The sequence below is a fragment of the Panthera leo genome, chromosome B3 (genome assembly GCF_018350215.1).
Source record: "Panthera leo isolate Ple1 chromosome B3, P.leo_Ple1_pat1.1, whole genome shotgun sequence".
NCBI lineage: Eukaryota > Metazoa > Chordata > Mammalia > Carnivora > Felidae > Panthera > Panthera leo.
Genome location: NC_056684.1, coordinates 142,536,575 through 142,608,348, shown reverse-complemented (window position 1 = coordinate 142,608,348; position 71,774 = coordinate 142,536,575).

Here is a 71,774-nt window from a genome sequence, read left to right as displayed (position 1 = left end):
GACGAGCCGGTGCACGTCCCGTGTGAGTGAATGCCCGGAGGGTCACCGTCACGTGACCTAGGACCTGCCACCCAGCTTCTCTCGGCTTCCCTGTCACCTAGCATGAAGGACCAGGGCCAGGCATCCCTTTGGACTCAAAGTTCCACGAGTCAGAAATTTCCCCTGGGTTATGGAGGGTGATGATGTCCAAAGACAGCATCCAACACAGGCTCTGAGCATGCACGGCCTCAGGGAGGGAAAGTCAGGAATGGAAGGAGTAGGGTCCCCTCCTGGAAGCCGTGGGCCCCGTGGGGTTTTGGATTGCATGCCTGACACATGTGGGTATTTATGCAAACCCTGCCTTACTTCACGAAGGATCGCCTCAGGCTACAGGCAAGATATAGCAAAAATGAGTGAAAAGCAAAACACAAAAGCTTCCAGGCTACAGCGAACGCACACGACTGTAGGAATCGAACACCGAGGAGAAAAGCGCTGCAAATATGTAGACCAATAGGCCCTGTGCAGTGGCTTTGATTGGATTCTTGAATCTGGCTGTGAGATTCCCGGCAGCCAAAGCGAAAAGGAAAATAGGATCAGTTCAATTGTCCTCACTATCCCTTAGGATAGGGCTTCCCAGCTCTCTTCCCATCAGGGCACACAGGAAATGTGTAAGACCTCTGGGGATGGCAGACGAGTCTGCTCCCTTCAACCTGGAAATGGCTGTCCCAAGGGCTGAAATGGAGCAGTGTCCCTGCACACCGGTGCTGGGAAAAGACTCCACGAAAGGCAGCGGTCATCCAGTGCTCCGGAAAGCACAAAGACTTTTCCAGCCCGGGCTCTGAAACATGCTTTTCCTGTGAAGCTCCATCGAGGAGGCCCTGAAATGAAAAATGGATAGTGTCCCCAGCAGCCTCTAGACAGCAAACGCTGTGACAGGTTTCATAAAACTGCTTCTTGTGACCACCCCCGGTGACAGCTCAGGGCACGTTTCCAAACCACCGGGCCGGCCAGGGGAGGGTGAGCTCCAGATGGCCACGCCGGTAAATCTAGCAGGAAGGTGGTGCAGGCGGGGGGAGTTTTATGTCCCTCCCATCGGCCCACTTTGAAGATGGGACCCCGAGCGCTCAGCACATCACCGTGTCGTGAGTGGCAGGATAGGGCCTCGTCGGGGCTCTGTGGCCCCACTGCCAGCTCTGTCTGCTCGCCCCCACCCGGTCCCCCTCCCCCCGACTTGGGGGTCATCCTGGGGTGTGCCACCCACGCTGTGGTTCCAGGGGCTCCCTGACTTGCCGAAGACAGCGGGGAGGCACTGCTTGCCCCTCCTGTCACCCGTCAGTGCCTCCACACCCCAGGCCGAGGTGAGGCTTTACCAGCAAGGGAGGCAGCTCCCACCTGGGCCTGTCATGGAGGTGGGGGGTTCTCGTGGTGGATCTGGGGGTGACAGAGCTCTGCTGGCCAGCCCGGCCTCAGAAAGGGGAGGACAAAAGCCACTAGACTGCAGCAAAGTGTGCCCAGGACAGCTGCCCAGGGTGGCCACCTCGCAGAGTGAGTGAGGGGTAGGGGGGCAGCCGCCGTAGGAGGTGGGGCCTTGGGGTCTGGCTCAGCGGCTCCCCAGGCTCCAGTCCTTGAACACGGGGCCCACGCATGTGTCCCTGGAGGCCTGTGAGTCTCCAAGGGAGAAAAACAGTCCCGACTTCATGTCAACAACAGCTGACCGAGTCACTTGGAAGAAGGTGGGTAATTTCATTTACCAGAAATTCTGCCCAGAGAGGAGTGGACGAGGGCTCCTGTGGGGGGCGAGGGGCCCGGACACCGTCCCATGGGCCTCGCTGGAGGGGCCTGGCTAATGGGCGGTGGGGCTGACGCGAAGACCGCCGGGTGGGAGGGCAGCGGTGACCCGACCCTGTGGGACAAGGGGACAGGAAGCTTTGAGGACAGGGCGCAGGGAGAGCAGGGGGCGTGAGCGTGAGGGGGCCACAGTCTCTGAGCCGCTGGGACAGCGAAGGGGCTGGAGGAGGCAGGCCTTTGTCCGCAGGGGCCCAGGCCGGCTGTGAAGGGTCCCTCCAGACTCCCCCAAGAGCTCCTTGGTCACTTTCCATCTCCTTGAAGGCACCCTCAGGCCGAGCCTGGTCACAGGGGCTTACGGGGACTCCTCCTTGGGTCACGTCCCCGTGCAGGACCCTTTCGTGGGCCGTCAGCCACTTAGCGATGAGAGCTCATAGTCACATGAGATTTTCCTCTCCACACCTGACTCGGTGTTTTTCCAGCAGCTTCACGGACCCCTGGGTGCTGCCGCCATTTCCCAGGGGGGCTCCCGGGCACCTGAGTTTGAGAAACACTGCTGTCCTTAGCGGGAGCTCCTCTCAACTTGGCTCGCCTCGTCTTTGCCTCGAACCAGCGAACCAGCGTGGGTCAGCTTCCCAGGCCTGGTTTCCCCCCAGGGCCTGCGCCGCCCCCCCCCACCCCAGTTTGGCCTCTGGAAAATGTTCCTGAATCGAGCACTGATTGTCCCCTTATCCAAAATCCAGCTCGGGCGCGGCACTGTCACTGTCCCCGAAGGATGGTCCCCACCTGCTCCCAGCCCTGGGGGTGTCCAGGGAGTGGTGGCAGGTGGCAGGCTGGAGGTGGCTGCCCCCACCCGGTTCTCTCTGGGCCCCACCCCCTGGAACACCCCCCTTTCCACCCCCTCTCTTCCAGGCTGGCTTCTCGCTTCCGGAAGGTGTTTCCGCATCTCTGTGGTTCCTCCTCTGTTGCTCCTGTTACCACGTTCCTGCTTGCCCGCTGGAGGCCCGCACAAAGGACTCTGGGGCTGCTGGTCTGCGGGTCGGAAGGGTGAAAAGTCTTGCCCCGTCCTCCCCCACCTGCACATCTGCCCCCCTCTTCTCCCCGTGCGGGTGGCAAAAGCATGGGAGGTGGTCTCACGTCGTCACGAGGGGACCCCTGGCCACGTCCACGTGCGAGCGTGTGCATCTGCACGTGGGGCCGTGCCGTCTGCACCCACAACGTGAACCTCTGTGTCCCCGCGTGTCCACATGTGCACACGTGCTCCCTGTGACGGTCAAAGTGCCGTGTGGTGTCTCACCTCTGACCTTGGGTGTGCCTGTCCGTGCGTCTGCCAGTCAGCGGCCTCCTGAGCTGGTCTCAGCCCGACCCCCGCTCTCTTCTGGGACCGCAGCGCAGCGAGGCCTGGCTGTGCGGCCCCTGGTGCTGCTGGGTCAGGTCCCCGGGGCGGGGCGGGGTGGACCCAGCCTTCCCTAGCAGAGTCCAGGGCTGTGGGAGGGTCTGGGTCCCCCGGGGGGCTCCCGCAACCCGGTCTCCCTTCTCCAGGGGATACGCCCAAGTGCACCCCGAAGCCCCCTGGCAGCCTCCTCCCTGCCCCCCCCCACCTCGCCTGCTCCACCCCTCCCCTCTCGGCTTCAGCAGAGCCACAGCCTGCGGGGTTCTGCGTGGGGCCGCTGATCCCCAGCACCCCATCACCAGAGGACCGTCTGCTCTCTAGCCCTCGCCTCCGCTGCGCACTTGCCTCTCCCGTGGGTCCCCATCCCTCCACAGCCGGGGTCTCCCCATTCTCCATCAGGGCGCCCTCCTCCGGGAAGCTCAGCTCAGCACACACTGTTCACAGAGCTCCGACACTGGCCCCGTGTAACGTCCTTCCCTCTAACTTGGGAAGGCGCGTCCCAGCCCCCCGGCCCCAGGCCCCCGGCCCCACATGGGTTAGAAAGAGGTGCTCAGGGAGCAAGCGGACCAGCGGGCAGACCAGCCCTTCTCAAGACCAGGGCCAGGTGGGGAGGTGTTGAGGATGTGGGACTCGGGGACAGGTGTGGTGACAGCACCCCACACAGGGACCGAGGACCACACGCCCTGGGCCTACCTGGCCAGGTACCCCGGGGGCAAGGGAGGGCCGTGCTCGGCCGCCCACGGCCAGTGCGCGCTCCTCGCTCTTTCGAGAGCCCGTTCCAGGAACCACAGCCCTCGGGCACGGCCAGACCATTCTCGACATGCACGGGCTGAGAGGCTGGAAAGCAGGGCCCCGCGGCCCACAGGGGCCTGCGCAGGGGTGGCTCGCAGCTGGCAAGGTGCCGGGAACCAGTAGGGGTGGAGGAGGCCGGGCTGGCAGCCTGGCAGAGCTGGTAGCCGGGGGTGGGGGCCGGAGGGGCCCTGAGGGGGTCACGGAAGTCAGAGGAGCAGTAGGGTCGCTGAGTAGCAGCCCGCCTCCCGCAGGACCCGCCGGGCGCCCAGGGGGAGTGTGAGGGAGGGTTCTGAGACCCCCCACAACGATGCCAGGCAAGCTGCACTGACGGAGGTTCGCTGACCAGCTCCTGGGTCCTTGTCCTCGGTGCCAGGGGACACCGCTCCCGTGAGGCCGGAAGGCGAGCCCGGAGACGTGGAACCGTACGGGCAGGCCCGGAGCCGGGGCTCGGAGTGGAGGCCCCACGGCTCCCAGGAGCAGGAGGGGACCCAGCAGGTGTGCCCCGGGGCCGGGCTGCTGGGGAAGGACGGTGCCCGCCGGGCTCCGGGAGGCAGGCGGGCATTCCCTGGACGGGTGTCGAGGCGGGAAAGGGAGCGTTCTGCCCGAGGCCCTCTGGAACCACCCCTGCGTCTGGGTGGGGGCGAGGAGGGGGCAGTGGTGAGGGGAGGCAGGGAGCAGCCCGAGGTCTTGGCCACCTTCCTGTGAGTCTGGGCTTTGTCCTGCAGGCAGCTGGAAAGTACCGGCAAGGATTAACACGCCTGGATTTGCCCTTCTCGTGTTCTCTTCTCCCAGCACCAGGGCCCCTGTCGGGTCTGCTCTAATTGGTTCACGTCTGGCCGTAGCGAAGAACAAATTGGTTCCCCTCCAGCTGTTGCTGAAGCATCTGTCCCCCCTCAGCCGGGGGCCACCTGCTGCGCCCCTCAAAGCTTCCCTGGGAACACCGGGGAAGGGTCCCTGTACTAGCGAGAGGTTCTGGTTCAGCGTCCCCTCCCCGGCCTGAGGTCTCAGAGCCCTCAGAGCTGGAACACACACACACACACACACACACACACACACACACGCCTGACCTGGTTGAGGAAGCTGCAGGTGAGGAACCTCTCCTTACGCAGGCAGGTGGGATCTCCACCCCTCCATCCCTCTTCCTCTGTTGCCAAAGCAAACTTTCTAACGGACCCTCCCATCATCCTCGGGTTTAAATCTTTCCCTCCACTCCTTTCGCCTTCAGGGTAAAAATCCAAACTCCCTTCTCTCACTACAGATCACCTGAAAGTCAGAGCGAGGCCTTTGGCATTCTTGCCCCTGGACCTTTGCACAAGCCCTGCCCTCAGTCAAGGATGCCTGCCCATGCCTTCCCCTCTCCCCCACCGCATCCCCTGGCTGACAGTCCTCTCTGACAGACCGACAGACCCCAGAGGAGCGAGTTTTGCCCTCTGGGTCCTCCCCTCACCCCTCCTCTCACCAGGCACATGTATTCCAGGCCTCTGGGGCCAACATCCTCCAGGCTGAGTGGCCACAGGGCAGGGGCTATAGCAGGCGCTCAGCCTTTGCCCGGATGGGTCTGCAGCCCGGACACACCCAGGGCCCCTGGTGTCCCCGGCTCAGAGCTGAGCTGCGGACACAGAGCGGGAGTCCGGCAACCACAGAACCTGACGCTGGGGACTTTGGAAACGACAGACATTCGGAGGCTACAGTTCACAGCCTCACCCCGTGTGTACACAGCCCTCCCCTCCCCCTCCCCTGTGCCTCATCCCAGCACTTGCAGGGGGCCCCCCTTGCCCCACCACGAGGGTTCTTTCGCTCTCCAGCAGCCCCTCTCGCTCCTGCCTCTTCATGTCAAGCCGGACTCCGCCTCCAGCCTCTTTTTTGTCTCCCTTAGGCTTTGCCCTGTCCAACCCCCCGTATTTCTCCACAACAAAGGGGAACCCTGGAACTCACCCAGCCTGTAAGGCTCACCCCCGCTTGCTTTCCCCCTCTCTCTTGAGCTCTCTCCCTCCTGAGCCCTCTCTCTTTGTGCCCTCTGGCCCAAATCTGCATCATAAAAAAGCTTAAACCCAGCTGGCAAATGGAGAGCTTGGGGGGGCTGGTGGGGAGAAGGAGGCTGCAAGGTCAAAATTCTCTTTATTGCATGGGCCACAGGGGGCATTCACATGTTAATAAAGCATATTCCCATCCGGAATCAATAAAACCCTTTTACAAATCACAATTTAACCTCACGCAGCCCCCCTTGGATAAGTCTACAAATAAGGAAACCGAGGCATGACGGGGGGATGGTGGAGGGCGACTCAGACAAGACCACAGGGGAGAGAATTGTAACCAAGATGTCCACACAGCCTGCTGTGTTCAGACCCCACATCCTCCCCGACACCCCAGGCTGCTTCCATACGTTCTGGACAGAAGTGGGACCAGTCCATGTCCGTGGACTCATGTCGCTGCGGGAAGAGCCGCCTGGGGTGTCGGGGACGCTTCTAAGGGGCCTCGGTTGGCTACCGGAAGTACGTTACGTGCTACCCCCGCAAGCCCTGCGTGAAAAACGCCACACCCAGTACTGGTGAGTCAAACTGTTTGAAAGTGAAGTCTTGGACTGTCCAAGGGCACCCACCTGGAGCCAGACCTGGGGCTGTGCTCCGGAAGCTTCCGGGGTGTCCAGACAAAGGGCGGAGTGGGGGCCACAGCCAAGGGCAGCTCTTCACCCACAGGGCTGGGTGGGCCAGGCCCCATCAGCAGACGGGGGGCTTTGCAAGGTTTATGGCTGCCTGAGTTTCAAAGAGGAAGTTTGGGGTTTTGGTTTGGTTTTGCCTCCTTTAGGGTTTGTGGCTTGGAACAAAAGAGGAGGGCAGGGTTTTTTTTTTTTTTTTTTAACATTTCAGGAAAGTTTTCCAAAATTTTAAGAAGTTAGGGGCGCCTGGGTGGCTCAGGTCATGATCTTGCAGCTCGTGGGTTCGAGCCCCGCGTCGGGCTCTGTGCCGACAGCTCGGGGCCTGGAGCCTGCTTCGGATTTTTTGTCTCCTTCTCTCTGCCCCTCCCCGGCTCATGCTCTGTCTCTCTCTCTCTCGGTCAAAAATAAATAAACATTATAAAAAATTAAAAAATAAGTTGTTTCTGTGCAGCTACAAAACCGGGAGATTTGGAAGAAATCCACGGGCTGGGGTCGAAACAGCCACGGGAAGAAGCTGCTTCCTCCCTCCCTACAACCATTCCCCTGTCTCCCGTCGTGCCTCACGGTGCCCCCGGGGTTTGGGAGGACCCCCCCCCCCAGCCTCTGCGTGGTGGGCTCTGAAATGACAGGAAGACAGGGGCAGCAACAAGACTGGAAAACACACATTGATGTTGGGTGCATCTTTGTGCAGTGCCCTCAGCTGGCTCCCGTGACCCCAGGTGGCGGGCATCAGCTTTCGTAAGAGCCATGCCCTCAAATGGCCCCAGCCTCTTGGCTGTCATGTCCAGATGGCAGGGCTCCAGCCGAGGAGGGCACACAGGCTGGCACAGGGGAGGACTGACCAGGCATGGTGGCAGGGGTGGGGGTGGGGTTCAGGGCAGTCACTGGTGTGAAGGAGATCGAAGAGGGTGGGTCGGGCTGGACGTGGGACAGGGCGTGTCTGCGAGGCTGGTGTGGTGGCAGGAACCGGGGATTCTGACCCCTGAAAGCCCAAGGATGGAGAAGGCAACTGGGAACCTGCAGGTTGCAGGGGATGGGCGGTGACTGGCAGTGGGGGGGGGGGGCGGCAGGAGAAAGGTCCCCACACTTCTTGATACCGGGACCTGGCTAGCAATGGAGGGGGCCACGTAGTACACGGACCCGTATGGTACATGCACCATTCGATGCTGGGTACAAGCACCATTCGAAAGTGACTCCAGGCACCGAGTGCATCCGGGGAAGCGGCTTATGTTTGGGGGTGGGGGTGGGGAGGGCGTGGCCCCACCCAGCAGGAGGGGATCGACTGCCATGGATACAGCACATTTCGAACTCAAAGGACAGCCTTCCAGATGTTTCCTCTTGAACTGTGTGAGCGGTTCAGCTCAGCTGCCCTCCCTCGGTCACAAGAGGTCTGATCGGACCCAGACGCTCACCAGGAAAAATGCATTTTCTCATCAGATCTGAGTCCTAGATTTTGTAGAATAAACATGTGTAAACTCTGAAAGCATGTGTCTCCATTAATTATGGCCCGGGCGGGGCTCAGGGCCTCGAGCCCCTGAGAGCCCTGCTCGCGGTCAGTTTTTCCTTTCTGTGTCCGTCCCAGGCTGGGCCCAGCAGCGGGCGCTGCTAAGGGAGGGGGTGGCTTTCGGCCGTCCAAGGATTGGAACGAGGTCCCTCCAAGGACACTGCTCTGGCTTCTCGGTGGCTCGAAGACCCTTCCGGTCACACTAAGGTTCGGGCGGGCATAGAGGGCAGAGACCACAGCATCACCTTCTCCGTAAGACCCTATTCAAGACTTGTGCCTTCAGCATCGTGATGCCCCAAACCTTACCTGCTTTTTTTCTTTTCTTCTACAGCACTTACTACCTTTCGATGTACTGTTTGTGGGCTAAATTTCACCCTTCCCCGCCCCAACCCATATGCCGAAGTCCTAATCCTACTCTCCCGTACCTTAAAATGTGACTGTATTTGGAAATAGAGCCTTACAGAGGTATTAAGTTAAATGAGGTCACCGGGCTGGGCCCTGATCCCTGTGCCTGGCATCCTATAAGAAGGGAAGATCAGGACACAGACAGACACGTGCAGAGGGAAGTCCCAGTGAGGACACGGGAGGACGAAGGCGTCTACAAGCCAAAGAGAGAGGCCTCAGGAGAAACCAACCTGCCGACAGCTTGCTTTTGGCCTTGTGGCCTCCAGAACCGTGAAAAAGTAAATTTCTCTGGCGTCAGCCACCCAGTCCATGGTGTTTGTTGAAGCGTCCCCAGCAAACTCATATTATACCGTATATAATTTATTGATTTCTTACGTTTATTTTTGGTTTTCTCACCCCCGCTGCTCTCCCCCCCTGGGTGGAGACATTGGATCTGGCCGTCTGAAGCATCCCAAAGCTACAGAAGTTTGCCTGACGTTCAACCATCTTTGACACTGAGTAAATCTTTGACATTCAGCAAATATTTGATGAGCTTTTGCCTCTGGCCAAGAAGGAATAGCAAGGAGTAGATTTACCCTCCTGCCTGAAACAATGAGAAGTCCGGACCAAATGTAGGCAATCAACAGCTGTCAGACATTGGACGTCAAACAGGTCAAGATGGTGATCCCTGAGGGGTGGGGGACACAAGCCATGTGAGCCCTTGTGGCTGCTCGGCTTACTGCCCGGGGACAGCTTCCAGGCGACCATCGGGGAGGGGGCCCAGACGGAAGCCGGGGCCTTCCCTTGTGGAGGAGATGGGCCGGGAAGCGAGGGGCAAATGGGGTCCACAGGAAGAGTGCGGAGAGAGAGAGAGGCACAGAGGGGGCACTCAGAGTCTGAGGAGGGGCGTTCGCCGGGGGAGGGATCGGTGCACACGTGTGAGCAAGCCACCCCAGGCGGGAAAGAAGCATCTGAACGGATCAGAGATAACAGCACCCACGCTCGGGCAGGGTGGGGAGCTCCCGAGCCCATCTGGAAAACCTCGCGGTCGTGGGCGTTGGGTAGCGCGCTCAGAGGGCACCAACTCAGCCCTGGGGTATAATTCGTGCCAGACCGAAACCTACCTAACAGAATTTAAAACCAAGCCTCCAAGGATCCAACTGTGTCCAAGCAACTATGCCTGAAAACAAAGCTCAAAAATATTTATTAGGGATGGAAACATACCCAGCACCTGCTGGGGGGGAAATTTACAGTGTGTGGAATCCAGTAAAAAAATTACCTGGGTATGTAGAGTTGCAGGAAAATATGACCATAATGAAGAGAAAACTCAATCAAAGATGGGAAACGTGATAAAAAATAGTTAACTCTGTGGTCTGTGTTCTACAAGCGAAAGGAAAGACTGACAAAAGAGGTGCAAATCAAACGTCAAGGAACAAAAAACACAGTGTCTGGGATGAAAACACCCTGGGTGGGACGAACTGAAGATTAAACACCGTAGAAGAAAAGATTAGTTAACGTGAAGACTTCAGAATAGACTACCCACGATGAAATATACAGGCGAAGAACATTGGAAAAAGTCAATGTTTTTTTATCAGGTAGCTCTGGGATGACTTCCAGTGGCTGGATGGGTATGAAAAAATAGTCCCTGAAGTAAGGGAGGAGAGGCAGAAAAAAAAATGTTTGAAAAAATAATGGCAGAAGATTTTACAAAGTCGATGGATAAGCACGGAAGTCCAATGAACCCCACGCCCGAGAAACATGAAGAAAGCCGCAGCAAGGCACGGCCTCACCTAACCGCTTAAATGTGGTGTTGGAGAGGAAATCTTGGAAGCAACGAAACAGAAAACCACACTGTAAGCCCAGAGGAACAGAGGCTTCTCATCAGAGCAGTGCACGTAAGAAGGGAGACACCTACAGATACCAAAAGAGAGAAAACTGCCAGATTTCCCTTCTATACCCAGCCAAAATAAATAAATAAATAAATAAATAAATAAATAAATCTTTCAAAAATGAAGGCAAGATAAAGACATATTTTGGGGCGCCCGTGTGGCTCAGTCGCTTAAGAAGAGAAAAGAGAAGAGAAGAAAAGGAAAGGGAAGAAAAGAAATTAAAGAAAGTCCTCGTGGCAGAAGGAAACAAATACCAGATGGACACTGGAGCCTTCACAATGGGATAAAGGACACTAGGAACGATAACTGTAGACATATACATATACCTCTTTCAAAGATCATCTCGGGCCACTTGGTTCTGGACGGCGGCTTCTGGGCGCGGTGGCTCGGGCCAGGGCGCCGCCGGCATTCAGGAGCCGAGAGCCCTTCACCGAAGGCACCGGGCACCGCCCACACCGGCCGTCGGGTGATGTGAAAGCTGAGGTTGCATCCCTGGTGCAGTTTTTGTTTGGAGCGTGTTCGAAACCCTTTCTGGAGCCCGTCTGTGAGCTCCGTCCGCAAGTGGTCCGATGGTGAAGTAAAGACACGAACAAGGGGTGTGAGGACAAGTCCCCCACTCTGTTCAAAGCCTCAGCTGCCTTGTGGTCCTGGAAGCGCGTTGCCCGTAACTGAGGCTGCGTCCCCGCCACCATGACACCCTCAACAAGAGGCACACGTCTTATAGGGCCATGGCGGGGGGGGTGGGGTGGGGGGCAGAAGTCGTCGGGCACCTGAGTGCGGCCACCCTATCGCTGGGGACCAGCGTGCTTCGGAGCAGGATTCGTGCAACGCGGACCTCATCAGGATGCTGCTTTTAGGTTTACGGTGCGTATCCCCAAAGAGCGCTTAGGAGGCGAGCGTCCGTGCTCGGTGTCTGACGTTCCTGTCTTCCATTCCTCGCGGATCCCACCTCTGGTGAGCTGGTGGCACACAGCAAATACAAAAGGGAAACGGAGCCATAATCTCATTGGGCCAGTACTAACGTAGGCGAGGAGAGTTTTCTACGAGATACAGCCAGCCCTCCAAACCTAGGGGCTACAGGAGTGTCCATATAAAAGATGTCCAGCTTTTCAAGAATAAAGTGGTCGATGGTATTAAGACGCGTGCGGATTGTGTGTTTGACCGACCTAAGGTAGCGGAGCCGTGTGCAATTAGCGTTCCTCCCCGGATCCATCTGCACATCATGAAGGCAGAGGGAAGAGGCTGAGTCGGAAAAGAAGGCCGATAAACAGCATGATAACAGTGCTCGTGTTGCCGGACCGTGATGGGCGAAGCCTGACTCGGTGAAGAAAGGCAAACGGCGGCTCCCGACGAGACGCTGAGAGTGGTGCACCTGGGCCCGTCAGAGCGGACCCGTGGCAAGGACCCGCCCGAGGAGCAAACTGGGCGAACGTGGGGGCACCGCCCAGCCACAGAAAGGAACCAGCCCTTGCTTGATATTCGCAGGAACGTGGACGGGTCTCCAGGGTCACGTGCATGAGAGAGGAGCCCGTGTCTCAGAGGCAGGCGAGGGCTTGGCAAGCACGGACGGAACTGGCCGCCGTAGCCGCGTGTTGGACGCAGCACGGGGCTGTGCGGTCAATGGCATCGTCACCGTCTTCAGCCTCTGGGCACCTGTTGAGTTTACGGGGCCCTTGGGTCATTCTGCGTCCCGGGCCAAGGTAGCGTGTAATAGCATTTTGTGCAGATAACCTCTCGACAAGGAAGGATGGTTGCCTTCGCCTCCAGATATCCCCCCTGAGATCCCCAAGACTTCTGGCTGGACTCCAGGCCAGGTGATGAGTAGGGTCACAGCCCCCGACCGCCACTCCACTGTGTGCTGGGCAAGCAGGACAGACCTGCCCGCAGAAGACTCTTCTGTCCCAGAATGGAGGAGAGAATTCCCTTTACTCTGGAGTAGGCGCAATCAGGCTTACGTGCACGGAAGACGGCGGGAAAGTGCGTACACGGTCTGGACAGAATTCCAACACACTCAGACAGCACTGCAAGAGACAGAACACGGAGCCTTCTTGGATCTCGTGGACAGACAAGAGGACACCCCTGCGTGGGTCTCCCAAGGTCATCTCAGAGGGGCTTGCTTTCAGTGACAAGGGTCAGGAGCCCATGACCTTGCAAAGTGAAACCAGAAGGTTCGGCACCTTATCAGACCAGTTATGCCTGTAAGGACACACCCCCAAACAGCAGAGGTGGGCGGACAGGTGCCTCCTTCTCTGTATTAACGAAACGTGCATGGTCATCTTATGACCTCCGTTTTCTCAGATGGCAAATGGGCTCCTACCACCGTCTTCAGAGTGTGTGGTTGAGGGATTAAAAGGCCTGCCCGGAGCGGATCCTCTGGCCATCCCACCTCCTTCTTGTTCTCCAGGTAGATGTCTGATGGGGGGGCTGGGAGGGTTCAACAGTCCGGCCCCCCGTCCGGGGTCTCCCACCCCACCCCTGCCCCGCCCCTCGCTGACCCGGCCCTGCTGGCCTCCTGGCCTGCTCTGCTCTGTGTCACATTTGGACCCGCTGCCCTTAGGTGAGGACGATGTGTCAGGTAACATGACGTCTTCCAAATGCTCCCAAATGTGCCCGGCCAGCTGTGATTGCCACTGATTGGGATTTCATTAGTTTAGTTCTTCCCTTGGAAAGCTAGACTCCCATGGAGATCACGGAACCTTCTACTACGAGTTCTGCTGTCGATTAGAGTTGTGTTTTTTTCTGTCTGAGGAAGGGGCGGCATCATTCCCACGTGTTGAGAAGCCGAAGCAGACGTTTACGGCAGGCGTTTCTGCGAGAGCTCGCGTTTCACCTGGTTCGTGTTTCTGACCCCAGCGACGTTGATCCGAGACCAGCGAGGGAGCTTGGGTCCTCTCTGGGTGATGCCCACCGCGGCCCAGCCACCAGTGGTGACTTCCCGCCCTTGCTCAGGGGTGAGATGGGGCCAGGGTCTTCTGGAACAACCCCTCCACCCTGCCTGTCCGTCTCTACCTCCTGAGGCAGAGGAGCCCACGCCTGCGGGTGTCATCCTGTGGGACGAGCCACAGAGAAGTGAGCCCTCCCCTTGCTCGGCCAGAAGCATCTCAGGGGCCAGCCTGTGCCAACGTCACCCAGCCGAAAGCGCCTGCTTTCCTGTTCACTGAGTTCGACACCAGCAACCATTGTGTATCGACACCGAGTTCCTTTGGGTGGGTTCAAAGACAACGCGTTCCCCTCTAGGAGTCCCAAAAGATAAACAAGTAGACCCGTCCTCAGGAGTGGCATCTGGACCCCGCCAGGAGTGACACGAGTCCCCGGCCCTGAGGTCTGAGGACGGTCCGTGCTGGCTCGCAGATCATCCCGCTGGGCCTTTACGGAAGGGCACGTGTGTGTGTGTGAGTGTGGGTACGTGTGTGTGACTATTTGCACGTTGTGCGTGGATGTATACGTGTGTCTTCGTCAGGGTTCTCCAGAGAAACAGAACTAACAAGAGGGGGGTGGTGAGAGAGAGAGAGAGAGATTTATTTTAAGAAATTGGCTCATCGGCTCCTGAAACTATGGAGAGGCTTGGGAAGTCCAAAATCTGCAGCTTAGGCCAGCAGGGAAGAGATTCAGTTCAAGTCCAAAGGCTATCTGTGGCAGAGTTCTGTCTTGCTCAAGGGAGGTCAGGCTTCATTCTATTCAGGCCTTCAACTGATTGAATGAGGCCCACCCACATTACAGAGGGCAATCTGTTTTACTCAGAATCCACTGATTTATCTATTTTTAATTTTTTTTAACATTTTATTTTATTTTTTGAGAGAGAGAGAGGGACAGAGAGACAGAGCACACGCAGGGGAGGGGCACAGAGCGAGGGACACAGAATCCAAAGCAGGCTTTGGGATTTGGGGCTCGGACCCACGAACACGAGATCATGACCTGAGCTGAAGTTGGATGCTCAGGCGACCGAGCCACCCAGGCGCCCCTCAAAGTCCACTGATGTAAATACTACTCTCACGCAAAGGACACCCTCCGTGTGCCAATCAGAATAAGGCTTGAGCAAATATCGGGGCACTATGGCCTCGCCACGCTGACAACAGAAAATTAACCGTCACTGGTGTTTGTATGTGTGTGGTGTCTATGTGTGCGTGCCTGTGGGTAATTCTGTGCATGCATAGGTCTAAGTGTGGATGACCGTAAAGATGGGTATTCGGTGTGTGCACGTACATGGGTTTGTGTGAGTGTATACGCATGTGGCTGTGGCAGGTGCGTGCGTAAGTGGGTGTGATGTGTGTGGTGTGTGAGTGGACGTGTTTGCCGTGCGTGTACGTGCGTGTGAGTGTGTGTGCCGGGGCGATGTGGGCTCACTTCTTGCAGCCGGATGGAGTAGGGAGGGAGCCCCGCGATCCCCGCCGCCGATAACAGGCTCTCGTCTCAGCTCTGCCCTCGAAGCAAACACGGTGCCCTCTGTCAGGACACTTCAGCTCTCTGTCCTCGGCCTCTTTACGGGCACTGAAGGGTTGCAAGGATTCAGTAAACGGCTGCCTTTGAGCTTTTGTTGGATATATTGGGCATGCAGTGAGCATAATGGCAGTCACCGCTGCTTTCGTTAACATCGTTAGATTTGAGACCGCAAGATGCCCGGGTGAGCGTGCGAGACGGGGCGAGAGCGGAGAGGCATTGACTGAGCACCCGCTACGCGCCAGGGCCTGTGCTCTCTCTTCTCGTGTCACTGATGGAGGTGAAGATCAAGGTGATGACAACAGTGCGGATGATAAAGACAGAAGTGACTGCTGAGGGCAACATTGCTGGTGGCAGGCATTCCCCCTGAGTGGAGGTGGGGGGGACGGGCAGGGGTGACAGGACTCTCAACTGGGCCTCCTCAGCCGGGAGCCACCTTCCAGGGAGGCAGACTAAGGCGGCAGTGAGGTTCTGGGTCATGAGCTCAGCATCTCCTTGTTACCCAGTTTCTCATGGAGACGCCTCTCCTGTCACTTGGGAACGCTGCTCATAGCACCTGCCCCTGCCCCTTGCCTCTCAGATGTCTAGCTCTACGAAGTCAAAAGGTGTTTCCTACGCATCCCAGTCCTGGGGGCAGGGACAGTCCCCTTGGCCGTGCGTTCCCCATGGGCCAGCACACAGGGCGGCTTCAGTGGGTGTTGGAGATGACTGTGGTGTCTGAGTCCAGGTCTGGACGCAGTGTTGGGGTGTTTACGATTGGGTGTGTGTGTTTCCTTGGGTTGTGAGGACAGGATGCCACAGACTGGAGGGGGTGGGGGGAGCGCTTAAACAGCAGGAGTTTCCCGCTCACAGTTCCGGAGGCTGGAAGTCCCAGATCGGGGGGCCCGGCCCCTTTGGTTTCTGGTGGGGGGGGCTCTCTTCCCGTCTTGCAGATGCTTGCAGTGTGCTCACGTGGTAGGGCTTGGCAGGGGGGCGATCTCTCAGTGTCTCATTATGAATGCACTGATCTCACAATGGGAACTCCTTCCTTGTGACCTAACTACCTCCCCAAAGCCTCATCTCCAAACACCCTCACCTTGGAGGTGAATAGACCCCATGGGCAAGGCTGTTTTCATCCGACCTCACCTGGCACTCTCCTGGCACAAGGAGAGCATTTGTTGAAAACATTTATAGGCGAATGTTTACCTTCATGGCATCCAGAGACAGTGGACGACAGTTGGGGCAAACAACAGGCTAACCAGAAAGGCTTGAGAGGAAAAGCTGGGAAATGAAAAGTTCATAGAAGCTTGCTTTATTAAATAATTAATTATTTAATTTTTATTTTTTATTTTTATATAAGCTCTGTGCCCAATGTGGGGCTTGAACTCACAGCGCTGAGATCCAGAGTCACACAGAGAAGCTTTCTGAAGCTCCGATATATTCCTGGGAATCCGGAAGGCCATATGCATGCTACGTGCTTGCCCTGGAAAGACCTGAGAAGGTCCTAAGCTCTCCCCTCTGGCTGATCTTGAGACTAGGAAGTAAAAGCCAGGGCAGAGTTATTAATTGCCTGGATGGGCATTGAAGGAGCCCCTCAACACACACAAGAAAGACACCCTGGCAAAGACTAGGAGACTTATAGTTTCCAGGCACTGAAGGCAAACTCCGTCCAATCTTTAACTGAAACTAAGCCCAGCGAGAAGAGACTTCCTTGGCCACACACAACAAAGAATAGACCTTACAGACTTCGTACAGAAATGCCACAAAGCAAAACAAAACTAACCAACTAAAATGAACAAATAAACAGAAACAAACAAACGAACCAAAAGACAGCGACATCAGCAGCAAACCCTGGGGAGGAAGAGAATCGGATTTCCAGAGTTAGCACATTATATGATTTTAATGTCCGATTTTCAAGAACAAAAAACTACAACATGAAAAAAGAAAGGAAGAATGAAAGACGTCACCCAACGACGGCAGAACTCACACTCTTCTTATGCTCATATTTGCCATGATGGATCACATTCTGGGCCATAAAGTACATCTTAACAAATTCAAAGAATAGATCTCAAAGAATAGTTGCTCTCAGACCACAACAGCATTAACATAGAAATTGTTAACAGAGAGATAGCTGTATAATCGTAAAATACTTAGAGATCAAACAACACAATTCCAAATAACACATGGGTCAAAGAAGAAATCTCAAGATAATTTTTTTTAATTTGCTTTAATGTTTATTTCTGGGGGGAGAGACATAGAGTGTGAATGGGGGAGGGGAAGAGAGAGGGAGGCACAGAATCTGAAGCTGGCTCCAGGCTCTGAGCTGTCTGCATAGAGCCCGACATGGGGTTGGAACTGTGAGATCAGGACCTGAGCCGAAGTCAGATGCTTAACCGACTGAGCCACCCAGGCACCCCAGATTCAAAAATATTTTTAACTTGATGGAAGTGGAAACACAATTTATCAATATTTGTAGGATGTAGTGAGAGTCATGTACTTAGAGGGAAATTTATAGCATTGAATGCATATATAAGGAAGAACAATCTAAAATCAATCACCTAAGTTTTTACCTTAGGGAACTAGAAAAAGAGACCAAATTAAGTTCAAAGTAAGCAGAAGAGAAGAAATAATAAAAATTAAAGCAGAAATCAATGAAACTGAAAACAGGAAATCAATAGAAAAGTCAACGAAGCCAAAAGCTGGTTCTTTGAAAAGATCATCAGTCAAATCAATAATACTTTATTGGGCTAATCCAAAAAAAGTTGGAAAGGATACAAATTGTTAATGTCAGAAATGAAAGAGGGAACATCACTACAGATCCCATGGACATTAAAAGGATAATCAAGGAACACTATGAGGAACTCTCTGCCCACATATTTGATAACCTAGATGAAACGGGTCTATTCCTTGAAAGACACAATCTGCCATTTCCCAACACAGTAAATGTGAGAAAACATAATAGCAAATTTAATGCATGGAATTATTTCACTGATAATATCAATAAAGGAGAGAAAATAAATCTAGAAAAAAATACACAATCTGCCAAAACTCATACAAGACAAGATATACAATATAAATAAGTTTATATCTACTTAAAAATTAAACCAATAGCCAATAACCTTCCAAAACAGAAAGCACCAGGCCCAGATGGGGAATTCTACCAACCGTTTAAGGAAGCAATTATACCAATTGTCTATAATCTCTTCCAGAAGACTGGAATAGAAGGGACACTTCCTAATTCATTTTTTGAGTCCAGCATTATCCTAATCTCAAAACCAGATGAAGATATTGCAAGAAAACTACAGACCAATATTTCTTATCAACATAGATATAATAATCCTCAACAAAATATTAGCAAATGAAATCCAACAATGTATACAAAAGAATTATACATCATGACCAAGTGGAATATGTCCCAGGTATACAAAGCTGTTCAGCATTCAAAAGTCAATTAATGTAATCCATCACATCAACAAGCCAAAGAAGAAAAATCACATGATCAAATCAATGTTTGTAGGAAAAGCACTGAAAAAAAAAAGTCTATTCATGATAAAAACTCTCAATAAGCTAGGAATAGATGGAGAACTTCCTCAACTTAACAAAGAGTTTCTATTAAAAAAACATATAGCCAACATCATACTTATTGGTGAGAAACTCAAAAACTTTCCCACTACAATCAGGAACAAGGCAAGGATGTCCCTTCTCACCACTACTTTTCAACACTGTAATAGAAGCCCTAGGCTGATGCAATAAGACAAGAAAAAAAAAGAAGGTATAGAGATTGACAAAGAATAAATAAAAGTATCTTTGCTCAGAGATGACATGATTATCTATGTAGAAAATCCAAAAGAGTCAATAAAAAGTTTTGGAACTAATAAGTGATCATAGCAAGGATACAGGATACAATGTTAATATACAAAAGTCAATTGCTTTTGTATATACCAGAAATAAGCAAGTGGAATTTGAATTAAAAAAACAAATACCATTTACCTCAGCACTACAAAAATGAAATACTTGGGTATAAATATAACAAAATATGTACATGATCTATATGGTGAAAACCACTAAACTGATGAAAAAAATCAAATATGAAATACTTGGGTATAAATGTAACAAAATATGTACATGATCTATATGATGAAAACCACTACACTGATGAAAAAAATCAAAGGAGAACTAAATAAATGGAGAGGTATTCCATGCTCATGAATGGGAAAACTCAATATTGTTGACATGTCAGTTTCTCAACTTGTTCTATAGATTCAGTGAAATCCCAATCAAAATTCCAGCAAGTTATTTTGTGGAAATAGACAAACTAATTTTAGAGTTTATCTGGAGTACCAAAAGACCCAGAATAGATATCTTAGACCCAGAATAGATATCTCATCTTTTGAGACTGCTATAATAAAGTACCACAGACTGGGTGTCTTATAAAAAGCAAGCTTCTTTCTCATTGTTCTGGAGGCTGGAGTATGAGAGCAGGGTGCCATCATGGTCAAGTGAGGACCCTTTCCGAATTACTGACTTCTCAAGGTATTCTTGATTGTGGAAGGGGCCAGGAGGTCTGCGGGCTCTTTTAAAATAAGAGGACTAAACTCATTCATGAGGGCTCTACTCTCGTGACTTAATTACCTCCTAAAGACCCCATCTTCTAACACTGTCTGATGTCATTGGGCATTAGGCTTCCAACATGTGAATTTGGCAGGGTGGGCTGGGGGGATGCAAACATTCAGACCATAGCAATGCCAACACAATATTAAAGAAGAAGAAAAAATTGGGAGACTGATGCTACCTGACTTCAGGACTTACTATAAAGTTACAGTAAATTAACTCAGAATGGATAACAGATATAAATGTAAAATGCAAAACTATAAAACTCCTAGAATATAGGGTAAAACATAATAATCTTGGGTTCACAATGACTTTTTAAGTACAACACCAAAAGCACAATTTGTGAAAGAGAGAATTTATTAGCTGGACTTTATTAAAATTAAAAACTTCTGCTCTGTGAAAGCGACTGTCAAGAGAATAAAAGGCAAACCACAAGCTAAGAGAAAACATTTGCAAAAGATCTGATAAAAAAACCTGTTATACAAAATATACAAAGAATACTTAAAATTCAACAAGCAGAGACCAAGCAATCCAACTGAAAAATGGGTCAAAACCATTAAAAGATACCCCACCAAACGAGGTATACAGGTGGAAAATAGCATATGAAAAGATGCAGATTAAAACAACAATTAAACATCACTATACACCCATAAGAATGGCCAAAGTTTGGAACACTGACAATACTAAATGCTGGTCAGGATGTGGAACAACATGAAGTCATTCATTGCTGGTGGGAAGGCAAAATGGTGCAGCCACTTTGGAAGACAGTTTGGTGGTTTCTTACAAAACTGAACATAGTTTTACCATACAATCCAGCAATCATCTTCTTGGGATTTACCCAAAGGAGTTGAAAACATATTCACACAAAAACCTGTCCCCCGATGTTTATAGCAGCTTTATTCATAATTGCCCAAACCTGGAAACCACCAAGACATCCTTCAGTAGGTGAACTGGTAGGTCTGGATATACTGTGCGATTCCAGTTGTGTGACATTCTGGAAAAGGCAAAACTTTAAAGAAAGTAAAAAGATCAATGGTTGCCAGGAGTCGAGGGCGATGGTTAAGAAGGGATGAAGAGGCAGAGCATAGGGCTGTGAAACTACTCTGTGTGAACCGTTTCTTCCTATCTAACAAAAAAGACAGCTGCTTAAAGCAATAGCTATAAATCTATGTTGATGGGCAAACAACATAAATTAATGTAGTTTTTATAATTATAGCACAAAGGAAAGGAGAGGAAAGGGGGGATAGAGAAGCAAGGTTTTTGTATACTATTGAAATTAAATCAATGTTAATGTGAACTACATTGGTATAAGTAAAGATGCTAATCCCAAAGCAAAACCTCAAAAATACAGAGGAAAGAGGAAAAAAACTGCAATTAAAATTTTTACTAGAAAACATCTAGTTAACACAAAAGAAGGCAATAATGTGGGAATACAGGAACAAAAAATGATATGTAGAAAGCAGATAGCAAAATGGTAGACATAAATACTACCTTATCAGTGATTACACTAAATGTAAATAGATTAAACATTCCAGGTGAAAGACATGCATTGACAGAATGGATTAAAAAATATGATACAATTATTTTTAGTCTATAAGAGACATACTTTGGGTTTTTTTTTTAACTTAGATTGAAAGTAAAAGGATGGATAAGAGATATGTCATGAAACCATACAGCAAAAAAGAGATTATAGGTATAGAAGCTATACTTCTATCAGACATAATAGGCTTCAGGACAAAAATTGTTACTAGAGACAAAATTTTGTAATAATAAAAGGGCCAATCTGTTAGGAAGACGACAGTCACAAACACGTGCCATGAAAATAAAGTGATAAATAGGCAATTCAAAAATAATGGCTGGAGACTTCAATGCCCCACTTTTATGAGAAAGAACAAGGAAATCAAACAACAATATGAATCAACCCGACCTAACAGAAACCTACAGATAGAACGTTTCACCCAGCAGCACCACCAGAATATTCATTCTTCTCAAGTGTGCATGAAACATTCTCCAGGGTAGGCTATCGATTAGACTATAAGACAAGGCTCAATAAATTTAAAACAACTTAAATCATACAAAGCATGTTCTCTGGCCACAATGGAATGAAATTAGAAATTAACCACATGGGAAATGTGAGAAATTCACGAATATGTAGGAATTAACAACACACTCCTAATTAACCTATGGGTCAAAGAAGAGATCACAAAGGAAATTAAAAAAAAACACTTTGAGATGAAGGAAAATGAGAACACAATATACAATATTGTGAAGGAATGAAGGAAAATGAGAACACAATATACTTATGGGATGCAGTTAAAGCAGCATCAAGGGAAATGTATGGCTATCAATGCTGATATTTAAAAAAGAAGAAAGATCTCAGATCAATAACCTAACTGTATACCTTATAAAAGTAGAAAAAGAAGAATTAAACGCAAACACAAATGTAAGGAGGCAAATAATAGATTTGAAATTAATAGAAAAATAGAAAAAAAATCAGTAGCACCAAAAACGTGTGTGTGTGTGTGTGTGTGTGTGTGTGTGTGTGTAAAGATCAACAGAATTTGCAAACCTTTAGCTAAACTGACCATGAAAAAAGAGAGAAGACTCAAATTACTAAAGTCAGGAAGGAAGAAGGGGATATAACTACTGTTCTTTCAGAAATAAAAAGAGATGATAAGGGAATACAATAAACAGTTATATCCCAATAAATTAGATAGCTTAGATGAAATGTACAAATTCCCAGAAAGACAGAAACTACTGAAACTGACTCAAGAAGAAATAGAAAATCTGAAGAGCAAACACCTCCCAACTCATTCTGTAAGGCCAGGATTACCCTGATACCAAAGCCAAGCAAAGACATCACAAGAAAACTACAAATTGATATCTTTTCTGAGTATAGACACAAAGACCCTCCTACCAAATACTAGCAAATCTAGCAACCCGTAAAGAGGATTATACACAATGACAAAGCGGGGTTTATTCTGGGAAAGCAAGATTGCTTTAACATCCAAAAATCAATGTAACACACCACATTAACAGAAGAAAGGATAAAAATGACATAATCATCTCAGTAGATACAAAACCAAGTTTGAAAAAAAATGAATACCCTTGTACAACTCCTTTTCATGTTGTTTCGCTCAACAAATGTGAAATAGAACAGAATTGTCTCAAGCTAACGAGCAGTATCCATGCAAATCCACTGCTAGCATTCTGCTTAGAGGTGAAGCTTTCTCCCCAAGTTCAGGAACAAGACAAGAACGCCCAATCTCTTTACTTCTACTCACTATTGTACTGGAGGTTTTAGCCAGAGAAACTAAGCAAGAGATAGAAATAGAGGCACTCACAATGTAAAGAAAGAAATAAAACTGTATTTACAAATGACATAATCCTGTATGTAGAAAATCGTAAGGAACACACACACACACACACACACACACACACACACACACACTATTAGATCTAATAAATGAGTTCAGCAAGGTTCCAGGATACAAAAATCAATATACAAAACCTAATTGTATTTCTCTACACTATCATTGAATAAATCAAAAATGAAATTAAGGAAACAATTCCAACTGCAATAGCACTAAAAAGGATTAAATAATTAGGAATAAATTTAACAAAATAAGTCTAAGTCTTGTACACTGAACCCTGCAAAACATCACTGAAAGAAATTAAAGAAGTCTTAAATAAATGGAGAGACATTCCATGCTCACAGATTGGAGGAGTTAACAGTGTTAAGATGGCAATATTCCCCTAAATTGATACAGAGTAAGTGCATTCTCTGTCAAAATCCTAGCTGGCTTTTCTCAGACATTGACAAGCTGATCCTAAAATTCGTTTGGGAAATGCAAGAGCCCAGAATAACCAAAGAAATCTTGAAAAAGACAAATAAAGTTGGAGGGCTCATACTCCCTGATTTCCAAACTTACCATGAAGCTACAGTAATCACGTGTGGTTCTGATATCAGAGCAGGCATATAGATCAATAGGGTAGATCTGAGAGTCCAGAAATTAACCCTTACAGGTATATTTATGACTTTTGAGAACGGTGCCAAGAAAATTCAATGGTCAGAGAATAATCGTTTCAATGAGTGGTGTTGCTAGAGCTGGATGTTCACATGCAAAAAAAAAAAAAAAATGAAGTTGAGACCCTACCTCACACCACATACAAAATCAACTTAAAGGGGTAAAGACGTAAATGGAAGAGGATCTAAAGTTTTAAAACCCTTAGAAAAAAAACACAAGTGGATGTCTTCCTGACTTAGAATTAGGTAATGGTCTCTTACCTACGACATCTACAGCAAGAGCAACCAAAAAAAAAAAAAAAAGAAAAAGAAAAGATCCATTGGATTTCATCCGGATTAAAGGCTATTGGGTTTCTAGAGCACTATCAAGAAAGCGAAAGCAAATCCTATCAAGTGGGAGAAAGCATTTGCATATTATATATCTGATTATATCCTGAATATATAAAGAACTCATACAAGTGAATAATTAAAAAACAAATAAATAATTCAATTAAAAATGTGCAGATAGGGTCACCTGGGTGTCTCAGTCGGTTGAGCCTTGGACTCTTGATTCTGCCTCAGGTCATGGGCTCACACTTCATGAGATCAAGCCCCATGCTGGGCTCTGTAGAGTCTGCTTGGGATTCTCTCTCCCTCTCTCTGCCCCTACCCTGCTTGCTTGCATTCTCTCTCTCTCTCTCTCTCTCTCTCAAAATTAAGAACAAAACCCAAAAAACAAACAAAAAAAAAAGTGCAAATAACTTGAACAGACATTTCTCCAAAGAAGATACACAAATAGCCAGCAAGCATATCAAAAGATCCTCAACCTCATTAGTCACTAGGGAAATGCAAATCAAAACCACAAGGTACCATCTCACACCCACTAGGGTGACTATAATCAGAAAGACATAGAATGACGTGTTTTAGTGGGGTGGTAGAGAACTTGGAGGCCGCATCCAAGGCTAGCGGGCATGTGAAATGGTTCCACTACTTTGGGAAACACTTCCTCAAAGATCTGTGGTTGATACTGGGCTCAGCAATTTCGCTCCTAGGTTTGTGCTTCAAAGAACCGAAAACGTAGAGTTGCACAAAAACTTCTACTCATTGTTCGTAGCAGTATTTGTAATAGCCAAGAGTGGACACAGCCCAAATGTCCGTCAACTGATGCCAGGCTCCCCGGGACACGAGGGTGGCCGCCCACCTACCCCGGGACTGTACCCTTCCTGCTGTACCCAAAACATGTGTCTTTGCTTCTATGCCAACTGAGAGATCACTCTGCTTGGTCCTGCAGTCATCAAGAAAGTAACCCAGAGGGAGAGAGGACACTCGTGACATCCATGTTGAGTGAGGACATCTTTTAAAGCAAAGTGGCAGAGGCTGGCTGGAAGGGCTGGGGCGAGACAGTGCCTCGATGGCTCTGGGGCCGGTAACTCTATACAGCCCTGTAAACCCGCTCAGCCTCTCAGACCCGGACAGCTTCAGGGGCCCCTTCTCCTTGAAGATGAGGACATGGCCCGAGGGGCCAGGACAGGCCCCCATGGCTAGCCTGGGGCTCAGCCAGCACTGGGAACATTCTGCTTCTGCAGCCAGTCTGCAGATGAGCACTGGGCACCACCAGGCCCACCGTGCCCTCAGAGGGCGAGGCCGAGGGCCCAGCCCTCAGGAGCTCAGGTCTGATCTGGCAGGCAGAGCAAAGACGTCCGGAGTTGTCAGCGGCTAGGGGATCCGAAGTTCCCAGGACACCCTTGGCGGAGGCAAGCCGGAGCCGTCTGAGGCCACATGTCAGCCACCCATGAGAGAAGAGACAGAAGTCATCCCAGAACGAAGACGTGCATGCACGTGCCTATATAAACGTTTTCTGGGCCGAGAGCTCGGCCTAGGACTTGCCCGTGGCCAGCGGAAGCACGCTGGCAGGACAGTAGCCCGGGCTGGCCTGGGCATCGTGCCTGCAGCGTGAGATGTCCAGTTAGAGGTCCAGCCACCCTGGGGATGCTGATTTCCAGGTCCTGGGGCCAGAAGGTGCAGGTGCGATTTATGTGAAAGGCCGATGGGAGTCCGAGGAAACCCAGATCACTGCAGGGAGGAGCTGCCGATGTGGCCGAGGAGGGTGGGCGGAGGTGGAGGTGGGGGAGGTCAGGGCCCACCGTTCCCGGCAGGCCTCTGTCTCCACCTCCGTGGCCGGCAGGCGCCTGGCGGTCCGCCGGGCTGCTTCACAACAGGAGACGGGGCTTCGGCCAGCCGCACAGACCGGAACTTTCTCTGTCACCTGACCCCTCCCTGCCCTCGGGGAGAGGGCCACCCGGCCCTGACAGCGGGCCTCTGGCCAGCCCAGCTTCCATGCCAGCGCTGTCTCCGACACGCAGGAGAGTGGGGTCAGAGTCACCAGTGCCCTCGGAGCGGCCCCTCTCAGACCCTTCTCGTCCTCCGCTTTCTGAGGCAGCTCCAAGCAGGGCCAGATCGCGGTCAGCAGAACGGTGGCCCCCCAGCCGTCTACTCCCTGACCCCCAAACCTGTGACTATGCGACCCCACATGGCAACAGGGCCTTGCCCATGGGCTCATATAAAGGACCCGGGGATGAGGAGGTGACCCTGGATGACCACGGTGGGCTCTGTGTCGTCACAGGCCAAGAGGGAGTCAAGGGGTCAGGGTCTGAGTGAGGTGCTGTGACAAGGGCCCCACTGGCCGCTGCTGCCGTGAAGGTGAAGGAGGCCGAGGGGAGCAGGTGGCTTTGAGAAGCCCGAAAAGGCCAGGCAACCGTCTCTCGAACCTCCGGAGAGAAACAGCCCGGCCCACGCCTCGAGATGCGCCCACAGAGACGCGTGTCCGGCTCTGGCCTCCGGAGGACATTGGTGTCCCGGGCAGGCCCCACGTGTGAGGAAACCAGCACACAGATGGGACCCGAGCGTCCACCCGGGTTGCGTGGGGTACAGCCAGGAGTGCCATGGAAGGCCCCGAGGATGAGGCCGAGAAGTCGGTGAGTCCGGGCCCTGAGGGCACGTGGCCACCATCATGGCCCCCGGGGCCGGAGCCAGCTGCCCTGACGGCCGCCGCCCAGCCCTCTCCCTTCGCCAGACCGAGGCATCCGTGTGCTGACCTCTTGCCCCACTCACCCCTCTTCTGCATTTGGGCTTCTTGACACTCTGTCTCTGTCACGAGAAGCAAGGACACGTTCCCCGTCCCCCAGGCTCAGGAGGACATGGGGCTGCCCCGTCCCCAGGAAGAGGGCACACTGGGTGGGGCTGGCTCTGAGGCACAGAGAGGGGCAGGAGCCACAGAACAGGTGCAGGGAGACAGTGGCAAGAAGGCATGGCCAGTTCGTGCCGGCATGCCCACGTCGTGGCCCTGCCGTGTGTGCAGCCCGGGCTGGGCGTCGCAGGGAATCCCGAGGGAGATTCCCAGCACGGGATGGAGAGGCCGGGGTGTGCGGAGAGCAGGGTGGGCAGGCGGGGCGGGCGCAGGAAAGGCTGATCGAGTGCAAGGGGGGTGTCCAGCTGACTGGGAGCCCGGGGACAGTGTGGCACCAGCAGGGGCCACAGGTGGAAGAGGGCCAGAGAGGAGCTGCCCAGACTAGAGGCTGAGGAGCATGAGGCCAGACCCTGCAGGACTGAACATGTAGCCGGGCGTGGGCTTGCCTTACCGGCACCGGGGAGCCAGGTGGGTTCTAGAGGGCTCTGAGCGGACAGGGAAAGGGCAGGGGTGAGACCGGAGCCTGAGGCCCGGGCAGAGGTTCAAGCCCCGCCTCTCCAAGAGGCCGTGGCTCCGCCCACAGGCAGTGGGGAGGGGTGGGTAAGGCCAGGCCGGGAGCCTGCTCTTTCTAGAAGAGGTAACTAACGGTGCAGCTTTGGGAGAAGGAGCTGGACCCCGCGTCAGGATGGGGCCCTGCATCCTGGAGGCCTGGTCCCCAACCCGCTCCTCCCGCGGGTCCGCGGCGTCGAGCCCCCCGCTCGCCCGCCTGCCCGGGCTGTTGTCTTCTGAAGAGATCCTGCCGGCCCGTCTCCCCGGAGAAGCGCCGCGCTGCCCCCTGCCCCGGGCTCCCAGATTTCATTACCTCTAATGAGCCCATCTGAGGCCAGGCAAGGCAATTAGGAGTTGCCAGGCCTTCCCGTAACTTCTCCTCAGAGCCAGGCAGGCATGCGGTCCCAGACGCGCCGCCCACCGCCTCGTAATGAGAGGGCGAAATCCGGGAATTAATGAGCACGGGAAAATTAATCACAGGTTGCCAGGCCGTGCTGTGCCCTGGGAGGCATCCTACAGGTTTGGAGCCTCAGACCCCTGCTCCAGATCTGGGGGTGGGCTCCAGGATCGTGCCACAGACACATCCGGGGCCTCCCGGCCTGCCTGGCACCAGGAGAGGAGGCGACTGGGGGCAGAGCTGGGCCAGAGCGGGAGCCCAGAGGGCGGAGGCTGAGTGGCGCTGTGTGACCCAGGGCTGGGTGCTTAACCTCTCGGAACCCGGTGTCCACCTCTTAGAGGAGGACGATAATCGGGTGCGGCCGTGGTGCGGATATGTGGGAAGTCTCACCAACCCCACACCGGATCACCGGTGACAGGGCCCCCTTCCCCTCCACGGGAGCTCACGTCCCACCCGCCCGCAGGGTTTGTGAAGTACCCACACGATGACGACCCAAGGCGGCCTCCCTGGGTGTAGGGATGGTGTGGCTCGGCCCGGCTGCCTCTGAGGAAGGGCAAGGGCAGGAGCGGGGAGAAGGCCTGCTAAGAACGTGGGGGGCAGAGCCCACGCAAATGCCCGCAGGTGGGCAAGGGCAGGTGCATTTGCTTGTCCAGTTTGGGGTTGCTACTGGAGGGGATTCGGGAGACACGCGGCGGGTGGGGGGGCGGGGAGGCGGCTCTGGGTCGCGCCCGACGAAGGTGGGTGCCGACGCCAGGCTGGGCACGTGGCTGTGTGGCCCGGCTCCCCGCTCTGTGCCTCACTGGCCTCAGCCCCAGCCCACGGTCAGCCTGGGGCTCACTGTGGGGGTGGCATGAAGTCTGTGTGCCGGTGTCATCGGAAGGCAGTGACAAACACAGTGTGTCCAAAGAGCGGCTGGGGCTTTTTTTTTTTTTTTTAATTGAAGACAAGTTTACAAATGTGTTTTCAATCCCCTTCTAAGAAAAGAAGTTTACATAAAAGACATTTGGCCTTTCAGCCTCCCTCCCCTCGAACAGACTCTTTGTTCACCACAGTGAAGGTTGGGCCCATGACAAGGGACTCTGGCTTCCAGTGGGCACAGGTGGGCACGGGTGGGCATGGGTGGGCACAGCTGGGTGCAGCTCCGAGGGAGCATGAGGGAAATGGCACAGGTAGAAGGGGTTGAAGGCAAAGGGAAGGGGGAGCAGAGGGCCTCTGAGGCTTCCTGGGCCTGGGAAACACGGTCCAGGCAGCGTCTAGGGTCCTCTGAGATCCTGCATCAGGCTGGCCCTTCCAGGGTGGGGGAGGAGTAGGGAAGGGAAACCCCTCTGGGAGTCCGGAGGCTTCTCAACAGCCAGCTGTATCTTGGAGGCCCTGTGGACCCCGTGGGCCTGGGGCAGAGAGGAACTTCCAGAGGATGGGCTGGCCTGAGTGCAGGGGTGGAGGGTGTGGTTGTTGGGTGCGGGTGCGGGCCTCCAGAGCCAAGCAGGAGAGGCTGGGGGCGGGAGCTGGGCCGATTCCAGAACCGGGCCTCCTTGCGGGGGGCCTGCTCTTGGTATCCACCTGGGGAAACCCTAACAGATGCAGTGCGCCCCAGACCCCAACCTTGCTCACCCTCTGCCCAGGGAGGCCCTCCCGGGTGGCTTGCTTGTCTGTTGGGGGGTGGCCAGGGGTCTGCTGCTCCGGGCTGCTTGATCTCAAGCCCTAGGCACCCTGCTGGGCTGAGGCTGAGACTGAGGCTGAACAGGACCAGCCTGCCTCCCACACTCATGGCCCGGATGTGCTCCTCACCCCTGCCCACCGCCTCCCATCCCCCCGGGACTGCTCACAAGGCCAGGCAAGGGAAGGAGTCTCCAGAAAGCCTTCTGGGCAACCTCCGGAAGTGATGGGTGAGCTAGGTCACAAGTTGGCACCCTGGCTTCCAGAAGGTTCTGGCTAACTCCTCTACTCTTTGGAGAGGCAGCTCCTATCATGTCCTCTCCTCCAGGAAGCTTTCCTGTAACGCCCAGCCAAAGTTTTGCACTGCATACATTTGTACGCCCACCCCAGCCCCGTCTGCCCGGGGGCACCTCTCCAGGGTGAGGTCCACATCCCACTGGTTGCCTTGACCCAGGGCCCAGTGCAGGGAGCGGTGCGGCACGAGAGCAGACCGGGGAGAAAAACAACCCCCCGCCTCAGCGTCCTGCACTCACACCGGCCCTTCCCTGCTGGAGAGGCTGCGGTTTGGGCCAGGCTTCTGTTGGCTTCTGGAAGCAGTGGTGGGCGGCCTGGAGAGGACGGGGGGTTCGTGTTCACGCTAATTGAGAAAGCCTGTTGGCTGTGCCTCCATAAAGGTTTCCCTGATTGCTTTAATAATGAAATGTCTTATGGTGTCAAATATTCCTCCTTATTAGCCCAGAAAGGTCAGGGTACTAAGCCTTCTGCGTGTCCCTCAGCAATTGGGTCTGACTTTTAGTTAGTGATGGAGGCCTGCTACTGTCCCCAGTGGCTCCCAAGGGGACCCTGCATCTGGCTTGGTCCTTCTGTGCCGCGTGAGGCAACGTGAATACCTTGGGGATGCCCGGCCTCAGTTTCCCCATCTCTGCCATGAGTTGGACCCGTTGAGCCGGGCAGGGAGAGCGCACTTCCTCGGGGGAGGGCTCACCTTCTCTGAAGTGTGAATGAAGGCTCATTCTGGGCGGAGAAGCCTCCTGGTGAAGGGTGGGTGGGGGTCTGTGCCCCTCACCTCAGCCTCACGCCATCTGACCAAGAAGTCTCCATCCTGCTCTGGGCCCCTGGGAGGCAGGCAGCAGAGGGCACCCCTGTGGGCGTCTCACTCTGGGAGAGAAGCTACGGCTCCCCGAAGTGGAGTGCATCCACTAGTTGGCTCTACGTAGCCCTTATGAGACCTCCTCCCTGGAAACACACATCCCTCAACATGCCCGGGCGTGAAGCTGTGGCCACTTGGACGGGTAGAAATGAGCCAAGTGGAAGGTTCTGGGTGGACGAGCAGAACAAGCAGGTACACGGCAGCAACTACAGCCGTCTTCACGGAACAGCCGCTCTGAGCCAGACACCGCGCATCTGACGAAGCGGGGGCCATCATGCCTCCATCGTACAAGCCGTCCAGCGGAGGCCGGGTGACGTGAGGCGTCCAGGAACCTGCTGGTTACATTCAGCCTCGAACCCGGGTCCTGCGCCCTCTCGCGCCTTCCCTTTTGCTGCCACCCTGGCTGGCCGGTGGAGCTCCCGAGGGACGGGAGCCTAACATCCTGTCTACACTGGACGCCGTGGGAAGAATTCGTTTGGAACGGTTGGTGGAGGTGCAGGCCTGGCCGTGCCCAGGACTGGAGGCCACGGAGGGCAGCTGGGCTCAGGGCTCGGCCCTTGGGTGGAAAGCTGGGGGGGGGGGGGCGGCCTCCCCATGATAAATGCGGTGACCTGTGGACGGCCGTCAACATGGACAAGAGAAACCGGACGAACTCAAGAAACACCCTTCGCACAAAAATCTCTTTGGAAAATTCAACGGGAAACCAAAGCTGCCAGAGACGTGGGCTTGTCTCCCTTGCTGCTTTTGGGCTCCTTGGGCCCAGTTATTTGAGAACAACCACCCGAGATCAACTTTAGAGACACTTCTCCCTGCAAACAGAAGTCAGAACCCTCAAGAGGAGCAAAAGGAGGGGAAAAACACGGACCCTTCTTTGGCTTGCCAGGTTTACACTTTGAAATGAGAAGCAAATATCGGAAAAACATACCAGTCCTTCCAGGCTCCGAAACCAGCGAGCGGCTTGGAGGGCAACGGGGGGGGGGGTGCGATGACAGCCTGCGTGGGGCCAGCGGGGCTCCTGTCAGATGGGAGAGGGCCCCCTCAGGGAGCAGTGATACCACTAGACCACACGGGGGGACTCAGCTTGCCCACAGAAGGTGGCCAGGTTATTGGACAGGGGCCTGTTAGAGGCCAACTGTTTTTCCTGAAGACAGGAAGGCTAGGGTGTGGGTGGGGCCAGATTCAGTTAGGAGAAGTGCTCTGTTGTGACCACAAAGCTCTCAGGGGCAGAAGGAGCCAGAGAAAGTTCTGGAACTAGGGAACGCTTCCTTTGTCCCCAGTGTTGTGCCCATTGGAGCTGGGACCTGATTATCTCACTGTTTCCCATTTTCCTGTGAGGAAGTAAGGTTCTGGGAGCGTGGACACAATCCTGCCATCCCCTGGGAATGGGCCAAGGGCCACCTGCTTCCCACCTCTGCTCCTGTGGTTCCCAGGTTTGCAGTAAACAAGGTACGGTGTCCTGGGGCCACTTGGTGCCAACTCCTTCTTGAGGGATCCTCTGTGGCCCTTGCACTTTCTCGTGGCCTCTATGTAACCATCCTTCCACTGAGCCAGTATCCCATGGGCCTTGTGGCCACCGTCTACGGAAACCCCCCTCCCCCGCCGTGTGGCCCCAGACCGCATGTGGCCACATGCTTAGGGCCTATGGGGCTGCTTCTCGCCTCACCTCCAGAAGTTTCTTACATCTAAAGCCAACTGGGCTGGGAGTGAGCTCCCCGTCCTTGAAGGGTCTCTCATGTTGCAGGGATGTGGGAGGAGGGTTTCAGGAGGGGCTGAATCCCTGCAGCTCCCGTATTTGTCCTGTTTGGGACAGAGGTGGGCCGGGGAACAGGGCGGCCCTGGCTTGGCCTTACAGCTCTGTCACCATCCACCTGGGTGAACTTGGACAGGACCTCTCCAAGCTCCAGAGTTCACGGGCACCAGAGGGGCCCCATATCCCACGAGGGGTCTGTCTCTGAGGCCGTGGGCCCTTGCCTCTCTGCAGGGCCGGCCCGGCCCCCGGGGCTTCGGCTGGCCCACCGACCGGCACTCCACGCTTGCCCTCATCAGGCAGACGTGATCACTCCTGCCTGCTTGGGACACCCGGGGCGTGTGACAGCAGAAGCCGAGCTGATTGCCGCTGCTCTGGGGCGGGGGGCCGGGCGCACGGTGGGAACTCTAATGCCGGCAGCAGGAAGCCGAGGGGAAGGTGCTTATGTAACCGGCGCCCAGCAGGCCGCATGGCCCTCGGCTGATAACCACTTATTACGCCAGCAAGAGCCCCCAGCCCTCCTAACGAGCCTCTCGGGGCTTCTTCTGGTAATAAGCCAAGTGTTTCTCACTGCTTCAGTGGAGACGAATACAAGAAATATGTACGTGTCTGTTGCAAGATGAAACAGACTTGAGATAAACCGGAGTTTCTAACCTGTGATCAGCGGTGCCCGAACGCACCCTCCCCGTGCTAGAAACTTCAGGGGAGTGGGGTCTGCTGATGGGTCCAGGCGTGGGCTAGACAGGCCGGACAGGGTCCGTCCCTTTGCTCACCGCAAGCTGAGCGTGGGCCTCTCAGGACCTGCGTTTATATTTAGTGAGCCTGGCCTGGGAGAGCTAACTAAGAAACTGAGGCATGGGCCTTCTACAGGTTTGGGAGTGTCCCTGTGACCCCAGAAGGACATGATGATTCCCACCGCGGAAGATTCTGTCCACTCTCTGAGCTCCGCTGGTGGGGGCTCAGCGTGAGCCCAGGAACAAGAACCCTGATGTTCCCGTGTAGAAAGTGAACATTGTGGCCACACGGATGTTTGTCCCGGGGGCCTAGAGAGTGGGTGTAGGTAGCCCTGTTGAACAGGCAACGACAGACACGCAGACCAGTTAGCTCACCCAGTTAGCCAGGGTGGGACTCCAGGCCAGTCCCAAACCTTCCCACTGCCCCCCACAGCCTCTCTTGAGGCCAGAAGATTCTTTGGGGTGACTCCTCTATCACACATGGAAGTTGTTGGAAATAGGAAAATCGTGGATCCGGTCCCCAGAAAAACGTGCACATGAGCCTCAGAGGGGTGGTGAACACGTTCATGTTTGGGATCCAGAGAGTCTGGGGACCTCTGGCCTTGGACTTTGTTCCACCTACTCTGGGTATCCCGTGGCACCAAACACGGGAGACTTTCTGGATGGGACAAGTGTCTCAAGACCACACAACTAAGGTAGAAGTTTGCAAATAGGAATCCTACAGATCCCAGGAGGTCTACCTGGCTTCCCGGTGGTTCCCAATCAAATTCTAAAAGAGACTTTACAACAGATGGCCTGACAACCTCTAGGCCAAAAAAAGATGGTGGTTCTGGGACCAACACGTGGATTCACCAAGAATCAACTATTGTCTGCCTTGATTTGATTGCTAAACTGGTAGCCAGTGGAGAGAGAAACACAGTCATCTCTGGCTTTTAGTGAGAGATTTCACTGACAGTCCCTTGGATGGCCACAGGAACAAGAAGGAGACCTAAGGTCCTTCCGTAAAATCACAGAAAGGAATTCTAGATCCACGACCGTGTCCAAGGATACAGCGGGGACCCCGGACAGAGGTCTGGACACCAGGCTCACCCTGCCTTGCTTGCTCTGCCCAGAATTTTCCTCATTCACTCGTCAGAAGGTGGAAGACAGTGCCCAGAGCTGGGAGGGCACTTCCTCTCATGGGTGATCGGCCAGCTGTGTTCAAGTGGAGTAGTGGACTTAGCAGATCTAAATCTGTGCTGACGAGACTGGAACCTCCATCTTAAGAAGCGGAGGTGGGAGCATCACTCTGACGCTGCGTGAGATGCAGGAAAGGTCGACACGGGAGGAAATGTCCCATTTCCAGGAGACCTGCTATGACCCAACACCAGGAGTGGACATCCCTGCAGAAGTTGCCCACCCACAGCCCACCCCGCTCTCACGGACTGAGTCACATCTTACTTAGCAGCTTGGGGATGGTTTCACTCTGCAGTCAAGTCCATTTTAATAAGGTTGTTTAAAAAAGAAACAGAAAAAGAGCAAATGAGGTAACTGCATGGCAGTGGTTTGGGGGAGGGGCCAGCCAGAGACAATAACATCCTTTCCAGGTTTTGCCACAACATCCACTAGGGCCCTAGGTGCTCCCACGATGCCTCTGATTGACACTATTCCAGAGTCTACTCATCCAAAATTGCCAAAGCTGGGGTCTGTGCTTTTCGCTCAGTGTCCTAGGAGTCATTTTGGCGAGGGCAAGAGGTAGGGTCTGGGAAGGAAGGCAGATTCTGAGACCATGGCTGTACTTAGGGCCTGGGAAGGTTGGAGAAGCGAGTGGATTCACCAAGGTAGGCTCTAGGGCTCTAGGGCTATTGCATGATGGGTCCCTTACAGCTCAACGGTGACCAACCACGTTCATCCCATCCCCACAGTGGCTTCTGTGTGTAGACAGTATTGGCTCTGTGTTAGGGAATGGGAAACTGAGGCCAAGGGAAGCAAGATGACTCTCCAAGGACACATCGGGCAGAGGGATGTGGTGAGGGCTGCTGCAAACATTTCTAAGGACTCTGCTACTTCGTGCCTCGATGGCTTCCGGGTCATATTCTGTGGCCAAACGTTTTCCCATCTAGAAGTGCTTATGAGGAAAATCCAAAACAAGGGTTTCCACTTCTGGAAGCAGGGCTCTAACTCCCTCTCCCAGCCCACTACATCCTGGATCCTTCCCTAGCACCCAACACCCAGCACCATGCTCTGGTGCCTCAGCTGCTTCACCCCTCCTTTCTTAAAACTCACAATGTTCTAGAACTTTCTCCCAGTGCTATTTCAACTGGCTCCTCAACAAAGCTTGTCTCCCCATGTTCCCCAGACCCTGCCCTGAATATCAGAAAGTCTGTGGAAGAATCCATAGGATGGAGGTCAGGAAAGCCGACTTCTAGAACTTCCACCAACCCAAAGCATTATCTTTCACAGTAAAAATCATCACAAGTTTGGGGATGGTTTCACAGAAAGCTGCAGTCTTCCAAAGCTGGACATAGGCTTTGAGAGCCCGGCTCAGTCTCTGGCTGTGTTGTGCTGCCTGTAGCACATCACTCCTCTGAGACTTTATCTTCTCACATAAAATTAATATCGTTACAATGAAGATTGAGCAAGAAAATGTGATACTCAATGCTTGGCAAGTGTCAGGTTCATTGTCAAAATGAACACTTGCCCTTCCGTCATGATAGGCAATCAGGATCTAAAACTTCCATCCATCCATCCATCCATCCATCCATCCGTCCATCCATCCACTCATCCATCCATCCACTCATCCATCCATCCATCCATCCATCCATCCATCCATCCATCCTTCTATCCTTACCATCCACTCATCCATCCAATCATTGGCACTAAATGGTGTCCTAGTTCTGGATCTCTGTAGTCTGGACCCAGTGTTCTTACAACTCCCCACAGCCCCCTCTCAGATTCAACTTCCTTCTCCCAAATTGAGACTTTTCTAAGCACCCATTGCAAGACCGTTTCCACTGTTCTGTGGCAAAGACTTCCTGTGAGAGCTTTATACTAGGTTTCCAACTATGGTTTGCTCCTTCTGCCTCCCCCCTACCTCTTCTAACTTACACACCCCCCATTCCTGAGTGTGCCGCATGATGGGGCCAAAAGGTGGAGACAGAGTGATTACCCTTTTCGACTTCGATTCCCAAGAGAAAACTAAACAAAGAAAACCCATTCTCATGCGACCCCTGTCACGGCTACAAATGCTCTGGAGGCCCGGAGAGCTGGATGACAGATGCTTCCAGCATCTTATTGAGGAGGACAAATTTAAGTTCAGATATGCACAAAACAACCTAAGATGAGCTGAGAAGGTTTCTTTTTCCTTTTTCTTCATTTAAAAAAATTTTTTTTTTTAGTGGTATCCAAGACTGAGGTTCTTTTCAATCTGTCAGGCTTTTCAAAAAAATGATTAAAATGCACCAGATTATTAAATGGAGCTGTTTCAGACTTAATTTAGCAAACTGTAACATTTTTATCATTTTTATAAAGCCCTTTTTAATGAAAACCGTCTGCAAGGAGACCAAACATCGAGGCTGAAATCATGTTTTCTCTGTATTTGTTATCCCCGAAGATGTCGTTTCCAGATTTTACAGAAAGAATAAATTTCATTTAGAAGTTTGGGCCTCCGCGGTGGGGCCACACATCTCTAGACTTTCCAATTTACGGCGCAAGAAGCTAATCCCACTGTAAATGTTCATCGTTGCCAGCTCCCGACCACGATCTCATACCTTCCTCGCCTCTTTGTAAATGTAGCACTTATGCAACATTCGACCCAACGTGTTTATTTTACATGAGCCTGAAAAATGTTGTTCTAATAAGCATAAACATATTTTCTCAGTGACAAGATGTTTTCACCCCATTACTCCTGACCTCACAGGTGACTGCTGGTTGCTGGTTCCCACGAGCAGTCTCCTGGATCTGCCGGGCAGCAGGCAGGAGGCATCCGAGGTAGAGTCTGCTGGGGAGCTGTGTCTGTCTGTCTGGCCTCCGCGCCTGCCCCGGACGCCTCTCCAGCGATGCCTCGTTAACAGAGGGGAGACTTCTAGCCCCGGAAGTTAGGGTTGGGCAAATACTATAACACCCCCTCGAAAGTCAGGTTCGAGACCCCCTGACCTGGCCGAGTGGATACCAGATGACCACGGGCTTTGTTCCTTGTTGGAAGGAAAGGCAGCTGGAGGGTCGGGGGTCTCGGGAGGTGGGCCAGGCCCTGAGGCCCCAGCCAGTGAGGTCATGACTGGTGCATGTCCAGCCGGAATTAAACTTGGCTGAACACAGGTCCTGGTGGGGGCCACTCACCTGGTCTGGCCCCTCTGGCTTTCGTAGCTTGGCTGCAGAAGTCAACGGGGGCCGTGAGGCCTGGTGGGCCCTCCTTGGGACCTCCCCATGAACTCAGGGATCTCTGGAAAGAAGATTTGATGGGGGTAATGGAGCCCATAGCCTAGAAGGGGCATCGGTCCACCTGATGACCACAGTCAGCCTCCCAGAAATGGGGGGACTGTCCCGTTGTGTTTGGTGAGCCAGCTTTGACTGGCCTCTAAGAGAAAGAAGCCTTCAGTCCTGCTTCTGTGGGGATTGGATGGGAGGGGACACCACTGTGGCCAGAGCCATCAGGAGGGCAGTCTCTGGGTAGTCCCTGATGTGCCACTGGACCGGGGATGGGCTGGGATTACCCGCTTGTGCGCAGTTCTGAGCCACTGCACGTGTGATCGGTGTCGGTTCGTTTGGGGTGGCCAGCTTTTTTTATCAAGGGCTAGAAGTGGGTGACCAACCATCCTGGTTTGCCTGGGACTGGGCTTTCCTGGGACGCAGATGTTCACAGCAGATACCAGGAGAGTCCCTGGCAGAGCGGGCTGAATCGGTCGCTCTACCCTGGGGGGCAGGCAGTGTTTATGTCTCCTCCTCTGGTGGCAAGTCACTTTCTGTTGGGGTCCAAGTTGAACAGGCCTCTCCTCCGCCATGTGGCCGCACCATTTGTGTCCCCCGGCTGCTTCCCAGTGCTGGGGGGCAGTCGTCTCCGCAGTTAGGCAGACGAGCACATTACTGCCCCTGCTCACGCTCCGTCTTCAACACCCCCAGAGCCCCGAGACCTGAGTCCATGGGCAACCGGCTTCCCAAGAGGCCACCGGTCTCATCCGACACGGGAAGAGACAGAAGCCAGAGAGGGGCAAGACCTGCCCGGTGAGTTCGTGACGTGGCGAGGCCTGCGTAGTCCCCGGGTCTCTGATCCCGGCCCCGGGGCCTTTTTCCACCCCAGGCCGTGGCCCGGCCCCGGCAAATCTCCCCACACATTCCTCCAAGAAGTTAGGCCAACTTTCAGTTCAGCTGAGGTCACCCAGGACCCCGGGTTGCTTATGTCACATCCAGCCTCACGCTCCCCATCAGTGCAAATGCCCCCGACTGGCCCTGCCTCCAAACTAGCAATCTTCCGAACCCCATGCTGCGAGGAACAAAGGTCCAATTCAGCCTCCCGGGTGGGAAAAGGATCTCATTAAGGCCCTGGCAGCCAACGTGGGGGCCGGGGTATTGTTTTTAATGGAAAAACAAGAATTTGCTGTTATGTGTTAGATTAAAGGCTTTATCCAGGGGAATTAATCGGATTGCTACTGGCCTTCAGTCGCGTAGCCTTTGACTCCACATCCTGGGAGAAGGCACAGACCGGGGCCGCGAAATTGGTTCATTTCTCTTTCTGATATTTAATGAAGCCCCGGACAGCGGGAGCACGGCTGGCCTTCCCCGGGGTGGCTGTGAATTACCTCTCACCTGCGCTCAGCGCCGGCCCCGGGCCCCCGCCGGCCACCCCCTGTCCCCCCCCCCCCCAGCGCATCTCGCCCGCCCTGCCAGATTCATCATCCGAAAACCCGGCTCTGGTCACGAACCGCCTTCGCGCGGGGGGCCTGCCGGGCCTGCCCGCTGCCTCCGGAATAACATTCAAAGCCTCTCGTCCCCTGAGCTGCGCTTTCAACGGATTTTCGCTTGTTTGTCGGAGGGTAGCGCGGCAGCGGAAAAGTACACGGATCCAAGGGGTCCCTGGTGCGTGGCCGGAAAGCAAGGGGTACACCCCTCCAGCCAGCCCCCTCCAGATTCAGAAACACAACCGGGCCGGTGGCCCTCAGAAACCCACCGCCTCGCCTCCCTTCGGGTTAGCAGCCCTTGGGTCCCAGCAGCGAGTATTATCCCGATTTCTCTTCTTTCTTTCTTTCTTTCTTTCTTTCTTTCTTTCTTTCTTTCACTGGTTATTGTGTTTTTATGCTTGAGATCACACATCATGTTGTGTACATTTTTGTGTTCTGCTCAACAGGCTTTGGAAATGTTACGTCTGCACACAGGGAAACAGAACAAGTCCACTCTGCCTGCTCTGCCGTGTGTTATTACCAGTGTCCTTGACAATCGGAGACCTCCTCCTCCTGGGATCCCCTCTGGATTGCCCTCCTTCCTGAGAGCTGACCCACGGGTGGGAACACCCAATCCCCTCCAGATCCAGGGTCAGGCTCGGTTGTTAGATCGGCAGCTGTTCAGGGGCGGGGACAAGAGGGGGGGTCCCTGGCCAAGGACCTGCTACACGGGGGATCTTAGGGAACAAGCCCTTAAATGAATGCCAGTGGCCATTCCATTGCTGATTTCCAGTTTCTTCTACTGTTTTCCTGCATCCCATCTCAGGGCAGAGACTTGCTTGCTGTTGTTATGGATTTCAAGTGGTGGGCAAGTCTGGGAAAGAATGACAGGCTCAGAGCAGGGAGGGGAAGTGGGGAGGCAGCTGAATCTCCCAAATTTGCTCACTGCTCTTGGGCTCGGCCATCACCTCAACACCTTAGGTGACTTCAATTTCCCTACATGCTGTGGGGCTCTGAGCAGGGTACTTACCCTCTCGGAGCAGGCTGTCTCCTCTGGAAGGTAGGGACCAGGGAGTCCACCTTGCAGGACTGTTGTGAAGACGGGTGATAACAAGGCTAAGAGCTGGCCTAGAGTTCAGACCACAGGAGCCCCCCCACTAAGTCACAGCTGTGGTTATAATTTTTGTGTCCGGTCCACAACTGGCAGAAAGTTGGAAAAGCTCTTTCCACCTTTGGAAGAGGCTCGGGAAGTGGCCAGGAAGGTGGTGGCAGTCCCAACAGCCCCCCCCGCCCCCGGCCTGTTTCCTCACCTTGCAGACCCTGCCCTGTGTGACCCCCCTGGAAGACTCCAGGGACCCCCACAACTAAGCAGGGGACATCCATTTGCTTCAAACAATTCAAGGTGAGGGTTCTGCCCCGGGTTGGGGAGAGTGGAGACACAGTGGTGACTCTGGGCGTCCCCACCACCCACCCCAGGGATCTGATGGCTCCAGAGGGGAGGACGTACCAGAAACAGCTCCGGAGCTTTGGAGAGATTTAACACTCAGCCTGGCCCAGATACGGGGGCCAGCTGCTTCTCAGGGACGACACAGACCAGGGCGGTGAGCGGGGGGCACACCTTCTCTTCACCGCACCCTCTCCGAAGTGTCAGTGACCGAGAACAGCCTCCAAGTTCCATCTTCCTCCTGCGCGCCAGCCTCTCCTCCCCACCAGGGCTGTCTCCTGGGGGTCCTGTGAGATCCCAGCTCTTCTGGGCAGTGGGGACAGGAGCAAGGGCGTGGAAGTCACCCGCCGGGGAAAACCTACCACGGTCAGTCCCGTGCTTCATGCCAAACAAATGTCCTGCTTGCATTGAAGATGCTACGCATTGCGAATAACTGGAGCATCCGAAAACAGAGGGATGGGGCGCCTCGGGTGGCTCAGTCGGTTACTCGAGTCTGACTCTTGATCTCAGCTCAGTTCTTGATCTTGGGGTCGTGAGTTCAAGCCCTGGTTTGGGCTCCATGCTAGGCATGACGCTTGAAAGGAAGGGAAGGGAAGGGAAAGAGAGAGAAAGAGAGAGGAAGGAAGGAAGGAAGAAAAAAAGAATGAAAGAAAGAAAGAAAGAGAAAGAAAAAGAAAGGAAGAAAGAAAGAAAGAAAGAAAGAAAGAAAGAAAGGAAAACAGAGGGACAGTGCTAGACCCCGGGGTCAGGGAGAGCCTTCCCAAGCAAGATGCAGACTCTGGAAACCATAAAGGAAAGTCACCAGACCTCCAAGCACTGAAAGACTCAGACACAGACTAAAATCAACAGAAAAACGGCAGTCAATCCGGAGGAAATAATAGCAACATTTCTGATAGACAAAGGGACAAGACTCTTAATAAACAGAGGCTGCTACAAATTAATTAGAAATGGCTCTCAACAGAGAAGTGGACAAAGGTTCTCAATAGGCAATTCACAGAAGAGGGGTAAAATCAGCAATGAACATCTGAAGAGCTTCTCACCCAGGGACATGGAGATTACAAAATCAAACGATGAGGTTTTTCGAATGGCTGTTTTTTAATTTTTTTTATTTTGCCTGTGACACCGGCCCAACATCCAAGGCTAACCAGGGTGTGCGGCGTGGGCACCCTCGAACACATCCACAGCCACGTGCACTGGGACCACACTGCGGTGGGGGAGGGGGGTTGGTTTGGCAGGATATGCCTTAACGCAAAACGCACGGGTGCTCGGACCCACCAATTCCTCTTAGAAGGCTCTGCCTTTATTTGCAGGGACGGCTCCCTCCCTGTGTCGGCCGGACGCGTGCTGCCCACTCACTCCTTGTCTGTCTTTAAAGCTCTCGCCTTGGATCCCACGGAGCGAGGGCAATGCCCCCGACACGGTGGGAACAGGTGTGAGGCCGAGGGCGGGGTGTACGTGGGGCCGGCCTCTGGCTTTGGACGTGCTGTGTCCCCTCCCTGAAGCCTCTTCCCTCCCTAGGGCCCGCGCCCTTGACCGTCTAGGACTAGAGTCTCACTCCTGTGCTCTCAGAGGCCGACCTGGTCCTCGGACCCCGTGTCGCTTCTGAGCAGATTTCCTCACTGGCTGCAGGCATTCTGCAACCGCTCTCCTCCGACCGCAGCAGGACGTGTGTGACTGGGTACAACCAGCTCCCAGGGGACATCCTGGAATAGTGGTTTCCGAGTCAGTGCTTGGGTCTGGGGGCTTGGGGACCTTGGCCAGGCAGGCTATCCCCTACACGAGCTGCTTAACCAGAGTGCTCACGGGGCCTTCCATGCCTGTTCTGGGGTGGGGGCTCAGGGGCCAGCCCCCCACCCCCCACGCTGTCCCCCCAGTGCACTGTCTCCATCTCTCGGTTGCGGGACCTGCCGAAAGCAGCTGGTTTTTCAGGCCTCGGGTGGGGGTGGCGTTTCTGCCCCTTCCTATCCAGCTCGCCCCCGGGAGAGACCCCCGCAGCCCCTCCCGGCTGGTGGCCATCATGCCACTGTGCGCCCCCTGTGTGGCTGCAGGAGGGCGGGGTCAGGAGGTGCCGGGGTCCAGAACTTGCTCTGCAAGCCCCTGTGCCCGAGGAAGAAGCAGTCCGGCTGTCCCCCTGCAGCCCACCGTGGCCTCAGTGGGACCTGGGCTGGCGGGTGGGCCATGCTGGGGGGCCGGGAGCGCAGGGTGCGACAGAACCGAGAGCGTGAGAGCCGGAGAAGACAGCAGCCCCGGAGCCACTCAGGGGGCCGTTCGGTGGGGCTGGTGGGAGGTCGCCAGTGATCCACCTGCCGAGCGATGCCGCTGGAGCAGGTCCGGAACCCGGGGAGCCCCGGGAGGGGAGCGGCTGGTGCAGGCTGGGGGCCGTGTGCAGGGCGTGGGGGGGCACTGGCGGCCGGTGCGGACGAGTCTCCGGCTGCCGCTGTAATGAACGACCACAAACGTGGCAGCTGGAATTCTCTACGGTTCCGGAGGTCAGCAGTCCCAAATGCAGCGAGAATCAAGGTGTCTGCGGTGTTGGCCCCTTCTGGGGGCTCTAGCGGGGATCTCTTCCTTGCCCTTCCCAGCTTTGAGAGGCCGCTCGCGGTCCTCGGCTCTCGGTGGTATTACTCTGGCTTTCACTTCCGTTGTCCTAGCCTCTGAGACTCTGACCTCTGCCTCCTTCCCTTGTGTGAGCCCTGTGATGACATCGGCCCCTACCCCCCATGATCCAGGATCGTCCGCCCCTCTCGAGGTCCTTAACCTAATCACACCCACAGAGTCCCTTTGCCTGTAAGGTGACATATTTCCTAGGTTCCAAGGATTGGGGTGCACGCATCTTTGGGGGGGCATTGTTCTGCCTGCCACGGGGGGCGGGAGGGCTGCGGTTTTCTCCAGAAGGGCAGCAGACAAGGCTGTGAGGGGGCTCAGCGGAGACCATCTTGAAGCCCATCTCAGGGGCTTAAGCCTGTTCGGGAGGCCCTGGAGGGAGGGCCACTGGCAGCTTTAAGCCTGGCCCTTCCCCGGGGCCCCAGACCTTATCTGAGCAGGGCCAGATTCAGAGGGGTGTGGGTGGGGGACAGCTCGAGCCCCCCGTGGCCCAGGCGTGGCCAGTGGCAGCGGGTGGCTTCGAGCTGGGGCAGAACCCCGCAAGCCGCCCCAGCTGAGCCCGGGGCTTGGGGTCACTGGCCGACTCTGCGTCTGTGGCCGCGGCTCGGCCGGTCACACATGCTTTACATTAAGGCTGTGCGAGTATGTTTTCCATCCCGGTCTGGCACAAGAGGGGCGCCTAACACACAGGACCTGGAGGGCCTGGAATTCTGAGGCCGTGAGCTCTGCCTGTGGAGGGGAGGCCTTTGAAGCTGGCGAGGCAGGAGGGGGCGGAGGAGGGGGGCCGAGTGGGAAATCAGCCCGTCCCCAGCCACCCAGCCACAGCAGGCAAGGTCTGCCTTCCAAAGAGCTTGGCGCTCACTGGGGACCCTGCTGAGGGAACACGGGCCGCAGAAGGGTTCTGACCCGAGCCCTGCCAGCTGGGAAGGTCGAGCCAAGGTCACCAGGTGGTCAAAAGTTTCCTCAGCATGGTGGAAGTTTCCAGGCTTAGCCTGTGTTGGGGCCTCTGCCCCTCCTCTGAGCACATACCCGGTCTTTTGCCTCAGAAAGTCTCTGGCCTCTGTACCTTTCTTCAGAGGAGTTCAGGCCAAGGGCTGGGCGTGTCCCCATCAGACTGTGGACACTCAGGCCCCATTGGTTTCGCTTAGCTGAGGATGACTCGTTTGTGCCCTCAGCAGTGACCCCTCAAGCCGACTGTGGGGTCTGGGCTCCAGCCTCGAGCTCCTGCTTCCCACACCCGGTCTGCAGCCTGATTTTCAAACCCCCTCCTCCTCCGTCAGTGGCCCTCAGAGCCCAGGCGCTCCCCATAAGGCTGCCACGGCCACGCTGCCCCGTCTGCTTTGTCTGTGAGCAAGGACAGTCCTGCTCACACTTCTGTGCGAGCTCCAGTACTGCCCAGGCCTGTGCTGGGAGTCAGGGGCACCTCAGAGCAGAGCACATACAAATCCTGGCCCTCGCGGAATGGTGGGAACCCACGGTGACGCCCACCCACTCACCCTGCTCACTGCTTCCTAAATTGGGCCACCTGTTTCCCACCTCAGGACCTGGTGGATGCTGTTCCTTTCCTGAGAATGTCCTTCCTCCAGCTCCAGCTCTGCCCCATCTGGTCTTGGCTGCCGTGGTCCTTCCTCCCCGGGTCTTCTCTGGCAACAGCTTGTTCCATGAGGTCTGCCCCGGGCTATCCTGAGAACCGGGGTCTGTGCCTCGGCCATGGCGGCCAGCGCTCAGGAGGGGGAGCTGGGGGATGTCGGCTTCCCTGCACGGGGTCACTTTGGAGACGCTGGAGCCTTTGAGACTGAGCACTGCTTCCACTGATCATGCCCTTCTGGCCCCGGTGCCTGGAAGATGCCCATGCAGGTGCTGAAGGCAAGGAGGAAGCAGGATGACACCAAGCCTGGGTGCCACGGCCCTGAAGCCCTGCCGGGCCGGAGGGCAGTTACGCGGAGGGAGCTGGGAAAGACCTTACGCGGAAGGGGCCGTCTGAGTGGGGTTGTGAAGGACGAGTAGGAGTCTATGAGAGGCAGAAGTGGAAAAATTAGTACTGCTGTGGACCGGGCCTCAGCAAACTTACAGCCCAGTGGCCAAAGTCTGCCAGAGACCTATTTCTGTATGGCCCGTAAGCTAAGCACGGCTTTGCATTTTTGAAGGCTCATAGAAAATAAATACAAAGGCATATGCAACAGAGACCATATGCAGCTTGCAAAACCTAAAATGTTTGCTGTTCATGCCTTTACAGAAAGGCTTTCCAAGCCCTTTCTGCACAAGGGGAAGGTTCATGTGGGGCTGTCCCTCTGACATGGCCTGGAGAGGTTGGGAGGGGGAGCGGGTGCTGATTCGCACACGGGGGTGCAGAGCCCATCTCTGTGTGACCACAGCAAGCGCCTGGCCCTCTCTGGGTGACCCTAGATGTCTCTTACAGGCAGTGGGGAGGGCCGGGTGAGATCACGGCTGTCACGGGCCTGCACAGGGCCGGCCTGGGGCCCACCGTCCTTCCAGCCAGATTCGTGACCTGCAGGGCCCGGGCTGGAGCGGACTCCCACACTCATGTTTGAATTAGCCGGATTTTCCACCGGCTGGCTGGGTCTGGAGGGACCTGACGAGTTGAGATTCCAAGCTTAGTAATGTTTCAGCTCAAATGAGCTGGAATTCTGGTGGTTTCTTTTAATCCCACTGTGTTTACCCCAATCAGCGATCGAAGGTTGGCTTGAATGGTTGTCATTTTTCCTGTGATTAGTGCCCTGGCAGGCAGGCCTGTTTTCCAGGAAACGCCACTCTTCCCCACCTCTGTGTCGGCTAGCGGCACCCTCAGAGGCCCCAGGATGTCAGACCGGGATGCAGGTCAAGGCGTGAGCGCCGGGCCTCTTGTACAGCTCGGGGGCTGTGCATCTGTCCCTGGCGTCCCCGGCATCCAGTGGTAACTATCAGTCACTTCTACCAGGTGGTGAGCCTCCCGGAGGGCAGGGTCCGTTTCCTACTTAGTGTCCTAGTTTGGGCTCCTCGAGGAGCAGCCCCCGAGACGACGCTAGCGGTTTATTTGGAAGGTGATGCCCGAAACACCAAGAAAGGGAGTGGGTGGGCTTCCAAACAAGTTCCCTCTGGACGCGACGGGGCAACCCCCTCCCCACCCCAACGCCAAGGACTCTGGGAGTCGGGAGGAAGCCCACGGCCCAGAGCTGCCCTGCTCAGGGGGCAGAGGGCCGGTGTTCTTACCCCGCGGCCCCCAGGATGCTCCCTGGGATGTTAACCCCCCAGTATTTCGGGCCGGGGGGGTGGGGCACAGGCAGAGCAGACGTTTGCAGCTTCAGAGAAAGCCCTGAGGTGGAGACGCGGCCGCTGGCAGCTGGACGGCTTCCTGGCACGCTCTGAAATGTTAGCTCCAAGGAGATGCGATTCCGCAGGCCCCGTGCATCTGCTAAGCCATGTTTCCATCTTCTACCGTCCAGGGCCCAGCCCACTGTCACGTGCCATGCGGTCCTCCAAAGCGCAGGCCGGCCAAACGGCTCCCTGCCTGATGGACGGGGAAGGGCCCAGGGTTCTGGGAAGACACGGGCAAGGCTGTCACGTGGTCACCGGGACCTGCGTGGAAACAGGCTCAGAACTCCGTGGCTTCCCCCCACGTCTCACCTTCCAGGGCTCAGCCTGGCACCACATCACATCCACGGTGTCCCTGGTCAGGAGCATCCGGGGGAGCCACGCGGGGGCCCTGATGGGCAAGAATAGTAGTGGTGTCTGATGTGCCTGGGACCAGGCTTGGCCTTTGGCTGAGGGACAGGAGGTGTTACCCCACCTTGTCCTGAAGTTCATGCCAGCTGGGGCGCAGGGACCCTCTGAGTGTCGTGACGCTCAGCATGCCCTGCGCTGCCCGGGGACCTGGCCACACAGGTGGGGAAAGGCAGACCACGTTGTATCCTTTGTTGCGGCCCAGGTCACGGACCCTCCCTCCATCACAGCCTGGCCCCAGGTGAGGAGCCATCTGCCTTCTGGAATTTAATCCGCACAGCAGCCATGGAGAGCCAGGCCTGGTGACTCCATTTTACAGGTAAAAATGCTGAGGTGACGCTGCAGGTGAGTGACTGAGCAGACGTGGCTCCAAAGTGGATGCCCCTGTCCTTTTGTGTCACCGTTTGCACTGCACAGCAGAGTACCGTAACCCAGGGGCTTGGAGAGGCACGCATTTCCCTTCTCACAGTTTCTGGGGGCAGAAGTCTGGGCACAGCCAAGCTGGGTCCTCTGTCCGGCATCTCACAGGCCTGCAGTCAAGGTGTTGGGTGGAGGGGTGGCTGTGTTCTCATCCGGAGGCTCAACTGGGGGCAAATCTGCTTCCAAGCTCTTTCGGGTAGTTGGCAGACTTCATTTCCTTGCAGCTCAGGAACCATGGCAGCTCCAAGGCCGGAAGGAGGGGGTCTGACCTCAGGGAGGGCCCCGTCTCTGTGAGTCAGACCCACCAAGTAAAATATTCCTCCTGATGAACTGATTTGGGTTATCAGCTACGTCTGCAAAATCTGGCTCGCTTTGCCATATTCTCCCGGTTGGAGGCAAGTCCGGACCCTCCCTATCCCTCGCGCATTCAGGCAGCGCTGGGGGGAGCTGCAGGGTCACAGGGACCCTCGTCTCACACCTCAGCCCAAACCAAGGAGTCCAGATCTGAGCCTCAAGAACCTGCAAATTCTATGAGAGCCTTTGTAAGTTGTGCGTTCCTTTACATAACAACCTAGAAAGCTATTTTACCAGCTCTAAAGGTAAAACTTTTTCTTTACAGACACTTCTCATGAGTCTTGTGCACCAAAGACTGTCATCTCTAAGGGGGTTCGCCGGCCTCTTTGGGGAACTTTGAGAACTCTTTCAACCCTCTTTGAAAAGGGTTGTGGGGATGAAAGTTACAATAGGAATTTCCAGTTCCAGCCGAGACGGAGGGCTTCCCCTTCCTCCCCGGTTCCTCTCACAGCGAAGATTACCCGGGGTGTAACAGCAAACCTGGGGAAGATGGAAGGAACTGCCACAGGACCTTGGGACTATGGGCACAGCATGGCAGTGGGTCCCTAGGCGGTGTCTCTGGCTTCCAGAGATGCAGCCCAAACCACCACGAGGCATGGACAGGAAGAGCCCCAAGAAGAAACTGTTCCCTGTAGCCAAAGGGAACAGGGCAGCTTAGCAGAGCAAAATCTTCTTTGAAAAGACCTGCCCCACTCCAGCCAAACACCAGTGAGAAACTGCCTCCCTGCCAGGGCAAGTGAGCAGAGAACTCTGTCTCCACACCGGTCACAGCGACAGGACGGACCGGGGCAGCCCAAGCATGGTTATCGCCCACCTCCCACAAGGGTGTCGGTGGGGTCCAGCTCAGAGCCGAACATCCACCATGACCCGGAATCCATGAAGCAGAAGGAGGCAGCGTGAGGCCGTGCTGGTCGGAACTCCTCCCAGTGGGTGCCGGTGGGGCTCAGGAGGAAGCCAAACTGCCACCCCAACCCTTCCCGGCAAGGTCAAGGGAAAGCTGAACTTCCAGTCTTACCCTTTGGCACCAAGGTGGCACGAATGGGCAAATCGCTTAGCTTGGCTGGTGTTAAAGGCACAAGCAGGAAGCTGGACACCTGCCCCGACCCGTGCCTACATGCCACACCTAAACAGGGTGACTGCCTGCTAACAGGGAGGTTAAATGGGATCCAGAGTCGTGTTACGTAATGCCCCAAACATCCTGGATACAATAAAGAAATCACTCGTCGTACCACGAACCAGGGCAATCACAACTTGAATGAGACAACAACAATCAACGGACGCCAACATTGAGATTAATCAGATGTTGGAATTATCTGACAAGGATTATAAAGCAGCAATCACAAAATGCTTCAACAGCAATTACGGACATGCTTGAAACAAACGAAAAGAAAAAGAAAATCTCGGCAAAGAAACAGACGATATAAAACAGCACCAGAGGGAAATTTCAAAACTAAAAAAATAAATAAATAAAATAATACAGGAACTGTGATCAGAGTAACGTCACTAGTGAGCCCAGCAGTGGATTAGAGATGATGAAGGAGGGAAGCCGTGAACTCAAAGACAGGTCAATAGCACTCAAAGGACCAATATGAGGCAGAGAAAAGACAGATTGGGGGAAAAAAAGTGAACAAAATCCCAAGGACCTGTGAGATAATTACAAGGGTTCTAACACTCATGGCGTTGGAGTCCCAGAAGAAGAGGGGGAACAGGTGGCTGTGAAAAAAGATTTCAAGAACTAATGGCTGAACATTCCCCTCATTTGGCCAAAGGCATGAATTCAAAAACCTGAGCAAATCCCAAACAGAATAAACCCAAAGAAATCCACGCCAAGAAACATCGTAATCAAACACCTGAAAACTAAAGACAAAGCAAAATTCCCGAGAGCAGCCAGAGAAAAGGGACATAGCCCATTTAGAGAAATCCCAAAGGCAGAAGTTATAGAACTATTGACCACTGTCATCTATATTCAGGAATGATCTTCAGGAATCAAAGGGAAACAGATCAGAAACCTGAATTTAAAATATGGAACTATAAACCCCCCTAGGAGAAAACAGGAAGACTTCTCATTGACCTTGGGTTCAATAACGAGCATTTCGAAGCAACACCAACAGTTTGCCCCATGAAAGAAAAAGGTGATAGATTGTATGCTGCTGAAATTAAAAATTCTTTTTCTGCAAAAGCCACCATTAAGAGATTGAAAAGACAATCCACATGTTGGGGGAGGGGGGTGGACATTTGCACAACACATATCTGCTAGAGAATTGTATCCAGAATAAAGAAAGAATCCTTGAGATACAACAATAGGGAAACAACCTAATTAAAAAATCGGAAGGAGATCTGAACAGACTTCTCATCAAAGAAGATGTACCCGTTGTAAATAAACATGAAAGGCGCTCCATGTCATGTGTCTTTATGGACTTGGAATTTGATACCAGTACGTACCTGTCGGTTTGGCTAAAACCCAGTGCCAGTTGCTAGTGAGTGCACAGAGCAACAGAAGCTCTCATTTGTCGCTGGTGGGAAATCAAAGCGGCACAGCCACTTTGGAAGACAGTTTGGTGGTTTCTTAGAAAGTTAAACATAGCCTTACCATATGATCCATCAAACTCCTCGGTATTTACCCAACTGAGTTGAAAATGTATGTCCGCACAAAAACCTGCATACGAGTGTTTATAGCAAGTTTTTTCATAATTGCCAAAAACTAGAAGCAATCAAGATGTCCTTCATAGGAAAAGGAAGAAAACAAACAGGCAAACAAACTGTAGTTCTTCCATACAATGGAATATTATTCAGCAATAAAAAGAAACGATCTATTGGCTCACCGAAAGATAGGGGTTAACATCAAATGTCTCTTGCTAAGGGTATGGAGCCTGTTTGAAAAGGCTGCATAGCGTATGGTTCCAATTACACGACATTCCAGGAAAGGCAAAACTATAGCGAGTAAAAACATCCATGGTGGCCAGAGGGTTGGAGGGAAGTGTTAAATAGGTGGGGCAAAATGGATACTCAAGGGCAGCGAAACTATTGTGTGTTATATGGTGAATGCATGATACCGTACGTTGGTCAAAACCCAGAGAACTTTGCAGTGCAAAGAATAAACTATAAGATATGGAAATTAAATCTGAATTCTAGCCCAGGATAGCATGCAGAACGTGAATGTATGACCCCACCTTACTGAAGAGAGGCGGGGAGGAAGGTGCTGACTTAAGTTACTTTGAACATAATGGAACCTATCAGACTAGAGGCAAAAAGAACTGTATACAAGCACTGTATTCTAGTTCAAAACCCTGCTTCCCATGAGGTTAGAGGTTAACAATTATAGCACTACGCATGAACACTAGACTTGAACATTAAATAAAAGATGGCAGATGGTGGGAACCAGGTTTCTCACTGTTGGAGCAGGAAGTTCCAGACCAGCAAGGGAAACAGTCTAGAATGACCCATGTGGTGGCGGACTGGAGGTAGAGACGTCACCACGAACTCATGTTAGAATAATATAAATACAGGGGCGCCTGGGTGGCTCAATCAGTTGGGCGTCCGACTTCGGCTCAGGTCATGATCTCATGGCTTGTGGGTTCGAGCCCCACGTCGGGCTCTGCGCTGACAGCTCAGAGCCTGGAGCCTCCTTCGGATACTGTGTCTCCCTCTCTCTTTCTGCCCCTCCCCCACTCATACTCTGTCGCTCAAAAATAAATAAATGTTGAACAAAATGTTTTCAAAAAGAGACATATAAGTACAGATGGCTGCACTTGGCGTGTGCAGAGCTGCATTCACATGGGTCAGTAGGAGCAGGCACGCCCCCTGGCTCCGAGGGCTTAGAGGGCCTAGAGGCAATGATGCTCCAGCACCAGTGGACACATCTTGCACCCAGATGTCAGCTCCAACCCCATTCTTCAATGAAAGGAACCAGGACTGCTTGGGAAAAGGACCGATTTAGGACTGGGTCGAGGAAGCACCAGATGAGCCTGGGGGCATTTTACAGTGCCAGAAAGTAAGAAAGTGCTCCAAAAACCAAACCAGAAAATTCACAGTGATGTGAACTATGTCAGTGGGATAAAGTGGCCAATTGAGAGAGCTCCCAACAGTCAAAGCTGAGACAATCTGGATGACAAAGTAGGTGCCTTAGTATCAGATTATAACCTCAAGTATAAAATAAATGTCCAGGAGTCCATATTGATATAAACAAATACAGAAATGCAGAAATGCATGAATGAATGAATAGTCACAATCTCCAGTGCCGGATTCCAGATAATGGTGTAGACAGTGAGTCCTTAACGAGGTGGAACCTATTTCCTATTCCTCGGGTATAGACTGCACGTAGTGATTTTCTTCCAAAGAGGACGATATGAAAGAAAGAGAAAGAGAGTAGCTTCACAGTGGAGAAACCTGAAAAACACTACCTCAAGCCAGGTGATGAAGATTAACATCAACAGTGACAGGGTGCCTTGAAGGCACGCGCCTTTGATGCGATACGATGGGCATGTCTCTTCACCTCTGAGGTCTTCCTCCCCGAAACACATCATCCCATTCTAGCCATGAAAAAAGCGTCGGACAAATTCCAATTTGGAGGACATTCTACAAAACACCTGGTAACTGCTCTAAACCTTCAAGGTCATCAAAAAAAAAAAATAAATGAAAATAAAACACAAGGAAAGTGGAAGAAACCGTCACAGCCAAGAGGAGCCTAAGAAGGTATGATAACTAAATAGACTCTCTGTCTCCCTCTCTCTCTGCCCCTCTCCCACTCACGCTCTGTCTATGTCTCTCAAATATAAATAAACATTAAAAAACACAATCTTTAAATGGCATGTGGTATTCTGGATGGGATCCTGGGGCAGAAGAAGTACATTAGAGAAAAATGAAGTCTGAGTAACGTATGGACTCGACTTAATGACAACATACTGATGTTGGTTCATTAATTGTGGCAAAACACCACACCAACGTAAGATGTCAATAGTAGGAGGAACGGGGCCCGGGGGTATGGAGGAACTCTTTGTTCCACCTTTGGAATCATTCCAAAAAACCTTAAACTGTCTTAAAATGAAATGATTATTTAAAAAACTTCAGGGGAAAAGAATAGTGAAGAATAAAGTGTTGGTACCTAAAACAACCTGGAGGCATCTCAAGGGCATTGTGCTCAGGACGGAAAGTCAATCTCAGAATCTTACAAACTGTGTAATTCCATTTACATAACAGCATTAAAATGAGAAAATATAGAAACAGAGAACACAGTAGTGGTTTCCAAGGGACAGGAATGGAATATAAATATATTTACACATGATATAAATTAAATATAAGTCATGTGAATATAAAGGGATACCACAAGAGTACTCCTATGTGTAATGAATGGTTAACATGTACAGGATTGCACAGCATAGAAATATACACACACACACACACACACACACACACACACACACACATCAATGCAGATGAGAACTGAGTATGGTCTGCAGTCTGGTTAATTGTATTTTACCAGTGTCAATTTCCTTTTTTTGATACTGTGCTAGAGTTATCACTATTGGGGAAGCTGGGAGAAGGATATATTGGTCTCTAGGTACTATTTTTGCAACTTCCAGTGAGTCTATAATAGTTTTTTTAAAGTTAAAGTAAAATTAAAAGTCTGAATACTCCAATAACAGTGGAATAGCTTGTAACAGGCTGTGCTTTCCCCTGACAATAATTGCACTCTGGATAACATATAAAACAGCTGTTTGAAGACACTAAGAACAACCAAAAGTAGGCTAAAACTTGACAGGACTTGACACTTAAAACAAGGGAAATCCCAGAGGAAATATACGCGTGATGGTCTTCCCCTAGAGGCACTCTCCAGTTTACATGGCACACAGAAATGAGCTCAAGCAGAAAGAGGCAATCTGAAGAGCCTGAAGACTCAAGTTCAGAGAAACCAGAGGAGCCAGAACGCCAGAGAGGAAATCCAGGAAAGGAGAGAGCCACAGAGGTGGAAGGAAGTATCCCGAAATTTGCATATAAATGCTTCTTCCACACCTGGCTGACTCCAAGTTGTACACACATAAGGTAAGACCCTAAAGATCTCAAGGAAAAGCAACCCCAGGCGCCTGAAAGATGGCAGCAGAGATTAATCAGCTGATGAGTTTAGGAGAGACAGAATTTGAAGTTCAGTTTCTGCAATGTCAGTCCTTCAACAGACCAAAGAAGGGCTCTATGCCTTAGGTGTAAGGGTCATGTCCCAGATCCTGACACTATAGGACTGAGGAGAAAACTGGGATGAACTTGCCCTTCAAAAGCATAGATCCAAATCCCCACAAGACTGAGATGATTGTCGGTAATTTATTTACCTGTTGGAACAAAAGGCCACACTCTTGAGAAGAGACTAACAGAATCCAGAGCCTCTACAAAGATATCACTCACAATGTCTATTGTTTAATCTAAAATTACTAGACCTGAGAGGCACCTGGGTGGCTCAGTCGCTTAAGGTTTTGACTCTTGATTTCAGCTGAGGTCCAGATCTCACGGTGGTGAGATTGAGCCCCACATAAGGTTCCACACTGGGAATGGAACTTGCTTAAGATTCTCTTTCTTCCTCTCCCTCTGCCCCTCCCCTGCTTGTGCTTTCTCTCTCTCTCTCTCTCAAAAATAAAATAAAAATACAATACAATACAATATAATACAATGCAATACATAAAATGAAATCAAATTACTAGGCATGCAAAGGAGTGAGAAAATGTGACTCATAATCAAATGAAAAAAATTGGTCACAAGAAGCAAACTGGCAAAAATCCAGATGCTAGAATTGCTTGACTTAAATACTTAAAATAAATACTATAGATATGTTTAACATTTTTTTAATGTTTATTCATTTTTGAGAGACAGAATGCAAGCAGGGGAGGGGCAGAGAGAGAGGGACAGAGGATCCAAAGTGGGCTCCACACTGAAAGCGGTGAGCCCAATGTGGATCTCGAACTCATTAACCACGAGATCATGACCTGAGCAAAGTCGCACACTCGACCGACCGATCCACCCAGGTGTCCTGAAGTGTTTAAAAGTTTTACAAGAAAAGATGGACAGATTGTGCAGATGTTCCCACTGTGAGAGGGAATATCAAGAGAGAAATGAAACTTCTACAAAAGAATCCAATGAAAACCCCAGAACTGGAAAACACAATATCCGAGATGAAAAATGTACTGAAGGGCAGACTGGACACTGCAGAAGAAAGCATCAGTGAACTTGAAAACAGATCAATAGAAATTAGCCAAACTGAAACCCAGAAAGAAAAAAGATTTTAAAACCTCAGAGTCTCTGTGGACTGAAGGATACCACTGAGCCATCTAGTATCTATGTGACTGGAGTCCTTGAAGAAGAAGAAAGGGGAATAAAAAAGAAGAAAAAATATTTAAAATAAGCATAGTGAAAATAAAAGTCACAATTTCACAGAAAGCATTAACCCACAGATTAAGAATCTCAGTGGGCCAAAGGAGAGTACATACAAAGAAAACCTACCTAGGTATACCATAGTAAAACTTGTAAAAGCTAAAGATAAAAACAAAAGTCTTAAGAGGAGTCAGAGAAAAAAGGCACATTGCGTACTAGAGAACAATGATAATTTTAACTGGCTTCTCATCAGAAATCACTGAGGTTATAGATGACAGAATAACATCTTTAAAATGGTAAAAGAAAAAAAATGCCATCTAGAGTTGTATATCCAGCAAAAATGTCTTTTAAGAAATAAGGACAAATAGTGGCATTCTTGGGCAAATGAAATCCAAGAGGATTCCTTGCCAACAGACTTGCATTTTAAGAAATACTGATGGCAGTTCCTTAAGCTGCAGGAAAATGATAACAGATGGAAATTCTGATATTCAGAGAGCAATGTGGAGTGTTGGAAATGGTTACTATGTAAGTATATATAAAACAGTATTTTTCTAATCCCTTAAAAGGCTGTTAATTATTTAATGGCTAAACAATAGGGCTTATAACTTATATAGAAGTAAAATGTATGATAATAGTCCAAAAGACTGCAGGGAATAAATGGAATTCTATTACAGCAGGCATCTTATGTTATATGTGAGCTGATATAACACTCACTCAAGCTGGACGACGATGGGTTAAGGACACATATTGGAATCCTAGAGAAGCAAGTAAAAATAACACAAAGAGGTATAGCTGAAAACCCATTAAGGAGAATTAAACGGAATACAAAAAGTAATCGATTAACCCGCAAGAAGGCAGGGGGAAAAAAACAAAGGAACAAATTAAATGGGAGAAGTCAGCAAACAAGCAGAAAAACAGTAGACTTGAGCCCCACCACATCAGTGACTTCACTAACTGCAAATGGCTCAAACCCTCCAAGTAAAAGGCACAGATGATCCTTTGAGGTAACAAAAGAAATATGGACGATTTCTACTTTCTCACGTGGTGAAGTAATACCTTATTGAAAGACCCTGCCCCCCGCCCCCCCGGGCAACCATTGCCGCATACATACTGCTTACAGAAAACAACTCTAAGATCTGGACATTATAAAAAAGCCTGAAGGTGTTAGGGAATGAATTAAAAAGCGTACAAATTCTAGGAAGTACTCAAAACATCATGGGCACAGGACACAGGGTAACAATACGGGGGAGGTCGCGTGTGGGGAGGGACAGAGGGTATATGGGAAATCTCTGCACTTCTGGCTCAATTTTGCTATTAGCCTAAAACTGCTCTTAAAAATAGAACAATACCAAAAAAAAAAAAAATAGGCACATGTCAAAAAGATAGAAACCAGCTTAAAGGCGCTCTTACTGGCCAAATTTAGAACAATTGGAACACAGAAGTAAATAATGATAGTAACAGGCTATAACCCATTAAACGTAATAAAATCCTGCATAGCCATACTAAAATGAATATGTGCATAAATAAACGTGGGGAAGAGAAAGATCGTCCTTCAGAAGAATACCCACTCATAAGTACAGAAGGAGAGAAAGACGTAGCTAGAAAATCTTCCACACGTGCGGAAACTACCGGCTGAACGTGGGGTGAGGAAAGGGTACTTAGTTTCAAAGTCTCCTTGTTATTCACAGGAGTGTGTCCCCCCAAATACCCATGTTGGAGCCTTGCCCCCACCGTTACCTTAGAAAGTGAACCATGAAAGAGGTCCCTGAGGCACCCTGAGGTCATGTGGGTGGACCCTATTTGGGTAGGACTGGTGTCCTTGCAGGACGAAGGATGTGATCATAGAGGAGAGGCCATGTAAGGACACAGCGAGGAGGTACCAGGACAGGAGACAGAGGTCTCTGGAGAGACCCACCTGCCCAGCCTTGATCTTGGACTTCCAGTCTGCACAACTAGGAGAAAATCACGTTTTCGAAGCAACCCAATCCGTGATATTTTGGTCCCAGCATCCCGGGCTGACTGATAGAGTCATGTCACCTATGAATCACAGGAGGAAATCATAAGTTTCCAGCAAAGAGCTTGGCGAACACCAGCTAAACGCAGAGGTCAACGTGAACATCCTTAGGACTCACACCAGCACCTCACGCCTGGCGTGGTGCGTGCGTGAGAAGGACGCGTCTCCTCCACACTATACCCCGTGATGCGTGCACAAGCTGGATATACTCATGAGGTCACATGGGGCAGTCCCTAACTGAGAGACACTCCACAAAATAACCGGCCCACACTCTTCAAAATCCGAGGACACAAATGCCAGACGAGGAGGGCTGAGAAACTGGTCCAGGATCCTGCATGAGATCCTAGACTTGCAACACCCTCGCTGGCCTGCACATTTTGTAACAATTAATGACAGCCCCAAACAGGCTGTGGTTTGGATGATAAAATTGTATCAGTGTCAAATGTTCTGATTTTGATATTTCCTTTGTGGGTATGGAAAATAATCTTTTTCTTGAGACACACACACTATGTAGTAAGGGGGTCATGATGTTCCCAACTTTTCTGCAAATGGTCCAGGGAAGAAATCACACACACGCGCACACACACACACACACACACACACACATGCGTGCACACACAGACACACGCGGATGTGTATATGTTTGTGGATGTGTATATGTTACATACGTTTTTATATATTTTATACACATATGTATATACATATAAATGTGTTTACAGATAAACACACACATATGTGTGCACGTTCTTACATCAGAGGGGAAGGAAAAAGGCAAGGATAATCCAGCCAATGTGATCAAATGTAAACAACTGTGAATGTCAGTGAAGCGTAGGTAGACAGGAGTCCCTTGGACCATGCTCACAAACTTATATCAAAACCAAAAAGTTGGGCGCTGGGTGATTTGGTTGGGTAAGCGTCCAACTTGTGACTTCCGCTCAGGTAGGTCATGAATGATCTCAAGGTTTGCGAGTTTGAGCCCGCATCAGTCTCTGCACTGACAGTGCGGAGCCTGCTTGGGATTCTCTCTCTCTCTCTCTCTCTCTCTCTCTGTCTCTCTCTCTCTCTCTCTGCCCTCCCCTGCTGCTGAGCACCCACGCGTGTGTGCGTGTGAGTGCATGCGTTCTCTCCCTCTCTAAATAAAATAAACTTTAAAAAAATGAAAAAGTTACCAAGAAAGAGACGATCTTAAAAAAAATGAAAAGGAAAACCACAAAGGGGGAGGAAATATTTACAAATACACGCATCTGAGAAAGGACACGTATCCAGAATACATGAACAACTTCCAAAAATTAAATGAGCAACAGAGTTGAACAGACACTTCACAAAAGAAGGCATCCGAAAAGACAACTAGGGCATGAAAAGACGCATCAGACCATCCACTGGGGAAATACAAGTTAAAACCACAAGGAGACACCACCATTCATCCTACAGAACGCTGTCCACGGGCGAGACTGAGACAGAGAGTGTCAGATATCTGTAAGGACCCGGCACACCCGGAGCTCTCACACATCGCGGTAGGAGAGGAACGTGGCAAAGGCATTTGGAACACGGTTTAGCGGTCTATCTTCCGCAGTGAACCGCACGGCTCCTCTGGGAGCTACCGATTCCGATTTGGGGTATTTCTCCGAGAGAAGGAAGGACATATACCCACGAGAGGATTCTTACGCAAATGTTCATAGCAGCGCATTTGCTCATAATAGCCCCAATCTATAAACAACCCAGACGCCCACCAACAGAAAAGCTGTGCTGTCTCCACGCACGAAACGCCATCAAGCAGTAATAGGGGAACTTACACGCACCGTTGTGAATGAGCCTCAGAGCGGTTTGCCAGATAAGAGAAGTCAGAAGCAGACACACGAATGGGTGTTCTGTGAAGTTCTAGAATAGGCACTGACAACCTGTGCTGATATACATGAGAACCGTGACTGCCCTGGCGAGAAGCGTTTGGGCTGCGGACGAATGAGGGAATCTTCTCTGTCTGTCTATCTCTGAATGAATGAATGAATGAATGAATGAATAACAAATAAACAAATAAATCTCACAAACTATGAGATCATGACTTGAGCCAAAAACAAGAGTCAGTCGCTTAACCAGCTGAACCACCCAGGCACCCCAGAATAAATAAATAAACTTTAAAACACTTTAAAAACTTGCTGAAAAAAGGACTTCCAGGGGCGCCTGGGTGGCTCAGTCGGTTAAGCATCCGACTTCGGCTCGGGTCATGATCTCACGGTTCGTGGGTTCGAGCCCCGCGTCGGGCTCTGTGCTGACAGCTCGGGGCCTGGAGCCCGCTTCCGATTCTGTGTCTCCCTCTCTCTCTGCCCCTCCCCACCTTGTTCTCTGTCTTTCCCTCTCTCTCTCAAAAATAAATAATAAACATTTTTTTTTTAATTAAAAAAAGGACTTCCATAGTAAGATAATGTATTAGTGAAATCAAGTCGAATTGTCTGAATCTTGCTGACCTGAGTTGGCTGTTTGGGTGTCAGGGGCAGAAGGCGGGAACCCTGAGATGTACCCCACCCGCTCACGTCCTCACGGCCCTGGAGACGGAGCTGGCCCATGGTGCCGTGGGCCTCGGTCAGCCCAGCCACGGGCTTGGCCATCTTCGGTGGGAGCCCCCGCCCCCCGGCCCGTCTGCTCCCCTGTCGCCCCAGCCAGGCCCGAGGTAAAGACGCTTGAGGCCGCCTCCGGTTTGCATCATCAGTCGTGTGGAGTGGTCGTGCTTGGTCCAAGTGCCTCATCCCACTGGTCCATGCAGTGTGAGGAAAAGCCCCGACCCACGAGTTCTCTGAGCCCTCCACCTGCTCTAACGGAGTCAGACATCAGGTCAGACAACACCCTCTCGTGCACAGCCAAGCAGGACGGTCCCCGTTATGTTCGGCTCTGGGTTTGTACCAAGACAGTCCCTCGTGCTCCCCAGGCCAGGAAAGGAAGGAGGAAGTTCTGTCCTGAGCGTAGCAGGCGTTCTGGCACGACAGGACGGACACGTCAGGCTGTGAGGCACGGCTCCAAGCAAGGCGGACGTGAGCCGGAGGGGCCTGGGGGAGCCCCATGGGCGCCTCTGGAGGTAACAGGTGCCGTCCGCACCTGGCAAGGACCGCCTGAGGGGCCGGGCGCCCAGGCCGGTGGCTCCAAGGTCGGAGGCGGGGCCGTGTCAGGGGGCTGCCCAGGTTCTTCTGGGGGTGCTGAGTGAGCACGGCCGGGCGGTGGGCCGCAGGACCTGAGTGCGCGCTGGAAGGGGAGGAGCGGCCTGCTCAGGCCAGAGGAGGCGAGCTGGGAGGGGGCCTCCCTTTGCCAACGGGAGCGGCCAATTCCAGGTTGTCTTTGGGGGACAGAGCGGAGCGAGGGTGGTGGCCGAGGGCAGACGTCCGGCTCTTGACCTGGCGCGGGACCTGCCTTGCTGTGTGACCGAAGCTAAGCCGCTGGCCCTCTCTGGCCCTCCGTTTCTCCAGCTTTGAAAAGAGGAGGACTAACCAGATTGCATGCGAGATCCCTTCCAGCTTAGAAAAGAGCCCATAATCGCTGTCTCCTGCGTGAAGTGCCACAGAGACAAACTGGCCTCGTCTGAGGAGGAACGTTCCAGCGTTTGTAAGTGCCTCTCCGTGACATGGGCTGTGAGGGGGGACTGAGCTCCTCCTAGGTTGTCTGGCGGGTGGAGAGGGCTCCAGTCCTGGCCCAGACCTCTGAGGCCCCTGCAGGCCCAGGACACGTGTCTCCAGTTCTCTGGTGTGACCATGAAAAGCATCCAAGGCTGGCCGCTGGCCTCTCTAGGAATCCAGCCCCGGAGGGGTCTCTCACCGTCTCCAGAGGGGGTGCAGCTGGTGCCCTTGGGCCCCTCCACCCAGGCCCCCGGTGCGGACGCCCAGGCCATCCCGAAACAACGGCGCCTCCCTGCCTCGGAGGCCACCCCAGGATCCACTGCACTTTCCTTCCATCAGCGAGACGTGGGACAAGGAGCCCCGGACGCCAGGGTCACTTGAGGCCGAGAGGACTTGGCCCCACACGCCGTCGCTGGCACCGAGCTATCGAAAATAGCGGCACCACCGAGTTTTGAAACACACGAGTGCGAGCCCAGGAGCTTGCGCTGAGAGAGAGAGCATGCGATTTCCATTTTCCAAATGGCTTACAAAACAACAAAGAAAAGGGTGATTTTCTTTGGGGCCTGGCAAGGATGCCAGACGTGTTCACATCGGCCAGTGTGGCAGCCTCTGCGTGCTGGGGCCGCAACCCCAGCGGTAATTTATTTGCTGTTTCTTTGAAAGTCCACCTCCCTGGCAGTCCGGCCGAAGCCTTCCATCCTTCAGCTCCCCTCAATTTGGAGAGCGCGGGGAGGCTCCGAGGGGAGGGCCGCCGGGGCACGGCCACGGCCACGGCTTTGCTCCACGGCCACCAGCCCTGGGGTGTATGCCTCTGGAACGCGTGAAGAGGCAGAGAAGTGGCTGGAGGAGAGGGAGGCGGCCACACGGGGGCTGGGCACGCCCGAGCGGAGAGGAGCCGGGCCCCCGGGGCCGCGTCCAGGTGGGGACCCCGCGCGGCGACCGAGCCTGGTGCTGCCACCGGCCCTCTTCTCATGACTCACTCTCCCCTCCAACCTGAGTCTGGCTTCCCGCCATCAGAATCCCTTGCCAAGGACTGAAAGGAGGCCGCCTGTCCAGTCCAGTTCTCCCCATGGCATTACGTGGAAAAGAGTGAGCGCCGATTGCCATGAAGGCACGACCCGTCCCCGTCCCTACCGCCCTCCTCCACAGCCTGTTGTCCCTCCTTGGGGGCAGCGGGAGCCCATTTCTTTCTAGGAAGATTGGGGAGCCTTTAGGGCCCAGATGGTCAGGCATAATCAAGGGTTCCGGGTCTGCTGCAGCGTCCCTGTGCACCCCGGGCAAGACCTATGCCCGCAGTGCATACTGGTCACTTTCCAATGTCTACAGTTCTTTATTTGTTGGTGATGTCAAAGCCTGGGGCTCACAGGACGTTGTTGTCCTGTCCAGTAGGAGAGGCCGACTCAGCCCCCGTTGGAAGTGCTGTGGTCAGTCATCAGGGGAGGCAGATTGAGGTGGGACACTGCCAGGGCAAGAGGGGACATTGCTTATGCCCTAAACTTTAAAGTCAGATCCCTCAAGTAAATACCCATATCACCTCCTTGCAGAAGAAAGATATGGAGAAAGGGAGAAGAGGAGAAGAAAGGAAGGAAGAAGGGGGGGAGGAAGGAGGGAAGGAATGAAGGAAGGGAAGGGAAGGGAAGGAAGGAAGGAAGGAAGGAAGGAAGGAAGGGAGAAAGGAGGGAAGGAAGGAAAGGGGGAGGGAGGGAGGGAGGAAGGAAGGAAGGAAGGAAAGAAGGGAGGGAGGGAGGGAGGGAGGGAGGGAGGGAGGGAGGGAGGAAGGGAGGAAAGAAGGAAGGAAGGAAGGGAGGAAAGAAAGAAGGGAGGGAGGGAGGAAGGAAGGAAGGAAGGGAGGGAGGGAGGGAGGAAGGAAGGAAGGGAGGGAGGAAGGAAGGAAAGAAGAAAGGAAGGAAAGAAGGGAGGGAGGAATGGAAGGAAGGAAGGAAGGAAGGGAAGGAGGGAGGGAGGAAGGGAAGGAAGGAAAGGAGGGAGGAAGGGAGGGTGGGAGGAAGGGAAGGAAGGAAGAAAGGAAGGAAGGAAGGAAGGAAGGAAAGGAAGGAAGGAAGGAAGGAAGGAAGGAAGGAAGGAAGGGTTGGAGGGAGGGAAGGAAGGGAGGGAGGGAGGGAGGAAGGGAAGAAAGTAAGGAAGGAAGGAAGTGAAGGAAGGAAGGGAGGGTGGGAGGGAGGGAAGGAAAGAAGGGAGGGAGGAAGGAAGGAAGGGAGGAAAGAAGGGAGGGAGGAAGGGAAGGAAGGAAAGGAGGGAGGAAGGGAGGGTGGGAGGAAGGGAAGGAAGGAAGGAAGGAAGGAAGGAAGGAAGGAAGGAAGGGTTGGAGGGAGGGAAGGAAGGGAGGGAGGGAGGGAGGGAGGGAAGAAAGTAAGGAAGGAAGGGAGGGAGGAAGGAAAGAAGGAAGGAAGTGAGGGAGGGAGGAAGGAAAGAAGGAAAGGAGGGAGGGAAGGAGGAAGGGAAGGAAGGAAGGGAGGGTGAGAGGGAGGGAAGGAAGGAAGGAAGTGAGGGAGGGAGGAAGGAAAGAAGGAAAGGAGGGAGGGAGGGAGGAAGGGAAGGAAGGAAGGGAGGGTGAGAGGGAGGGAAGGAAGGAAGGAAGGGAGGGAAGGAGGGAAGGAAGGAAGGAAGGAAAGAAGGAAAGGAGGGAGGGAGGGAAGGAAGGGAAGGAAGGAAGGAAGGGAGGGAGGGAGGGAGGGAGGGAAGGAAGGAAGGAAGAAGGGGGGGAGGAAGGAGGGAAGGAATGAAGGAAGGGAAGGGAAGGGAAGGGAAGGGAAGGAAGGAAGCGAGGGAGGGAGGAAGGAAGGAGCCTGTTACAATGACCAGGAGTGGGGGGGGGGGGGTCGGGGGGGAACCAGAGGCAGTGGTGGGACAGGTGTCAACAAGACGGACAGGGACAGATGCCGCCTCCCACGTGCTTCAGGCCCCATGGCCGTGTCACAGGAGAACGGCGCTCCCTGGATGGGCACATCCCAGCCACATGCCCCCCGAGAGCATCCCCAGCCTCCCTGGCTCCACTCAGCAGTGCTCAGCTCCATTCCCACCCAGACACGACTCTGCCCTCCGTGGTCTCCGTGTGCCCATCCATAATCTAACTGGATTGGCCCGGATGACGTGAAGTTCCAGGGTAAGAAGTTTGGTTCAGCTCACGGTTTGTTCCCGAGATTGTAAATCCGATTAACTTAAGGATCTTGAGACGGGGTGATAACCCTGGCCCAGCCAGGCTGCCCCCAGCTGCACTCAGCGGTGGCCTCACAAGAGACAGACCTGATGCAGATGAAGGTGGCAGAGACGGCCGCCGAAGTGAATGCTGCCGGGCTGGCTGGCAGCCAGAGGAAGAGGCAGGAGCCAAGGAATACAGAAGCCAGAAGAGGCAAGGGAAGGTCCTCCCCAAGAGCCTCCAGCGGGCAAGCACCTTGGCTTTAGCCCAGTGGGGCTATGGAGGGCTTGTGGCCTCCAGAACCAGAGTAGAATAGATTTCTGTTGTTTTAAGTCATCAAGTTTGTGGTAATTTATCACAGCAGCCCCAGAAAGCTACACAATCGTTTTTCTGGCTTCGGTTAACAGGCAGTACAGGTCGGTGGTCCCTGGAAGAAACAAACGATGAAATTAGCCAGCTTTTTGCCTAGAACCACTCCGAGGTCAAGTCTCGGGAGGAGGAGGACACAGAAATGGGCGTAAGGGTCTCACCTCGTGGGGATGAGCAGGGCAGGATTTGGAGTTCAGGGCTCCCCACGCTGCTAGGGTTTTGCAAGGTCAGATTTAAGAGGGAAAGGCTCTTGTAGAAAAGGAGCCACAGAAATCTCTGGGTCTTTGAACAACAGGCTGTGCATGTGCCCGGCGAGACTCCCCGAGGCTGGCCAAGGAACGGTTCTGGGTAGCTGTGGGCCGGACAACTTCCAGAGCTCACGGACGGCTGCTTTCCAACTGGCCAGAGTGGAGGGGCTGGAAAGGCTGCACTTGAAAAGTAGAATTCAAGCAGTCCGAGAGTAAAGGCTACACCGCTCATAAACGTCTCCAAAAGAAAAAGCTTATCCATGCGAAAATTAACTACCTACTGGAACGAAACTCAGCATTCTAAATGCGGGAGAAGACAAAACCAGACATTGAGCAAAATAGCATCATCATGTCCAGAACTGTAGGAAAAAAAGAGAAATAAAACCGTGACTCCTAAAACTGTCAGTGAAAATAGACCCCAAACTATAGCAGACATGATGGAAGGAGTAAATCAAAAAGGTAACACTTATTAGAAACATGGTCTTGGAGGGGCGCCTGGACGGCTCAGTCGGTTGAGTGTCCGACTTCGGCTCAGGTCATGATCTCACGGTTCTTGAGTTTGAGCCCCGTGTCGGGCTCTGTGCTGACAGCTCGGAGCCTGGAGCCTGCTTCAGATGCTGTGTCTCCCTCTCTCTCTCTGACCCTTCTATGCTCACACTCTGTCTCTTTCTCTCAAAAATAAATAAACATTAAAAAAAAAAAAAAAAAGAAACATGGTCTTGGATTTAAAGAAAAATATGCGGAAACAAATACAGAATCCCAGAGGAGAAAAAGAGGACTATTCCCAAGAGAACGACATGGAAATTCTAGAACTGAAAAGTACAAGAATCTAATGTGAGATGTTCCCGAATGGACATCTCAGCAGATTAATTGTGTGCAGCTAACATCGCACAGCACCGTGAAAAAGACTGAATGCCTTTCCCCTGAACATGAGAGCAAAGCAGGGGTGAGCCGCCTCATCATTTCCACTCGCATGTGCGGGAACCTCCCCCCACTCCCCGCGGAAATAGGCCATAAGACATAGAAGGTACACAGATCAAGCGAAAACACGAAAAGTATGTCTTTGCAGACAACATATTCGTCTATGCGGACAATCCCAAGGAATCGGCAGCCAAGCTCCCAGAACTAAGTGAATCTACCAAGGTGATGTGGCCAGGATACAAATATCAGTCATGTCTCTATAGTATATGAAAGTGGAGTAAACTTTAAAACAGGGTAATTAACAATCGCACCCAAAGTAAAATACTCAGGTATGAATCTTAACAAAATTCGTGCAGATCTTTACGCAAAAACCTCCAGAGCACTGATAGAATGAATACAGACCCCCATAAGTGAAATTAATGCCCATCACTTAGAAGACCGATTATTGTTAAGCCTTTGAATCCCTCCAAATGGATCTATAGATCCCCCAAGGATACTTGACAGATTTTTACGTGCTTATTCTGAAATTTATATGGAAGGCCAAGAACCTGGAAGAGCCAAACTGATTTTGAAAAGGAGGCGGCGCTAAGTTATAGGACTCAACCCACCCGATCCCGAGAGCTTATTCTCAAGCTGTGGTAACCAAGATGACACGGCCCGGTGAAGGCACAGACCTATAGATCAATGAGAAAAAATAAGAGATTCCAGAAATAGAGATTCCCACACCCGCGGCCAATTTGGACATAGCTGAAAAGGCAACTCAATGGCAAAAAAAAAAAAAAAAAAAAAAAATCACCTTTTCTTTTTTTTTTTTACACTTTTATTTATTTATTTATTTATTTATTTATTTATTTAAATATGACATTTATTGTCAAGTTGGTTTCCATGCAACACCCGGGGCTCATCGCAACAGGTGCCCTCCTCCATGCCCCTCACCCACTTTCCCCTCCCTCCCACCCCCCATCAACCCTGTTTGTTTTCAGTATTTAAGAGTCCCTTATGGTTTGGCTGCCTCCTTAACTTTTTTTTTTCCCTTCCCCTCCCCCATGGTCTTCTGTTAAGTTTCTCGGGATCCACATAAGAGTGAAAACATATGGTATCTGTCTTTCTCTGTATGACTTATTTCACTTAGCATCACACTCTCCAGTTCCATCCGCGTTGCTACAAAAGGCCATATTTCATTCTTTCTCATTGCCACGTAGTATTCCATTGTGTATATAAACCACATCTTCTTTATCCATTCATCAGTTGATGGACATTTAGGCTCTTTCCATAATTTGGCTATTGTGGAAAGTGCTGCTATAAATGTTGGGGTACACGTGCCCCTATGCATCAGAACTCCTGGATCCCTTGGGTAAATTCTTAGCAGTGCTATTGTTGGGTCGTAGGGTAGTTCTATTTTTAATTTTTTGAGGAACCTCCACACTGTTTTCCAGAGCGGCTGCCCCGGTTTGTACTCCCACCCAACAGTGCAAGAGGGTTCCCGTTTCTCCACATCCCATAGTCTCCTGATTTGTTCATTTTAGCCACTCTGGCTTCAACAAATGGTTGATGGGGTAATGAGCCATCCAAATGTCAACGATGAAACTCGCCCCGTACCTTGTGCCTTACACAAAACAGTTAACTCAAAATGAATCAGAGACCCAAATACAACACCTAAAACTATAAAACAAAGAAAGAAAATATATAAAGTGTATATAACTGTCTGTAAAAATAGCCCCCAAACTATAGCAAATATGATGGGATGAGTAAACGAAGAAAATATAGGAGAAACCTTTGTATGCTTCCTCAAACTAGTCAAAGCTTTCTTATATATGACATGAAAATCCCAATTCACAAGTGAATAAAATTAACGAATTGGACCGCATCAAAATTAATCATCCTAATCTTTGAAAGCCTGGTTTATTAATATTAATAAAAGAAGCTGGAAATAGAAGAAAATACTTAATATACACATTTCTGATAAAGGACTTATATCCCGAATATATAGACTCCCAAACCTCAAAAAGTTGTTTTGTTTTTTTTTTTTAATGTGCAAAAGATTTGAACAGATACATTTCACCAGAGAAGCGTCTCGGATGGAAAACCACCACTTTGTAAAAAGGGTTTGACAGCTTCTTACGGCTTTAAACATACACTTGCCCCATAACCCAGCGATCTTGCTTTCAGGCATTAATGCCGAGGACACGAAAATGTGTGGTCACACAGACACCTTTATGTGAAGGCCTGTGGTGGCTTTATTCACAATTACCGCACGTCGGAAATGACACAGACACCATTCGACCAGCGAATGCAGGAGGAAACTGGGGACCATCCCTAAGACGGACTGCTAGGCTAAAACACAAGCCACCTGCTGACAGCTGGAACAGACGGGCGGAACTCAAGAACATTGTTAAAGACTGCCAGAGCTGGGAACTCAGCGAGCCCACCCTCCCACAACGGCCGAAAAACTTCCTGTCAAACAATTCGATTCGGCCACATCGGGACTCTGGAAATTAACTACAAGCACGGAACTCATCTTTTCAAGAAACACTACTGAAGCTTGGTGACAACAGCGGCGTCTGCAGCATCCTAAATTGGGGGCTGTTCCCACACGCCCTCCTCCCCCACCTCAGGGCTGCAGTTCTGTTACAAGGCCCGGACCCAGAGCAGCCAGGGGTTTGACCTACAACTAGGATCTGCAGGCAAATCTCCCTTCCCCACGTGTTGCCGGTGTTTGATTTGTCTTCGAGCTCAGCTCTGCGAATAAAGCCCTGTGCCTGGAGCCTTACTGGGGAAAAAAAAAAAAAAAAAGGAATCTGATGGTCACAGCACAGTTGCCTGAGGCTGTGATTTCTGTCGGGGCACAGGAGCCTGGCCAAAAATGTAAAAGGAAAACCTAGATAACCAGGAAGCCAAAGGGAAGGTGGAAGAGATCTGGCGTATTTCTGAGAACCTTAGCGGGGGTGTGTACGCACGGGGCCCCATACACAAATGGGAAAGACCTGGGAAAGGAGAACACCCTGTCCCTTACCTCTGGCTGACTCGTAGGTCCCTGCACAATCAGGAAGTGAAAGCTAGAGACAATTTTGAAGCCACCTGAGGTTTGAAGGCGCGCCTTCAGTCACAGATAACCTTGACAAAGGATGGCAAACGAATGCTTAAGGCAGTTAAAGAACTCTTCCCATCGATCACTGCCTGAGCACTAAATAGTATTCACACAGGGAGGAACCCTAGGAAGCTGGGCTTGAAACCATAAACAAGAACTTAAAGAAAAAGTGAGCAGAGAACTCAGCGGCTTGCGGGGCTTAACTACAGAGAATACAGCCTTAGTTAGCCCAGGAAAGCCACCAAACCAACAGCAGCAAAAGGACAAACAGAGGCTGCTGGGTGGCTCAGTCAGTCGGGCGTCCGACTTCGGCTCAGGTCACCATCTCACGGTTTGTGGGTTCAAGCCCCGCATCGGGCTCTGTGCTGACAGCTCAGAGCCCGGAGCCTGCTTCAGATTCTGTGTCTCCCTCTCTCCTCTGCCCCTCCCCTGCTCATGCTCTGTCTCTCTCTCAAAAGTAAAAAGAAAAAAGAAAAAAAGGGAAAAAAACATAAAGCAAGCAAACAAACAAAAAACCCCAGCAACAACACCAGTTCCTGGAGGCAGAGGAACTGATGACAGGATTGTTACAATATGTTATTTAAATGTCCAGTTTTCAACAAATATTATGACACATGCAACGAAACAGGAGAATGTAGTCCATACACGGGGCAAAAAAGCAGCCAGTCACCCTAAGGTGACCCAGATTTTGGATTTAAGAGACAAAACAGTTTAAATCCGTTAGCATAACTATGTCCAAAGAACTTTTAAAACTATGTTTAAAAAAATTAAAGGGAAGTACAACAACTGTGTCTCCCTAAATAAAGAACGTCATAAAAGAGAAAGACCAAACCGGGAGGGAAAAAGAATAACCAAGTAGAAATTCCGGAGTTCAGGGCGCCTGGCTGGCTCAGTCGGTTGAGCGTCCGACTTCGGCTCAGGTCATGATCTCACAGTTCGTGGGTTCGAGCTCCGCGTGGGGCTCTGTGCTGACAGCTGGGAGCCTGGAGCCTGCTTCGGATTCTGTGTCTCCCTCGTTCTCTGCCCCTCCTCCATTCATACCCTGTCTCTCTCTGTCTCAAAAATAAATAAACATTAAAAAAAATTAAAAAAGAAAGAAATTCCAGAGTTCAAAAGTACAATGCCTGAAATGAAAAAAAAAATCAGCAGAAAAACTCAACAGGGAATTTGAATTCACATAAGAAAGAATTGGGGGTCAAACATTCTTTAAAAAATCGATTCCAATTTTTCACAAACTCTTCCAAATATAGAAGAGAGGGGAAGCACTTCCCAAGTCATTCCTTCAGGCCAACATCATCCTGATGCCAAAACCAGAGAAAGACAGCACAAGGAAACTGCAGATCAATATCTCTTGTGAATATACGTGCAAAACCCACAACGAAATACCAGCAAACCTCGTCCAGCAATTATTGAAAAATGTTACAGCATGACCAAGTGGGATTTATCCCAAGAATGCAAAGTTGATTTAACATCCAAAAATCAATTAATGCCATAAACATCAATGGAAAACACGTGACCACCTCAATACGTGCGGATAAGGCACATGACGGAATCCAACACCCTCCACGGTGAAAACACGCAACAACCTAGGAATGGGTGGAAACTTCCTCAAAATGACAAAGGGCGCTTGTGAAAAACCTGCAGCTGACATCGTGTTTCCTGGTGAAATCCTGGATGCTTCCCCTGTAAGATCGTGACCGAGATAAGGATGTCCTCACCATTTCTACTCCACATTGTACTGGAGGTTCTAGCCAAGGCAATTAAGAAAGAAATAAAAGGCATCCACATTAGAAAAGAGAAGTAAAACTCTCTCTACTTGCAGCTGACATAATCTTATACAGAGAAAATTCTAAGGCACTTACTTGAAATACTATTAGAACTTAAAAATCGGTTCAGTAAGGTTGCAGGATGCCAGATCAATATACAAAAATCAATTGTAGGGGCGCCTGGGTGGCTCAGTTGGTTAAGCCTCCAACTCTTGATTTTGGCTCAGGTCATGATCTCACGGTTGTGAGATCGAGCCCTGTAGCGGGCTCCCCGCTGGGCATGGAGCCTGCTTAAGATCCTCTCTCCCCCTTTCCCTCTGCCCCTCCCCTGCTCATACAAACTCTGTCTCTCAAAAACAAAAGAATCAATTGCATGTGTATACTAGCAATAAACAATCCAAAAATGAAATTAAGAAACAAGCCCATTTATGATAGCATCGAAAAGAATGCAATACTTAGGAATAAATTTAACTGAAGAAGTGTGAAACTCATACTCAGAAAACTACAAGGCATTGTTAAAAGGAATTAAAGCAACTCTCAATAAATGGAAAACATCCCATGTTTATGGACTAAAACCCATAATGCTGTTAAGGTGGCAATACTCCCCAAACTAATCTGAGTTCCACACAATCCCTGTCCAAGTTCCAGCTGACTACTTTGTAGTAATTGACAAGCTGGCTATAAAATTCATATTCAGTTCAAGGGACCGAATACGAAATAGCTAAAAATTAATTTTAAAAAGAGAACAACGTTGGAAGACTTGGACTGCCTGATTTCAGAACTTCCTACAAAGCAACAATACTCATTACAGTGCGGTACTGGCATGTGGTTAGGTATCTAGATTAGTAGAATAGAATTGAGAGGTCAGAAACAAACCCATGTGGTCTATGGTAAACTGACTTTTGACAAGAATGCCAAGGTCACCCAATGGGGAAAGAATAGCCTTTTCAACAAAAGGTGCTGGGACAACTGGAGAGCCCTGTGAAAAAGAATAAGGTTGGATCCCTCCCTCACACCATATTCAAAAGTTAACTTAAAATGGGTCAGACATCTAAATGTAGGAGCTAAAATTCTAGAAGAATACATAAGGATTAATCTTCATGATCTCCAATTTTGGCAATGAATCATTAGATGTGATACCAAAAGCAAGACCAATAAAAGAAAAGATAGATATATCAGACTGTGTCAAAATTAAAATATTTTTTGCTTCCAAGAGCACGACCAAAAGAGTGAAGACAGCCCATATAACGGGTGAAAATATTTGCCAATCATATGCTGAGAAGGACTTGTAGTAGCAAAAGGTGGAAATAACCCAATGGTCCATCAACTAATAAATGAATAAACAAAATGTAGTCTCTCCATACAATGGACAATTATTTGGTCGCACAATGAAATCAAGTACTGACGCCCCTGCTACAACATGAAGGAACCTTGAAAATACGGTGCTATGTGAAAGAAGTCAGTCACAAGAGACCACACGCTATATGACCCCCTATACGCGAAATGTCTACAACAAGCAAATCCATAGACACGGAGAATGACTTAGCGACTGCTTAGGTCTGGGGGTGCTGGGGGTGTGGAGGGCAGCAGGATGACAGCTAGAGAACATGGGGCTTCTTTCTGAGGTGTGACTGTCCTGAGGTTGACTGTGGTGCTGGCTGCACTTGTCTACAAAGATATTAAAGGTCATTGAACATTTTATTTTTAAAAAATTTTTAATGTTTATTTTTGGAGTGAGAGAGAAAGAGAGAGAGCAGGGAAGGGGCAGAGAGAGCGGGAGACACAGAATCTGAAGCAAACTCCAGGCTCCGAGCTGTCAGCACAGAGCCTGACGCGGGGCTCGAACTCACGAACCGCGAGATCACGACCTGAGCCGAAGCCAGATGCTTAACCAACTGAGCCACCCAGGCACCCCAAGGCCATTGAACATTTTAAATGATACATTTTATGGTATTTAGATCATATTTCAATAAAGCTATTTCTAAGAAGGAGGCAGTTATAAACTGTGCAGAATTCCTGCTGAGATGAAC